General features: G+C 37.2%; 3 protein-coding genes across 4 annotated transcripts; 2 read left to right on the forward strand and 1 right to left on the reverse strand.

Annotated features, from left to right (window-relative positions):
- Positions 1–575: 575 nt before the first annotated feature.
- Positions 576–2,245, forward strand: LOC145583143 (glutathione transferase GST 23-like). The gene is made up of 2 exons (XM_081640306.1): positions 576–951; positions 1,582–2,245. The coding sequence occupies exons 1-2, from the start codon at positions 640–642 to the stop codon at positions 1,942–1,944; spliced, it is 675 nt and encodes a 224-aa protein (XP_081496432.1). The 5' UTR covers positions 576–639; the 3' UTR covers positions 1,945–2,245.
- Positions 2,246–2,371: 126 nt separating this feature from the next.
- On the reverse strand, positions 2,372–5,874 carry LOC145583142 (uncharacterized). Its single transcript, XM_081640304.1, has 4 exons — positions 5,307–5,874; positions 3,942–4,046; positions 3,743–3,799; positions 2,372–2,994 (listed from the first exon to the last, which is right to left on the reverse strand). The coding sequence occupies exons 1-4, from the start codon at positions 5,586–5,588 to the stop codon at positions 2,674–2,676; spliced, it is 765 nt and encodes a 254-aa protein (XP_081496430.1). The 5' UTR covers positions 5,589–5,874; the 3' UTR covers positions 2,372–2,673.
- A 16,497-nt stretch (positions 5,875–22,371) lies between these two features.
- Positions 22,372–29,347, forward strand: LOC145582207 (protein ROOT INITIATION DEFECTIVE 3-like). Of its 2 annotated transcripts, none has more exons than XM_081639211.1 (9): positions 22,372–22,535; positions 22,635–22,860; positions 23,087–23,200; positions 23,811–23,944; positions 24,052–24,199; positions 24,460–24,659; positions 27,251–27,375; positions 28,640–28,866; positions 28,944–29,347. In XM_081639211.1, exons 2-9 carry the CDS (start codon positions 22,660–22,662, stop codon positions 29,118–29,120), a joined length of 1,326 nt encoding a protein of 441 aa, XP_081495337.1. In that variant the 5' UTR covers positions 22,372–22,535; positions 22,635–22,659; the 3' UTR covers positions 29,121–29,347. The 2 variants fall into 2 exon arrangements, with proteins under 2 accessions (XP_081495337.1, XP_081495336.1); XM_081639210.1 differs by having other exon boundaries at positions 22,373–22,535; positions 27,248–27,375.
- Positions 29,348–72,089: the final 42,742 nt, after the last annotated feature.

A 72,089-nucleotide genomic window follows, 5' to 3' on the forward strand; every position in this document is an offset into this window, starting at 1 on the left:
CCTTATTACTTAATAATTGAAATTGTTATAAAATAGAATAACTAACTTTATGTCCATTTCAACTTATTTAAGCAAATATAATATTTTTTTATTTGTGGTTGTTTATCAAAAAAATACATGTAATAAAATTAATTTATGAATTTTAAATACTTAAAAATAACACATTGTCATAACTATCTCATTTGATATTATTTTTCCTATAAGGCCTTATTTACTTTAACTTCATATTTGGCGAATTGAAATTATTTTTAGTGAACTGAAATTATTTAACTAATTTTCTTTTTAAGGTGGAGTGAACAAGACCATAGTGTACAAATGATCTGATGTCAAAGTTTAATGAAGTCGGACTTAGAGTAGTCAATAAAAGTAGCCTAAACCTACCTCCCTTGTTTCAAAACAAAAAATAAAAAATAAAAAATAAATAAATATATAAAAATAATCTTCTTTTATTTTTTTACAATGAAAATAATCTTACCCAACATAGTGTTAAAAAACTAATTAAGCACTTTCTTAGAAGTTTCCCTAAAGTTAATCTCCCTAATCACTATCTATATAAAACATCATTTCCGATAAGTTCGAGCTCTAAAAATCTAGCAACAAAATTACAAAACCCCACAATCTTAATCTTCATAAAATAGCATGGAAAATTTAAAGCTGTTGGGGGTTTGGTCAAGCCCATTTAGTTGCAGAGTTATTTGGGCACTAAACTTAAAAGGCATAAAATATGATTATGTTGAAGAAGATCTTACTAATAAAAGTTCATTACTTCTACAATATAATCCAGTTCATAAGAAAATCCCTGTTTTGGTTCACTATGAAAAACCAATTTGTGAATCTTTAGTTATCCTTGAATATATTGAAGAGATGTGGCCCCATCATCATCCATTGTTGCCCAAGGAGCCGTATGAAAGAGCCTTGGTTAGATTTTGGGCCAAATTTGCTGAAGAGAAGGTATATTCTGAACTATTTATTCGACGGATCTTATGATATTCGTCTCGATAAAAAAAACAAATTTTGTTATATAACTTTTATTGATTATTGATATTTGAAAAAATTTATTATTGAACTTATGTAATAGAAACATAACTAGCATGAAAGTCTAAATACAAGTTACAAATACAAAAGTAGAGGAAATGTTTTATTAGCATTAATGGTTTGGACAGATTCGATTTAAGATCTTAGCTACTCCGTTCTAATTATGATTTCTGTTCTTATTTTGATACGGTCAGACAATTTACTCCTTTATTTATTTTTTTGGTATAGAGTATGAAGTATTATCTTTGATAGTAAAAAAAATGTTGAATATTATGCATGACTATTTCTAAAAGTAGAAATCTTAAATTAAAATGAATATTAATTTCACCAATCAACACATGATTTTGTCGTGCATTTCCAAATTAATACCACTTTATGTAATATTTTAAATGCTTATCTAACGCATGCAAAAATTTTCATATAACTAGTTGATTTAGGATCACCTAGGAATAAATTAACTCCTTTATAAGATAATGATTTTCAAAATTCAACAAATTATTGCTAAAATACTAACTTCTTATTATAAATCATGTACTTATATTACAGGGCATAGCTTTTTGGATGTTTGCACAAACCACAGGAGAAGAGCAAGCCAAGGCTAAAAAAGATAGCTTGGAAATGCTAAAAACTTTGGAAGAACATGGTAATCTAGGAAACATTACTTTTTTTGGAGGTGAAGAAATTGGAATGGTAGATTTGGCATTTGGGAGTTTAATATATTGGTTACAAGTTATTGAACAAATTGTGGAAGTTAAGATATTTGAAGCCAACATTTTCCCTTGCTTATATAAATGGTTCAACAGTTTCAAAGATGTTCCAATAATCAAGAACAATGCCCCTGATCAGAATCAACTGTATTTACACTTCAAGAAGTATAGAGACAGACAGATGGAAGCTACATCTGTGTGAGACAATTTATATTCGGAGATCGATCTAGTTTAAGGTTTTGTTTATTTTCCTGTAATCAAGTAAGAAGGGCAGGGTTGAGGATCATGGAATTGAGGGGACGGTTTGTCCCTCCATCTCCCCCACGAGTGACCTGGGTTCGATCCTCACCCCACCCCTCCTGTGATAGGAGGGACACCCCCCTATCTTACTGTGTTAAAAAAAAAAAAAAAATTAAGAAGGGCAGGGAATATGGAATCCCATCTAGTGGCAAAAGTGTTATACATCGTACGTAATAATATGAACTCCAAGTATGTTTCAACAAGATGGTCCAAAGTATCTTATTTTCGGTAGAACTTGATTTTTTTCTTAATAAGTTTATATCCTTAAAAAGATATAAACTACAACAGCCGGTATTTAGAATCCTATGATATAGATTGGCAATAGCAAGAAGAGAAAAGTAAAATATTAAGCATTATCACAATCCTCTGATATACATTGGCAAAGTGGAACACAAAACCTATAACTATTAAGTATAAGTATACATATTATTTAGACTACAAACTGATCATACTCAGACATAACTCCACCCAGCTCTTATTTAGGCAATTTTAATTATTCAAGAAACAAGGAAAAACTGTAAATATTACCTATTGGCATCATAGGACCACTAGAAAAACTTGGCCTAAATTATGCCATTTGAATTCAATTCCTAAACAAAGAAACTGCAGGGAAAAACTCTGTATATATAAGTTAGAACATAGGTCCAGTCCCACTATCCTTGTGTGCATCTGGGACACTTGAGTAAGCGAAGATAACATTGGACATCTCCCAACCCCAGTCATCCCTCCTCGACACAGCCAAGCGAGGCCGACGATTTATCCTGACATAGTTTTCCCTGATCTTTCCATCTCCGACAATGCTGGTAACAATTGTGTAAGTACACTCATGGCCACCCCAAACCTTGTCGTCAGGGTCTGCAGTCTGGCTCCCATCAGCATGGAAGTAACGATGCATTGGAGAGCCTGAACCTCCCCAGTATGGGTCGAGATTTTTCCAATAAGCAGGGGCAGCCTGGTAATTGAAAGAGTAATGATGTTAGTGAACCCTGAATAGAACTGTCATAGTTGAACAGGTAGAAGACAAGATGCTCTGCTTTGCAAATCTTATGACATTAAGTGACTTTAATATGTGCACGATTTTCAAAACCCAACAGCTTTCTTAAATAGAATTCTAATCAAGGTTGCTCTTTCGATTCACGACTTACAAAGAGGGTAAGTAAGTTTGATCTTCTAAGCTTTAATTTTATGTATTAGTCCATATAATGAATGTATATAAGTATAAGTTTCGAAAATGGTTGTAACACACTATCACTTGGCATTATTCTATTCTGTATGCATGTATCCTTGGAATTACCCTCTTAAATTTTAAGCATTCCAAATCTATATGAAATCAAATATTGGCCAAAAATGAAATTGCCCCCCCCCCCCCCCCCCCCCCCCCCCCACCTTCCCTTCTCCCCCACAGTAAAATAGCAGTAGTAATTTGAGCTTGTTTCGTTGCAAAAAGAGACTGCAAAATTGTTGCAAGAAATCCTCAAATTTGAAGAGAAACATATTTGCTATAAAGGAAAAGTACCGAATCTGCAACTGAAGTACCGAATCTGCAACTGAAAACTGTGATAAATTAAAAAACACGTACAAGGTGTGTACTGTGTACTAGAGGGAAAAATTACCAAATTCACAACTATAATACATATGAAATTGAGACAAAAAATGCGTACTAGAAGGAAAATATATCACATTTATAGATTAAAACATACCTCAGTGAAATGGAAATCCCAGGAATGGTCGCAGAGATCCTCCCTCATAATACGGATCTATAAGCACCAAAGAAGTTAATAAATAAGAGCAAGACAATATAGAAACAACAAAATGCACTTGATGCACGAGCACTTGCAAAGAAAATAAGGGCAGTCTAAAATGAATTAAAGCAGTTAAAAGAGCTAAAAGAAGACTAACCCGCTTACTATCAGTGACTGCACGGGAATAACAAGCTAACTTTGACAATCCTGGTACTTTTGACCATCTGGGTATATGCGCTTTCCCAATCCACAACTTTTTACACTGAAATCAGTGAGGTTATTCTTTAGAATAAAGGAATTATTGATGATCGTCTATTTGATTTCATAAGCTCAACTAATGTTAAAATCAGTACAGCCACAGGAAGAAAATCATGCAAATGCACAAACAATAGAGACAAAGAGTCATAGAATCGAATATATACACCACAAAAAAAAGATCTGGACAAAAATCAGACTCGCCGATTTGCATTTTAAAGCCCATAGACTAATCTTAATAAGCAGAGAGAAACTAATAAACTATAATACCCAGGATCCTCAACTGTCAGGTAGCTTCAGCTTACTTCACATGTCCAAATTCTACACAAATAGCTATTTTACTTGATTTAACAAAGATTTTCTAAAAATGGAGTGGTTTTATGGGAAGAATCCATTGAAATTATGTTGTCTAAACTCTATAGTTCGCAGTTTCATCAGTCCATACTTCACGATTTTTTTTTTTTTTTCCAATTTACAGCCAATTCGCTTCTATTGCCGTATCTGCCTATATGACCTGTAATATATCCTACACTAAATACACTGTAATGTTATCATGTAATTGTTGTGGCTAACATTAACAAAACAAGCAAAAAATCATGTCACATTTTAGTAGAAGAGATTACTCAACTTGATTTAGGCCATTTTCTAATCAAGATTATTTAATCTATCTGAATTTATTTTATCGACTTTCATTTTGTGGACTAATAAACACTGAGGTTCATGGGAAGTTAGCAGGCACTGCATTAAAGTATTTTTTTTCTTCTCTATAAATACAAAATACGGAGTACAATTTATAGTCCGTTGACACCCAATTACCATAACATCAACACTCGTCTTTAAAATCGTACTCATTCTATTAATGTTATTTTAGGTGTCATTTGCCATGGTCAATTCTATAATAGATAGAAACCATGAACAAGCATGTTTAACGGCTTATCAACCAACACCTACACTATATAGTATGTACTAGAATTTGTTATATACATCCGGATACCGTACACCCGAGGTCATTTGCTCATTTAATCAACAAATGGGCAAGTAAAATTTTAACTCATTTGTTGATTGAATGAGCAAATGACCTCGTGTATACGATACATCCAGATATACATAATGACATAATAGGTAAGTCACAACTCCCAAATAACAAAATTTCACTGGAACTTCCAATATTGTCACTTAAATCAACAATTATAACATAACATATAATTAAAACAAAATTCAATAAACTTTTAAAAATAAAAAAAAATAAAAAAATAAAAAAAAAAACCAAGGGAGACCAAAAAGAATCAGAAGAAGCAAGTGAAAACCAAGAGCGGGACACGAGAAGAGAGCGTGCCAAGCTGCGTGCATCCAAACATCCCATTATTCTCATCATTATATCTTCACCCAACACTTCCATTGGATCATTTTCATTACCATTTTCAATTTCATTTTCCGTCTCTTCTCGCCGTCGTTGTCGTCGTTGCCGCTTTCTTGTTCCACTCATCACCGCCATCGTTATCGTATCGGAAACCACCTCCACCACCATCACCCCATTCGATCTCGCCATAACAAAAAAAGTATATAGGCGAAGAAAAAATGGGGTTTGATCTGATTTACATGAATAAATTTATTTATTTGTTGTTGTTGGTATTAATATGGAGAGTTTGAAAAAAAGATATACCGACCGATAAAAAACAGGGAGGAGACTTCAGAGAGTTCGGAGGATGACACGTGGCGGTTTGATGTCGGGTTTTGATTGGATGAAGGTGAGATTTTTCTGATGTTTACTATTACTATGTCGGAATCTGGGAAAATAGTGAGTAGAGAGAATGAGAATCCCACCTGATGAATGGAAACCTGGATTTTTTTAAAGTTGAGTTTAGTTTTGGGGCTATTTAACACCAATGATATTGTAAAAAAAAAAAAAAAAAAAAAAAAACATTGATAATTTGACATTGCTTCTTTATTTGGTTGTTGTTAATATTTTATCCATTAATTGGATTTTTTGAACGGTTATTAATGCATACATTTTTGAAATTTTAAAGGATCATGTTAACGAAAACTCTCGAGACATTAAATAAACATTTAAAATACTTTCTAAGCAGTGTTAATTTGGAAATGCATATTAAAATTACGCGTCGATCGGTGTATTAATGTTCATTTTAGTCTAATATATACATTTAAGTTAGCTTGTTCAACACCCGAAACATTCGTTCGCTTTTGCCCATTTAAAAATATCTTTAATACTCCCTTTGTCATTTTTAATTTTTTACACTTAGATTTTTACGATTAACTTTTTAAAATAGGTTCGGCTTTCTAAACACCTGTTTTTCCTCATATCATATAGGAAGGACCTATCATATAGAAAATTATACATATGTTAACTTTTTAAAATAGGTTCGGCTTTCTAAACACCTGTTATATGTATAATTTTCTATGTATTTCATTTTAGATAATCGACACAATTTTATCCGTCATATATGCTACTGTATTTATAAAATAATAAAAAGAAATTAATGAAGGTGTTATGACGTGGAAGTGGAGATTAGATTATGTTTTACAGTTTTGTTTGTTTGTGCTTTTTCTAATTTTTCAACGGGTCCAATGTCAAACAAGACTTTTTTGGATTTTCTTATGTTGTGCTGGCATGGAAAGTTGTCTAGATGTAAGATATTTTTAGCAGATATTTTTGGAGGTTTTCGTTTATAAAACCCAAAAAAAAAAAAAAAAAAAAGGCCGATACTTTTCTATAGATTTTGGTAGCATGTACAACCACATCAATCAATAAGCAAATTAACGCGTATCAACCATATACATTGTTACTATCAATTTATCTAGTTAGACATATCCAAATAAATAATCTGGAACATCGCCCTGGGTACACACTAATTTTTTTTTTAAAAAAAAAAAATGTTTATTTTGAGACAGCAGGACAATCCAAAAACTTTCAATTTTTCTCTCCTCAAATTTTCTTTCCTCCCTTTTCTTTGTAAAAATAAAGGCTCGTGGTATTATTACATTATATATCATTGACCACCGTTGTCCAAAATTTGAAATTAAGTTATTACTTTCAACCATTGTTTGACAAAAGAGTGGGAAATTACAATGGTGGTAAAATTTAGTAGTACTTTGTATTCCAACTATTATAAATTATGTATTTAGTGAGAATTGTGAAGATAAGTGTTAATCATGCTTCTTTTACATTTATATCCCACATTGTTCATTATATGTTGGTTTTATATGTGCTAAACTGGGATGTGGGAAAAAAAAAATTGTTGTAATTAGTAGTTGAAATTGAGAAGTACTACCTCTGTTAAATGTTTTGAGCAACTTTGGAGTGGTTTACGGAACCAAGGCAAAATTTGAGGGACAAAGATTAAGAAAAGTAATGGAAAGTAATTAAATCAGAGGAGAGAGAATATGGGAACAGTCCACTAAAAAAAAGGGTGGTGAAATCTGTTTTTTTTTTTTAGGAGGGAAATGTTTTCCCTCCCGCTTTTTCACCAAAATTTCAAATTGATTAAATTGAGGGGGGGTGTTTTCCCTCCTATTTTTTCACCAAATTAAAATTCAAATAAAAATCAAATTAAAACCTAAATTTATCCATCATTTAATAGCCTTATAAATACCAGAAAACAACATTCAAAACCATTTATTGTCTCTTGCATTAATTACAGACCAAAGACATGTTCAAATCCTAAAATTGTTTAGTCCAAAAGTTAGCACTAACTACCCATAATTAGCCCATATTTACCAAAAAAAATTACCCTTAACTACAATTAATGCTTAAAGTCTTCAATGTTCATCTTCTACCATATTCACAAAACACCAAGGACAACTTCACCTTTGCAAAAGGAAAAAAAATAGAAAAAAAAAAAAAGGAGCCACCACTACATTAACAACCTCAATTTGAGAACAAAAAAAGTCAGAGACAAGCATGGCTGAATTTATTGATGCATTGTTCTTTGATATTATTCAACTTCTAATAGAGGAAACTATGACTCCATTCCAATATGGACAACATGAAGACATGCAAGATGAAGACATGGAGCACACAGAAACAGAAGAAGAAGACATGCAAGGTGATGAAACAGATGCGAAACATATGCAACAACAACGCACACAATCTGAACAAATTGAAGATGAACTTGAAGATGACCAGCAAATGGAGGATATAAATGCGGATGCAGGTCAATAAATAGATAAAAAAACAACTCACTATGCAGCAAAGAAGGGAAACTGTTGATGCAATGTTGCTGAAAATGTAAGATGAAGTCTTACCAAAGGGGCACAAGAAGCATTTATCAGTTCAATTCAATATGCACAAAGCAACAATTACAAGAATTTTCTCTGATATCAAAAAGCAGATGGCAAAAAGAAATTTGATTAATGTCAGGACAAAAAAGTATGGCAGAATAGGTCCAAAACCAAGGGAATTTTCTCACTCTAGTTCACTCTAGAAATATGGGTGTTTATCACGGTGGCAATTTTCGTAAATAATTTGATGAAAAATCTTGCCACTTCATGCTAGTTGATTCAATTATTGAAAAATAAAGGGAAACAAAAAATTTTATTTTTCTCGTGAATTCACAGTGTTACAACATTAAACTCCATAACTTCAATTCCAACTCAAACATCGATACTTCCAAAGGTTATACACCATGAAAATGAAGTTCTTACATCTTTGAATATTATCTTCATTGAGACTGGGTTGTGATTTTCCATGGTCTCCGATGACCAATTTTCAGATCATGTTCAAATACACTCATGGTAGTTAAATGCATCCTTATTCATGAACCAAAAAAAAAAAAAAAAAATTGTTCATGTCACTATCCACACAAAAAAAAAAAAAAAAAAAAAAAAAAAAAAAAAAAAAAAAAAAATTGTCTTTCATATACCTAAACCAAACAAATAAATTCCATCCTCCTACTCTTAATTATGAAAAAAAAATGTTCATATTACTATTCACCTACCCCATCTCAATTTATCTTTTACTAAAAAATACATACATAATTAATAATACTACCTCCATTAACAGTTATTTGCAACATTTGCCATTTTCGGTTGCTATCTATTATGTGTAACAATTTTTTTCTTTCCACTTTTAGTAACTTTTTGCCAACTAAATGACCATATTACCCTTACTTAAACAATTTAGACATCTAGTTTAACAACTCAATGAATCTGATTATTGTAATCATTTTCACCAAAATCATTCATCTTCATCAAAATCATTATCTCCCTAACCCTTCTTCAATTCAAATCTCCAGAATTTTTACCCTAATCCTACATTTTGGTTCATCTTCCTCCTTCTCTCTCCTCTTGCGATTTGGGTTTGGGTTCGTCTGGTCGTGGGTTCGAGTTCGTGGATATGGGTTCGTCGTCCGAGTTCGTTGGGCGGTTTTAGGGGTTTTAGATCTGGTTGGTGGGGGTGGCGTGACTTTCGTGGGGATGGGTCTTCGTCGTCGTGGGTCTGGTTTCATGGGTAGTCGTGGGTTTGATTCCGTGTGGGTGGCATGGGTGGTTTCGTGGTGGTGGCTAAATTGGGAGTAATTCAAATCGTGGTGGTTTCGATTTAATTGGGTTTCGTGGTGGTTTAATTTGTTGGGTTCGTGGGTGGTTTGTTGGGTTCGTGGTTGGGTTTCGGTGGTTTTGGCTGGGTTCGTGGTTGGGATTCAGTGGTTTTTGGTGGTGGTTTTGGGTTCTGAGTGTTGGTGGGCTTTGTGGTTCTGGTGGTTGTCGGTGATTTTGGTGGTGGTACTGGTGATTGTCGATGATTTTGGTGGTGGTACTGGTTCTGGGTTTCGGTGTTAATGAGTTTTGTTTAATTGTTTTTTTTTAGGTAGGATTATTACTTAACCAAGTGCCCTTATTTTTCATTAATCATCCTCTAAAAGTTTTGCCTAGGAGTCTGTGCTACCCCCCTTTGTTGCAAATAACTGTTAACGGAGGTAGTATACTAATCCATGTATTAGACAAATCATTTTCATGAATACTTGTTCATCCTACTATTTACCATCACATTATTTTTTTTTTTACATTATTTTATGGATAATATGATTTTTTAGAAAATAACACCACAAAATAGCCAAAATTTTGATTATAACACCAAAAAATTTGAAACTTTTATTATAACACCACAAAAAAAAATCAAAAAATTTGATTTCACCACCACTTAACGGATTTTTGGATGGAATCCGTTAAGTGGGGTCCACATTGCCACATGTCACCATATTATTGGTTAAAAAAATTAAAAAAAAAACCCCAAAATTAAACCCGGCCGTACCACCACCACTACCGGCATCCCAACCCCAGTCACTGGCGCTCCTTTCCTCTCCTACCCTAGCCGCCGACGCTATACCCTAGCCTAGACGCGCCTACGCACAACCCTAGCCAACCGCCAGTGCTCCCTTCCCCACCTACCTTGGCCACCACTACGTAAAACCACCCTCTTTCCCCACCCTTAAAACGGTCAAATCAACCATGGAAATCGACCATTCTGGGTTTCCATGGTCGATTCCGGCCATTTTGAGGGTGAAAGGGTAAAAAATTGGTGGTTTTCGGGCTTTCGGCCATTAGGGCCATGGTTGGTTGGCATGTTTCAAGGCTGGGGTGTTTCAAGGTGGCTGGTTTTCGTTCGTGGCTGGCTGGGATGTTTTAAGCGCCAGTTGGGCTTGGTGGCTGGGCTCGGGTGAGGTTATTTCACCGATGATGGCGGGAGGCTGGATTAGTGAGGCTTGGCTGGGCTTGCGATAGAGGAGTAGGGCTGGTTTCGTCAGTCTAGGGTGGTCGTCTGGAGGAGCAGACAACCGGGAATGGAGTGATTGCGGTGGAGGCACGGAGAATCGGTGCCGGTGGTGAGGGTGGTGGTTGGGATTAGGAGTTATGGTTTTTTCTTTTTTTTTCATTTTTTTAATCAAATAGTTATGACACGTGTAAAGCGTGGTGCCCACTAACGGTTTTTTGGATAGTGTTAGAAAGTGGTGGTTGTTTAGGGTAAAAATACCCTAGACGCGTGGTTCAATCAGAGAGGGACACGTGTCAAGCCTGGATAGGTCCAACATGGGCCACTCACCACCTGACACGTGTCAGCCTTAGATATCAGCTAGAATTGTGGCCTTTAAGGCCCAATTCCCGAGAAAAGCCGCAAAACGCATAACCCATTAGGTCAGAATGACTAAATGAGCACGTATTCCCATGACCCTATAAATAGGGAGATTTCCCCCATTTTGGGGACACATTAATTTATTACATTACCCTACATTCTATCTCATTAGAGAAAACACCTGATCTCGGAATCCAAGAATATCTCACTTTACTTTTCCGCACTCTTTACATTCTCCTACACGTTCTAACTTGATCATCGGAGGCGGAGCTCCTACCAACCGGAGTCTCCGAGTTTTGTAGGTACGGACCGCGCCGGACCAATCTTGGTGACGTAACTCTCCCGAGGGACAAAAACACCCAAAACATTTGGCGCCGTCTGTGGGGAGAATACCTCTAAGATGGTTCAAGAGTTTGTACCGCCACTTGAACCCAACCGGCCTGGAGTCGATGGGGTGGTCTACTCAGACCATGATACAGACAATGATTGTGAAGTCGAAACCCGAGTGGGCCCTGATGGGTCACTCCTCTCTAAACACATCCGTTCCATAGATAAGTTGGAACGACCTAACAATGAAGCTGGTACCAGCAAGACCGCTGGACCACCGCCTGGTAACACCTAGGCGATAAGGGGTCAGGCACTAGTAACCAGAGACGAACTCATAAATTCATGACAAGTTTCAAGGGTGAAATCAAGGACCTGATCAACAAAAGGACGGCTGGCCCTAGCAAAGGGTCAGTCGGCCAAGAAGACTCCTCAAGCTGAGAGGAGAAAGTCAGTCAAAGAAAGGCAGCCTACTCCACATCCAAAGGAGAAGACTACACCTGCCATCGACTGGACCAAGGTTCTTCTGCCCTAGATGGGCAAAAGGAAGGTCATCCGAGCTGTTCAACCGGATGACAACAAGAAAACCTTCTCTGATGCTCGACACATCATCGAGCACAACCGGAGCCAACAGCTGTCTAAGTCAGCCTCTACATCAAGCTTTCCAGACAGCTTCAAAAATACATCAGCAAGGAATTCTCAATCCTTGCATGAGAGCCATACAGGCGGCAAGTCCGTCCATACTGGCCCTCAGATGATCCGAGCAATCTCGTATGTGCCCCAGATGCCATACGGGCAGTACACCCCTCCTTTCATGCAGCCGGCCCTCTTTGGGGGACAGGCGGCATATAATGTCCAACCCTTGGACTGGCAGCTCCGTCTGCTTAAACTTGGTGAACAAACTTCTATGTTCACCAAGGAGATAACCGAGGCGGCACAGCCGGCCAAGGTTAATAATGTGTTGGTTGGTGCCTATGATGGTACCACCAACCCTAAAGATCACCTCATGGCCTACACCAACCTTATGCACATGCAGGGGTTGGAGGATCCTATGTGGTGCCGATGCTTCCCGGCTACCTTGAAGGGCATAGCCCAACAATGGTTTGACAACCTGCTAGCCAGATGCATTGATAGCTTCAGGAGGCTTGCCTTCCTGCTTGCCTCCAACTTCTCAATGAACATCCCTGCCAAGAAAACAAGTCTCAACTTGAGAACCATACGGCAGGGAGAGAGAGAAGGACTTCGCTCCTACGTCAAACGGTTCAATATGGTGAGCATCAGAATACAAGGGTTGTCTGACGAGGTAGCCAATACAGACTTCTTCAAGGGTCTGAAGGATGGGTCAACCTTTAAGTTTCACCTTGTCTAGAAGAGAGTCTTCACCCTCCAAGAGGCGTTGATAGAGGCGGAGAGCTTTATTCAAGCCACCGACCTCTGCTCGTTTAGCCATCAGTCAAACTCCAAGAAGTCTGACAAACAAAAAGATAGTCGGTCTCCTCAGCCGGCTTAGAAAGCTGAAGAGAGAAAAAAGAGAAAAGAAGTTTGGGCGGTTGATGAGCCTGATCAACCGTCCAAAAAGAAAAAGAAATAATTTAAACCGTATGTTCCGAGGTACGAGTTTAATAAAGACTGCTACTTTATCCTCATGGAGATAAAGGATCGGCTGACCATTGAGAAGCCGAATTCAATGAAGAGTTTCGTTCAGTCACGGAACAAGAATAAATATTGTCACTTCCATGAGGAAGTCGGCCATGACACCAATGACTGCTATAGTCTTAAGCGGACGTTGGACCGTTTGGCTGACAAGGGCGTGCTGAAATCCTATGTCTTGAAGTCCAAAGCGACTGTCAAGACGAATCTAGGGTAGTCGTCCAAGACTGTCCACCCTACTAGTAGTTCGGACATTGACAAGGAGCCGGTTTACACCATAGTAGGCGGATTCGCAAGTGGTGGCCCGACCATCCGGGGCACCAAGGATCATCTGAAAAAGATGATCCATTCTGTTTATGATGGGAAGGCGTCTGCTAGTGGCACTTTCCCAGACATCCTCATCACTGAGAAGGATCGGGGCAAAGTCCGCCGACCGGAGGAAGACCCGGTCGTCATTGAATGTAAGGTTGCTAACCAACTGGTTGGTCGGATCCTTATAGACACTGGTAGCTCCTCTGACCTCATCAGCTACAAGCATCTATCCAAGCTGGACAATCTGCACGACGTCTCCCATCCCCTTGTTGGCTTTGGGGGAGGGGTCGTGCACCCAGTCGGACAAATTGACTTACCCATCCGGCTAAGGCAGAAGGGAAAAGGGCGACATATGATCATCCGGTTTTTGGTGGTTGAAGAGCTGACCGCCTATAACATTATTCTGGGTCGACCCACTCTGAATGAGTGCAAGGCCGTCATCATCCCAGCTCTCATGTTGCTAAAATATGAAAAAGGATGATGGCTCTATTGGCTCCCTAAACGGGGATCAGAAGACGGCTAGGGAGTGTTACCTTTTAGACGTCAAACCAACGACTGTTGTAGCCAGATAGGGGAAGGAGCCAATAGAGCTTGACGATGTCAAGGACTCGGACCCAGCCCCACCAGCAGCCGGAAAGAAAAGAAAAGCTGATCAGCTGGTGGAGGTGAAGAAAGAGAAGAAATAGCAATCACTGACCGGGGAGCGGTCAGATGAACTCCGACCCTAGCCGGCTAGTGATCATATTGATATTCCTCTAGACGACATCCGTCCAGAGCGAACTGTCAAGGTAAGAACGGTTGCCTTTGAAAGGTTGGGTGCAGACTTGCACCTCCTGCTGAAAGAATTCAAAGACATTTTTGCCTTTGAAGTAGAAGAGATGCAGGCATCAGCCCTGATCTTGTTGTCCACAAACTCGCCGTGGATCCTAAAAAGAAGCCTATCCGGCAAAAGAAAAGAAATCACGACAAAGAGAGAAATCAGGCGGCAGCTGCCGAGGTTAAAAAGCTATTAGACGCGGGGTTCATTCGGCCATGTAACTTCCCTGACTGGGTTGCAAACGTTTTGCTTGTAAAGAAGCCGAATGGTACCTGGCGCATGTGTGTAGATTACACTGACTTGAATAAGGCATGTCCAAAAGACAGTTACCCGCTTCCAAAGATTCACATCCTAGTCGACTCTACGGTTGGGCATGCCTTAATGAGTTTTATGGATGCCTACTCAGGTTTCCACCAGATACCCCTGTGGAAAAAAGATCAAGAAAAGACGACCTTCGTCATTGATCATGGGTTATTCTGTTCTACTGTGATGTCGTTTGGTTTGAAGAATGCGCTTGCTACTTTCCAATATATGATTAATATTGTCTTCATTAATCAGATTGGGAGGAATAGAGAGGCGTACATTGATGACATGATAGTCAAATCCAAGCTACAGATGGATCACCTCGCTGATCTCCGAGAAACCTTCACCACACTCAAGCGGCATAAGGTCATGTTAAATCCCAAGAAATGTGTCTTTGGTGTTGAGTCTGGGAAGTTTCTCGGATTCTTGATTGATCAAAGGGGGATAGAGGCTAGCCCTGAAAAGATACAGGCGGTAATTGACATGAAGTCACCCCGCACTGTTAAGGAAGTTCAGAAGCTCACCGGTTGCCTGGCGGCATTGGGAAGATTTCTCAGCCGGTCAGGTGACAAGTGTCTATATTTCTTCCAAGCCATCAGGAAGAAGACAAGGTTTGAATGGGGAGATGATGTTGAGGCGGCCTTTCAAAAATTGAAAGAACACTTACACTCTTTGCCAAGGCTTGTTAGCCCTCTGCCCAAAGAGACGCTTTACATGTACTTAGCCGTCTCAGATCATGTCCTCAGTGTCGTTCTCCTTGTTGAGAGAGACGGCATTCAGCTTTGGGTCTATTTCATTACCCATGTGCTTAGAAACGCTGAACTACGGTACCCCATGGTTGAAAATTTTGGCCTTGCACTCTACATGGCTGTCAAGAAGTTGAAACCTTACTTCTTGGCACATCCGGTTGTGATCTACACAGACCAACCTCTCAAGCGGCCAATGACAACAACCTTAGAGTCATCCAGTAGAATGCTCAAGTGGGTTATTGAAATGCAAAGTCTTGAAATCACTTACGAACCAAGAAAGGCAGTGAAGGGTCAGGCGTTTGCCGACTTCATTGTCGAAATGACAAGGCCGGTTGCTTCGGAAAATCCTGATCAGGTTTGGAAAGTGTATGTAGACGGGAGCTCTACTATGAACAGTTGTGGTGTGGGTATAATCTGTCAGTCTCCTAAGGGGAAAAATATGAGTATGCACTACGGTTCAAATTCCAGGCCTCAAACAATGAGGCAGAATATGAAGCCCTGCTAGCCGGCATCCACATGTGCAAGGCGACAAGGGCGACAAAAATGATCAAATACCTCTTAGTTTATCGTTAGCCAATACCATGGTGACTATGAAGCCACTCATCCGGCAATGATCAAATACCTTCAGACGGTCAAAGCTGAAGTTGGGACACTTGAAGAGTTTAATCTAAGTTAAGGGCCCAGATTTGAAAACAATCAGGCGGATGCACTGTCAAAATTGGCATCCTCCGCCTCCTGTGATACGCCTCGGTTAGTCTTTTGGGAAGTTATGGAAAAACAAAGTATTACTAAAGAAGATCCCATTGGAGTACTTGACCGAAGCTCTACCTGGATGGATGGCATCCGGGCATATCTTTAAGACGGCACGCTGCCTGATTCACCGCAGTAAGCGGCTGTCTTCAAGAAGCGAGCAGCAAACTTCGAGATAAGAAACGGAGAACTCTTTAAGGCGGGTTTCTTAAAACCTCTGTTGAAGTGTGTTACCCCAGAAAAGGGGAAGAAAGTTCTCGAAGAGCTGCATGTGGGATACTGCGCCTCTCACATAGGCGGCAGATCTCTGGTTGTCAGGACCAGGCGGCAGGGTTACTTTTGGCCCACTCTTGAGTCAGACGCCATGGAGATGGTAAAAAAATGTGACAAGTGCCAAAGATTTGGCAAGCTCATCCATCAGCCAGCAACTTACCTTACAGCAATCCACAACCCAGTCCAATTTGCTAAATGGGGCATGGACATTTTGGGTCCTTACACGCCTGCACTAGGCGGAAAATGATATATTTTGGTGGCTGTGGATTACTTCACCAAGTGGGTGGAGGCAGAGGCGGTCAAGAGTATCAAGACAAAGGATGTCATCTCTTTCATTTGGAAGAACATCATCACCCAGTTTGGGGTACCTATGTCTATGGTGTTTGATAATGGCCCTCAATTTGAAACGCCTCAGCTCAAGACTTGGTTGGAAGATCAAGGGATATCACATTGCTTTGCATCAGTCGACCGACCCCAAGCAAACGACCAAGTTGAAGCCTTCACCAAACTCATCTCAAACGACATTAAAAAGAAAATTGAGAAAGCCGGTGGTTTATGGGCTGAACAATTAATTCATATCCTATGGGCCATCCGGACTACTGAAAAAGGGGCAATCGGTGAAACACCATTTCTCATGGCATACGGTGTTGAAGCCGTCTTGCCCATTAAACATTATAAGCCGACTCTATGAGTCATGCTATACGATGAAGAGGCAAAGTGGGAGGCCATGCAACTAGCATTGGACTCGCTCCCTGAACGCAGGGGCAATGCCACCTTGCGTCATGAGATCTACCGTCTGAGAATGACCTGTGCCTACAACAAAAGAGTATACAAACGTCCCTTGAAAGTTGGGGACTTTGTGTTACGGAAAATGGAGGTAACCGGTAGGGCCAATGAACAAGGAAAGCTAAATCCAAATTGGGAAGGCCCTTACCGGATATATGAAGAAGTAAGAGACGGCACCTAACGCCTGGAAACTCCAGACGGTAGGCGGCTGCCTAGAACTTGGAATGTAGACAACTTGAAAAAGCACTACTTTTGAGACTTGTAAATTTTTGTAAATAAAAATCCCATCAATGAAGCCTTTTGTTTTCAACACTGTCCTTTAATTTTTATATACATGCGCAATGTTTAAAGCACCGTCATGAGTATGCGCAACTTGGAATGCACAGACGGTCAACTGTCACGCATTAAAATTAAACTAAGTTAAAAACTTAGTGGTTGAATCAATGTCCAAAAGACATGAGGCCAATGGTCGGATGACACCTATTTTATAAATTCGCCTGCTCCAACATGAGTATGGCGTCCGACGACGCCCATTCGGGTGGAGTCGTCGCAGAGAGTATCTCCCTCCGGGTGACAAAGTGCTCTACAAACTCCTACAGGCAACAAAGATTGAACAACCTAATTGGTCAACTCATAGCCGTCTGATTAGGATAATCTAAAGAACGACTAAGTTTACAAAAACTGGATGTCCAAGGACATCAGCCGGTTGTCGACTAAAGTTCTAACTTAGATTATTTTTTGAAATTATGCAAGTCCTCCCAATGGGGCAAAAGGACATTGAGCGTAATTGGATTGCAAGTACCCTAGACGGGGGAGAAGTTAAGTACAACTAATTCCCCGCCTGGGCTGACGGCTACCCTCTTGAATGCTTGGACGGGTGTGTACTTGGTTTGGGACAATCACTTCTATGATTGATTGACTTAGGACATCTCATACTCTTTAAAGTATCAAAAGTTCCCAAGTCAATTAATTAGCAAGCTTGGAAACCAATCACACAGCCGCCTAGGGGCAATTACACCGGGGGTATCATGTGCCGCATGCTATTTCAGAGTTAGGCAAAATTGCAAAAATTCAAGTATATATGTATGAAAAAATTAAAACAAATTGAACAAAACCGACTCAGCCGGCATACTTCATAAATTCAAAAACCGACCCAAAAAGGTTGGATGATAATGTTAACCGGATTGACATTCGGGCAAAAGAAAGGAAAATTGTTGAGTTACCCGACTCCCTAGTCGGTAAAATACAAAGATACACGGCACGCAGGGTGGAGAAACTGTGGTTGGCATACTGCCGCTGAAAAACCTATGGCTACTAGGGAGGAGGCACCGGCTGAGATTGATTAGGCGGAAGGTTGGATGTAGTTTGCTTAGGTTGATCATGGTTTGGGTCAATCGGAGCCTAGTCCTTTTGCTCTTCTAGCTCTCCCTACTCATCTTCTCCGTCTGAGACAATCCTAATGTCTTGCTCAACGGCCCATTCCTTGAAGGAAGGTAGAGCCGGCAGGTTCAGCTGCTGATTATCGTATACCTTAGAGGCGTACTGATATCTCAAGTTGAAGTACTCATAGTCGGTGTCGGGATCAATGAGTTGTCAAGTGAGCTTCATGTGCTCCTCACTATCTTTCTCATTCTCCGCCACCAGCCGTTCTTGCTCTTTCTTGAGCTTAGCATTGTACGCCACCTACAGGTTGGCCATGTCCACCTGGAGCTGCTTGACGTCTGCCCTCAGTTTAATGTTCTCTGTGTCAGCCGCCTCCAAAGCCTTGAGGTTAGGCTTAGCATTTTTTAGCTCCAACTCCAGGGTGTTAATTTTGTTATTGGTTGTCTCCACTGCAGCCGTGAGCTCCTTGACCTGCTCCTCCTGTTGCATCTCTATGGCTTTAGTTTCAACTACACCCATGATAGAGCGATATTCAGCAGAGTTTAGGGCGTCAGTCGCCCGGTTTTTTTGCGTCTCTTACCTCCTCTTGTTTCCTTCTAAAAGGAACCTCCAGCCCGTCCACCCTTAACATCGCTTGAGAAAACGCGGACGGTGAAAAGGAGTTAGAAAAATTTCCTTGCAAAATCAAACACAATTAAAAAGTGTACAAGTTACCTCAGCCAGCAGGGCAAGAATCTAGTCAAAGTTGACCTGCTGCAACCCAGGGACTCGGTCCTTATCAGACCGGGTGAGAGTCCTTTCTAGGATTTTGTGAGGAAGCAGCATATGCGACACCTATATCGTGCCGGCTGCCTGGCGAATCTCCAGATTGAGAAGTCTGGGATTTCACACGCACTAAGTAGTCAAACGGCCATAGGAGTTCAAGACTATTCATACATTGGGCTCCAGACTGAGGGTCCCCAGGGTCCTCAGCCGCTGCAGAACCGAATGCAGCACCGGGTGGCACGCCACCCTTCGGCGTCTCAGAGACGCCCGGTTCTATGTTGACAATCTCAGCACTTTTGCTGAGAGCTTTCAACGCGGCCGGGCTTTTATCCGCAGTTGTTGACCTCTTCTCAGATACCGTCTGGGTAATCTGAGTCCTTGCAACCTTGGCAGAGGTCTTCTTAGGGTCCTCCGGACGATGCCATTTGAGCATTTTGGTAATTGACCGGGCAATAACTTTGTTCTCACCCTGAGATGGGATAACCGGCAAGAATTAGTTCAACAGAAAGAAAAAAGAAATTTTACAAGCAAATAGGTCAGCCGGAGCTTACCCCATCCTTTTTGGCCGCCTGGGCCTTCTTTTGCTCCAACAGCTCCTTCCGGACTAGGGAGCAGACTTGGCAGGCGTTTTGTTGGAATAAACCATTTCCAATCCAACAGCCGCAAAAAGGAAAGTCAACCGGTTAGACAAAATATGAGAAGTAATATAAAGCAAACACATAGAAAATCCGGTTGAGGGGTTACGTACGTCTCTCAAACATGGTACTAAGACCACAGGCGGAGAGAAACGCCTCATCCTTGAGCCACTCCGGATGGGGTATCCAGAACTGGGGTACGATTATCTCACTCCCATCATCAAGCGACATTGTGGTCGTTTTGAAAAGGCCCGGCTCCACTATTTCATTCCAAGCCTTTTCAGGGATATGTGGCCGGGCACAGTTTCTCCCTAGTAGAGCCGGGTCCTTATTATACCGGCGGAGGAATCGGTTGTACTTAAGAGTTGGAGAAGAAACCAAGTAAAACTTCTCCTTCCAGTTGCTCCATTTGGACGTCTTGTCCAGCGTCATTATGTACTCCGGGAGTGTGGTTAGAGTATACCACGCTCCCCAACCGCCTGGGGTGCGGCTCATATAATGCATATGAGAAAACGCCTCAAAGCTAGGCGTCACATTTTGAAACTCGCAGGCAGCAATGTAACTCAAAATATTTACCCACGAGTTTGGAGTGAGCTGCTAGACGCCAAGCTCATACCCCCTCAAAGTTGCCCTTACCCCTCTATGGAGAGGAAAGCATAGACCGACTTTGAATACCGCCTCGTAGCAGCTGAAGTAATTATCGGCATTCTCAATGTCGTCATCCTAAAGCAACCGCCGCCTCCTCAGGCGGCACTTCAATGACCCAACTGGTCCCTATGGGATGTTTGTCTTGAAAAGCTTTGAAGCTACCCTTCAAAGTCTCAATGTCCTTAGGGGACATACCCGTCTGAGTAGGGTTCGTTATGGATGGCCCTTTGGCCGCCTGCTGGTACTTAGAGGCGGTTTCTTCCTGATCGGAGCAGGAAGCCTCTAAGCCGGACCTGTCAGCGGCATCTTCGCCGTCTAACTCATTATTTTGACTTTGAGTAGAGGCGGATCCTTCGCCGTCTGACTCCTCCAAGATTCCGTCACTTGGAGTTGTGGGGGCACGCGGAGAGGACTCTGCTTGCTCATCCGGTTCATGGTAATCCCCGTCTAGGGTTACCTCATCTGTAGGCACTTCCGTAGTGCGCCTCCTTCTTGGCTTAGTGGCCGTCTGCTTTGTTCTAGCCATTGTGTCCTGCATAGACACAGAGATGGAGGGATTCGGAGATGGAGGTCCAAGCATCCAGAGACGGCACCCCCAGTCCTAGACTCAGCCGTACCAGGAGACCGGCTGACTACTGTCCTAGGCTGTGCCGTGTGTGTTGATGGTGAATCCATTTATTGAAAAGAATAAAAATACAAACGGTAAAAGCTTGAAAGAGCTAAGAAGGGGAGAGACGGTTACCTCTGTTCAAACTCTGGAAAACTCTAAACTGCCTCAAACGGTGATCGGTTGTGTCCACTTAAGGGGCAGACGAAAGCTTGAAAAATTAGCAACAGGCGGGGGGCAGAGTCTCTCTCTCTAGAAATCTCTCTCTTTCTCTCTCTAATAATTGCAAATAAGTCAACAATGAGAGTGAAAAGAGGGGGGAAATCCCTATTTATAGAAAGGTAAAACGGGGGGCATCCCCGTCATACCCAGAAGGTGAACAATCTTATTTACTGTACATCACCCCAGGGAGACGCGTGTCATAGGCACCACGTGGCCTGCCACGTCACCCCTGTGAGGGGCAAATGTTTAGGGTAAAAATATCCTAGATGCGTGGTTCAATCAGAGAGGGACACGTGTCAAGCCTGGATAGGTCCAACATGGGCCACTCACCAGCTGACACGTGTCAGCCTCAGATATTAGCTAGAATTGCGGCCTTTAGGGCCCAATTCCCGAGAAAAGTCGCAAAACGGCGGAACCTAATGAGCATGTATTCCCATGACCTTACAAATAGGGAGATTTTCCCCCATTTTGGGGACACATTCATTTATCACATTACCCTACATTCTCTCTCATCAGAGAAAACACCTGATCTCGGAATCCGAGAAGTTTTCACTTTACTTTACCACACTCTTTACATTCTCCTACACATTCTAACTTGATTATCGGAGGCGGAGCTCCTACCAACCGGAGTCTCCGTGTTTTGCGAGTACGGACCGCGCCGGACCAGTCTTGGTGATGTAACTCTCTCGATGGACAAAAACACCCAAAACAGTGGTGAAATCAACTTTTTTTTTGTGGTGTTATAATAAAAGTTTGAAATTTTATGATATAATAAAATTTTTGGTTATTTTGTGGTGTTATTTTCTAAAAAATCCTTATTTTATTCAAATAGTAACCCAAACAATTTTATTTACTCATACTAAAGGTTGCTCAAATAACAGAATATTGCAGGTTGCTTACTGCTTGGCCCTTGTTATTAAGTGTAAAATGACAAATATACCCCGTGGTATTTTCTTGGGAGAGAAACTTGGATTTTCCCTAAATTTTCCTTTCTTTTTTTGCAAACTACACCACATTGTAGCTCGAGTAAAGTGCTGTATCTTGAAATTTGTCACGCATTTTCCTCTTCCCCTCTCTCAAACTCGTTCAGTCAAGCCACAACGCCGCCTCCACCGCTCTACGCCGCAGCAGCCAGCATTGTAGCACCGTCCAGGCTCGCGCCGCCTGTTCGTAGCCGCCTGTCCGGTTTGTCTTCCCTTTTTTGTTATTCTCGATTTTTTTTTTATTTTTTTTAGGAAATTAAGGTTAAAATTTTGTTTTTGGTATGTACTTGGTACTCTGTAGTGTTAGAACTTATTCTCTCGCAAAAATGGAGGTGGTAATGGCGTCGTCTTCCATGGACGGGGGCGTAGGTCGCTGGGAAGAAGACTCCAACGCCGAGAAATTCCGATACAAATCTTGCTTATCCCCTCCTCACGGCCTTGTTTCCGTCGGCGGTCGTTTCTTCGCGTCCTCTCAACTCCGCGAGTCCTCCGCTTCCGGCTCCATTCTCTACTGGTCTTGGCACAAGGTACCTCTTTCTCTCTCCTCACTTCAATTCCACTTCTAATTCGGGTTCTTCAATTTTTGTTTGAATTGGGTTTTGGGTTATTCAAGTTGTGATTAATTTGGGTTTTTCAAATTATGTTTTATTTGGGTTCTTCAAGTTGTGTTTGATTTGGGTTTTTTAAGTTAGAGTTTAATTTGGGTTCATCAAGTTATGTTTGATTTGTGTATGAATTGGTTCAACTCTGCAGCCTCAGCCTGAAGTCAAGAGTTTTCCGGTTGAGCCGATAAAACCGTTAGTATCGAATCGTGAGGGTACTTATCTCATTGGCGGCGGTGCTTCTGGTGATGTTTTTGTTTGGGAGGTACTTTCTCCATTTCTAAATGTTCTTCTCATTTTGTTTTATTAGCATGTCCTGGGTTTAGTATCTCATTTTACTTGTTAGTGAAAATTACAAGTTGATGTTAAATACTTACTGAAACGAATCAAATTAGACTTTCATATGAGTGTACAACTATTTTTGTAAAAATGGAAGAATTTAAAAGTTTTTTTTTTTGCTTTTTTTAGATGTCCTGGTTTTAGCATCTCTTGTTACTTGTTATTGAAAAATTATAAATTATATATTGGTAAATACTTGTTGAAACAAATCAAACAAGACTTCATATGAGTATACGACTATGTTTTTATTTATTTATTTATTATTTTTTTTTATTGGAAGAATTTAGAAGATTTCAGGAACGAAGAACTTTATTTTTTCATCAACAAATAATATTCAAGTTCCAAAGAAATATCATATGATAAGTAGGAAGTTTAGTGAAATCTGTAAGTGTATTATTTATGTGTCATTTTTAATACGGTTATATTGTATGCAGCATGAACTAAATTTCCCAAGATAAGATAGTTAAAGTTTATGAATTTATGATGAAATCATGTTCTCTTTATATATTTGGTTGTTCTTTCTGTGTGTGGATTAGGTTTATACTGGTAGATTACTGAAGAAATGGCGTGCACATTATGGGGCTGTTTCTTGTATGGCATTGTCAGATGATGAATCCCTGCTTATATCTGGTGCAGAAGATGGACGTGTTAAAGTTTGGTCGCTTTTCATGTACTGCTTGAATCTGATCGTAAATTAAGCTATCAATTTACCTGTGACTATTATGTTCTTTAGGATGATAGTTTTGCCACAATTGACCTCTTTCTTGTGCTTTTCAGGATGTTTGATGATGCTAGAAGAAAGGAAGCTAGGCATGATCATGTGCATAATTTTCGAGAGCATACTTTGCGCGTTACAGATGTCAAATCAGGTCATGGTGGATCTAATGCTGTAATTATTTCTGCTTCAGAAGACCAAACTTGTAAGGTGAGATATGTTTTTCAGGTTATCAATAATGATTAAAGATGAAAAATTAAAAGGATTGAGTTACAAAGTATGCTCTTGCATGGGCCAGTTGTTGCTTCCTATGATCTTGAAAATTCATTTGTTGATGTTAATGATGTATCGTCAAATCAGAATATGAAATAATTACTTCGTTTATTTATTTATTTTTTATTTATTATTATTGTTAATTTGTTACTTTTTGAGTTATCTTTTCATCCTATTTTAAATTAAATATTTCCTAGGTGTGGAGCTTGGCGACAGGAAGATTGTTGCGGAACATTACATTCCCAGCTGTTATCAATGCAATTGCCATTGATGTGGGTGAATATGCTTTTTATGCTGGTGGTAGAGATGGGAAGATATACATAGCTGCGCTCAATGCTTTGACTACGAATAGTACTGACTATGGAAAGCATATTATTGGCTCATTAGCTGATTCGAGGTCTGTTACTTGATTACTGTACATCACTAAACCCTTTGGTTGATTTACTCTTCTAGTTTTTGAATTAGTCAGTCTGATGTCTTGAGAGCAGTGCTCTGCCATTGAAAGTTTGTTTGATTATTAGCTACGTCAAATGTGGTTTTACAAGCTTGGCATGTGCTCTATTCATTGTTCATCACTTAATGGTTGAATATCATTTGTTGATTAGCTATTTATTGGTTTCTGACTTATGGGGCTTTTTGTCTATCAGCTTTTGTTTGGAGCAATTTGTTTTGAATGTTTATTTGGACGTTATGAACAGTTCAATTACCTTGACACTTGAGGATAAGTTCATCATTAAACTTGGAGATAAGGAGTTCTATTTAATTAGTAGTTCCTTATATATTGAACAAAAACTGTAACTTGCTTTAATAGATATGAGTCAAGCTTTTCTGGTGTGTTTGGAGTATTATTGGCTAACTTGTTGACCTTGCCTAGTAATCTCTTGCTTCTAATCCCTTTCGTCTTGAAGTACTCCTTTCATTTGGTGGTGTTTATTCTAGTTAAATATGCTTAATTGTCAGGACTAAAGAAGGATTTTAATGCTTGTAAAATTATTGCATACTCTATGGACTCAATATATTTCTCTGGGAAGTAATTATGACTTATGAGTCTACTACACAATGCAAAAGTATTTATGTAAATCATATGAGGAGAGTTGAGAAAGTAACTTGAAACCTTGTTTTTAATAACTAACCATTCCATTTATAAAAAGACTTGTAACTAACTTGCTGATAAATGAGAAAAATAAGATGAATTAAGTGATAGGGAGCTGGGTTCCCAAGATTCTCAACCATACGTATGTATTAGAGTCTAATGTTTTGACATGTGATGGGAACAATAAGTTTAGGGCATGTCTTAGACTCTAATGTGCAGATTTGATTACTTAATCTGCCTTTCATGAGAGTAGATGCTATTATATAATCTTGGGATGGACTTGCACTAATAAAAAATTGCAGAAAGCATAATTGCTAAACCTTTATTCTGTATTTATAAGGTCTGCTACTTTGCATAGTTATCTGGTTTTACCTGTATTTAGGTACATATATGAGGCACGTGGGCTAACCCTCTCCTCTCCTCACCTCACCTATTTTCATTTTTTATTTTCCTGCTTTTTCAACATGTCCTTCTCAGTGTGGACATGGTCCTTTCTGCATATATATTAGGATGCCGTGATACTGAGATTCTTTGAGGCTACCAATGGCACATTCTAACCATTCCTACATACAATTACAAACAAAAACTCTCTAAACCAATGTAGCTAAATTTCTCTAATAGATGGTGATAATGGAGTCTTGCAATGCATATCTGTTTTAGTTTTTAACTCTCTTGTAAGTGTGCTGGATCAATCAATCACATAAATAGAAAAACAAAAATAAAGTGGACATAACCCTGATATATCTTAAAATATTTCCTCCCGCCACTCTTTGTTGGAAATGGTTTTTAACACTATTGTTTATATTCCCACCTAGGCTTCTTTTATCTTATGTTTAAAGAGGTGCACAAGGCACTTAACTCAGCTGCCTATCTTAAGTGTAAGCCCACCTAGGTGAGTACTCCCTTTTCCCCTATGAGGCTATGGGCGATTGAGTGTTTGATCTTGCAACCTCAAGATCAAAAATTGGGTGCATTGCCACTGTGGCCTTCCTCGTTGTTGCTCTCATTCTTGTCCACAAAATGGGGATGTGAACTTGGCTTGAGGGAGTTGTTGAAATCATTACCCTTTATTGTCTGTCCCCTTAAGGTTCGCTTGTTAAATTTACCTAATCTTTGATCCTAATTACTACCTCCATTCTTTAAAGATTTACCCTTTTACGGCAGTAGGTTTGTTGTTTTGTTTCCAAGTGGTTAGTTACTACATATACATCCTCAAGGAAATGCTGAAAGTTATGCATTGGAAGTGGTTCTCTTATATCTGTGAACACTGATTTGGAGAACAGTGACTGACCTTGATGTGAAATATTCTTGTTTCATCACCCGTCTTGATCTTTCAAGTTAGTTTTGGCAAAATTAACTTGAGATTGTGCTGGATTAGGCTAGCTGAGATCCATCTGACACATGTGTGGGTTTTTTTTTTTTTTTTTTTTTTTTTTTTTTTTTTTGTGGGAGCTTTCTCCATATGCTTAGCCTTTACTTGTTTAATTTTGCGGACTTGCACGCTTTTGTTATTGCTTATAATCTCTTATGAATGCCATGTGGAATAATTTAGTACCAAGACCATTAGGAGGTTGTATAAATTGCCAATATAATTTGTATTCTTGCTTATTTAGCAAATATTAGATTTTTTTAATTGTCTATTGCATTTAACTTTTATCATAAATATATGAAATTGAAGTAACTTCTGAAAGTCTTCTTTAGACTTTAAGCCAATGTTCATTGAATATAGTACATTTTGTATCTATTGTTGTCTTTTTTTTGGGGTTGATATCCATGTTCAGAGAGAGCAGGAAGTAATTTTATGTTCATAGAAAGCAGAAGTTTTGTTATTGGGTATCATTTTCTAGATTATTTACTCTGTGCCTTTCCCCTTCTTTTCTTGTGGTCAACAGTAGGGCTGTTACCTCTCTAGCATTCCGTGCTGATGGAATCTCGTTGGTATCTGGATCAGAGGATGGCAAAATTCGTGTATGGGATACTAGAACTCGTAATATTGTTCGCATGTTTACACATGGTAAAGGTAATATGACTCACCTAACAACCTGCTCATGATATCTTAAATATTTGTGTTCTGCGCTTTGGTTTGATGTGCTTTTGTTATCATGTCCTTGTCATATCCTTAATATTAAGGCGAGGAGCACAAAGCAGGTAGTGGGGACTGTTACAACTTTGACATCTCAGTGATAGAATATGAATCCTCACACTATCTAGGGAGATACCCCCCCAACATGCACACACAACAAAACAAAAAAAGAAAAAAAAAAGACACACTACCTTTTGTTTAGATTGGGTTGGAAATTTTTTAATTTTTTTGACCCAAGTGTTGGAAAATTTAAGCATTTAATGAATAGTATAGATGATTAAGATAAACAGGTAGCTTGGAGTCTACGTGCATCTAAGGATGGGTAAATATTATTACACCAGTTCTTGTAATGTTATCATGAAAAATATTTAATGAAATTATCTGTAATGTATCTAGGTTTTATTAATCACTTCAAGTTCAATTGGAGTACTGGACTGTTATGTGTTATGTACTAATGTGGAATTTTTTATTAATCACTTCAAGTTCAACTGGAGTACTGGACTGTTATGTAATAATGTGAAATTTTATATGTCTATTCTGCTGTTTAATTATCTGGACTTCTTGAAATTTAATTTTGATAGGAGCTGAAAATTCTGTTTCTCAACTACTCCGTATCTTTTTATGTGTTTGGAATGATAGTTGACGAAAATCATGCTGACGTATAGAATTAGCACATTAAGATCTAGGGGATTTATTTTGCCAATCAGTCACTTGTTGCTATTCAAAATACTTGTTATAATGTCTCATCTTATTTAAATTACATTTCAGTATTCTTGAAATATCCTTATTCTTTATGTAAGGTAACTGCACATCAAAAATCTAAATTTATGAGTACACAAGCATTTCTTTTGTAGAAATTGATCAGTAAGAAGCTGTAGTCCGTTAGTGAATATTGTGCAAGAATAATATGGCTCACCCTCAAATTAATATGGTGTAAACCTAAAATTTATTAGCAACTGCACAAAGTATCCACTAATAACTATGTTGGTTCCAATTTGTGTCAAGTTTGTGCTACTAACCTCCCTCTTATGGTTTTACGTGCCAGTCTGCTACTATGAATGGATTTTTTTAACAAAAAAGGAAACACAAAAAAGAGGATGAAGTCTTCCTGCCATATTATCACTACAGTACATTGTTTTGTTACAGTCTTGCCCGACAATAAAATTCAAACTATCAATATGTGAGCTGCTTTGCTTGACAGGTCCAGTGACCAACGTTCTGATTACTAGGATTTCAGAGAGTGAGTTGAAGTCCCAAGCGTCTCATGGGAGGAAGGCCTTATTGCCTCCCTCACTTGAAAAATATGCAAATTCTAGCGAGGAGATTGTGGGGACAAAGGCTTTTATTGGTTGTGATAGCTCTTCTAATCCAGGTGGTGGTTCTTACCTCATCGAAGATGTGATGAACAACCAAATCAAAGAGTTTCAGGTTAGTGATCGATATCAATCCGTCTTTATATGTGTGTGTGTGGTCTATTTTTTCTTATCATTTTCTTTCTTGTTTAGCAACAAGGCTCAACTACTGCAGCAGAAATGGAAGTTGAGCGACTAAAGCTGGAGTGCAAGAGGGCAACGCAGATGGTCCAACAATGGAAAAATATGTACGACAATCTGCATCAGTTTTGTGTTAACGAGCTTGTTGATGAAAGTAATGCTAAACACATTAAAATAAACTCTGGTTGAGTATTGCAAAGTGGCATGCAGATGATCCAGCTATTTAAGAAATTGTGATAATTTACATTGGTTTCGTGCGAATGAGCTTGTGGAGATGACACTTGAGCTAACCATAGGAATACCAACCTGATTCAGGCTTTGCTGAGTGTATTTCAGCAGCTTTCAAGTTTTGTAGGCTTTGTTAGTCTCTGTATTTTACAATTGGTTTGCTTTTGATTAGAATTTTTTTTTTAGAATTCTTCAAGTGACACCAATTTGTTGGGTTTTCTTCAATTTGATGAAGAAGATAAAGGTCGATCAGAGGTCAAAGAGGAAGGAGGAGAAAGAGAAAATGGTGAGAGAGGGGGGGGGGGGGGGGGGGGGAGGGTTAACTAGAGTTAATAGAAAATTATTTTGATGGTTAAATGAGGGTTTAGGCCAAATTATCACGTCATTAACGGTAGTAGTTTACAAATGATTTAATTTACAATAGTATTTTCCAAATAGCTTCAAATATGTGGTATGTAGTAAGTGACAAAATTTCCAAAAGATATTATTTAGCAATACTCCCTCCGTCCCTTAATTACATTCCTATTTCTAAATTTACACGGGAATTAAGGAACTTGGAGTAACCTTAAAACTCATTATTAGAAAGTACAATGGGAATTACAAGACATTTACTGTTGTCTTTGAATTAAACAAAGATAGAATGATATTAAATGAATCACATGTCATCGATCATTTGAAAAGAAAAAGGACCAATCACATTTGTTTATGAAAAATGAAAGGACCAATCATATTCAATTATAGTGTTGCACATGGATTCAGAATGTTATGAGTGAGAAAATATGAGTGAGAAAAATTATGGTTTTTGTGCAACCATTAATTGCAAAACAGAAAAATAATTAAAGTAATGCCACATCACAACTATTTAGGGATAATTTGGGGATATTTGATAAAAATTCACTTACTAAAAAGGAAAAGTAGGAATGTAATTTTGAAACACCCAAAAAGGAAAGCAGGAATGTAATTAAGGGATAGAGGGAGTAGTATTTTTGAGTATAATTACATCCTATCCCTATCCCTACCATATAAAAATTTTAACAAAACTCTAATGAATAGTGCGTGCAGTGGACACTTATATCCTTAAATTGTTCTTTTACATATTTGCCCTTGTTAGATTTCAAAAGCCATAAAATTGTCACTTAAATCCTTTAAATTGATTACTCGTAATTATTTGTAAATAAAAATTTATATTTATTTCAATATTTAAAGCCATATTTTACTCTCTCCATTGTGTTTTGTTTTTTCTAGTGGAGTTAAAATACTATTTAATACAAAGTGTTAAAGAGACTCTAATTTATACAATGTATAAGAATTACGAAGTGTAATTACGAAGTGTATAATTGTGTGATGTCTTGTTTAATTAATTCAATTCATGTCAATTAGTACTTATATTATTAGATATTTATTACTTATATCTCTAGAACTCGATATTTTTACTGTTCTCTTGCTAGATCAAGGTAACTCTACAAGTTTCAAACATTCACAGCTACACAATATCCAACACATTTATCGCCCATATGCAAATAGTTATAAAAATATATCATGCATACAGACATATATATAGGATACATAGGGTATAAAGGCCACGAGTATAATTATTTTCAAAGGGCTAGTTAGTGAGTAAGCCAGCCTAGGAGATTGCGTTGGAGTTAAAATCATCTCCAAAGCAACGAAAATAAATAACATCTTAAACTCTTCCTCCTCATGTTCCTCCCAGCGCCCTTCTAACCGATCCATTACATTTAAAGTCATTGGAATATCATTTAATGTGTACACCCTACTGTTTAGGGTGAAAATACCCCAAATACGTGGTCCAATCCCATAGTAACATGTGGCCTAAATTTAGAGGCAACACGTGTCCCTATAGGAAGATGACACGTGTCAAGCATAAGAGCACCTGAAAAAAGAGAATGAAGAATGAAGGCCTCCTTACATCAGGAGGCCCAAGATCTTAGTCAGCCGCAAAATGGCGCCCAAAGGGGACACGTGCCCTCTCCTAATTGCGCTGCCAATTAGAGCACGTTATCCTAGATCACTGTAAAGAATATTTCAAGCATCCCACACTTGAGCCCCACTGTGATAATACACTTAAGCATGGTGGCGTCTAAAGGGAAGGAAGCTAGAGGAAAAGAGTCGCCAACAAGCTTTAGGAACTTGTAAACCGTTCACAGGATGAAGATTACACCCCTTCACGATCCATGAGATTGCTAACTCCATAGTGGTCCTGAACCATGACTGGATATTCGGGGATGATCAAGCAATAACAATAATATATCATATCAAGCAACATAACAACAATCATCATCGTAATCTCAATAAAGCATGATAATAATAGCAAGATCATAGGAATGATACTAACAAGATTAATAACAAATCCTAGCATGTCACTAAACAATAAAGATCAAAGCTTTAGCCCTAACATGATACTAACATGATAGAAGAAATAGGAAGCAACCTAGACATGATACTAGAAAGCAATAAAAGAATCCTAACATGATACTAGGAATTAAAATAATATAAGCATGCTTTTTTTAAGGAAAAATAAAGCAGTGAAACAACTTACTTTGTTGCCTCGTATCTCTTTCTATCAATACAATACACACGTTAGTAACTTCAAGGAAAATATAAAACAATTAATTTAAATAATTGAAATAGGGATTTGGGACCAAACCCTCAGAAATTATCAACCTTTTGCGTCTAGGGCGAAGGCAACTTCGAACTTGGCTAGGTGTGTCTAGAACTCTTGAATGCGGTATTGTATTTGTAAAAAGGGCTAGGCTTAGAAAGAGGGAGAAAAAACAAGCTTCTAGCTTTTAGAGAGAAGAGAATAGAATTAGAAAGATGATTGTTGATGATTGTGAATGAATAAAAACGGGGAAGTACAACCATATTTATAGAGAAAATAGTCCCGAAACGATCAGAAAAAGATTGAGTTCGATTCGGAGTAAAACTGCTTCCATCGCAGCGTGACAGGGTCAATCGCGGCGCGATGGAGCTGTCGTTTCGCGATGGTCCACGCGTTAACTCAAGGTCGTACGGAGTCCTTAATCTAATTAAATTAGACTAATTAACGTCCGTACTTATCTTTTAAAATCACATTTAGTCTTTCAAAACACTTGTTTTATTCCAAATAAAATTCTTTACTTTCTAAAAGATATAATTACTAATCCTAATTCCACTAGAATTTAAAATAACCTCCTAGATTATTCTAGAAGATTAAAGTCAATCCTAATGACTTTAGGAATATCAATTAATGGGCCATCCACTTGATCATTGGGCCGTATAAAACCATTTTAGGCCCAATTTAGTATTTTGGCCATAACTTCCTCACTATTCATCGGAATTAGGCTTATAATATTTCGTTGGAAAGCTCTTTTCCAGCCCAATCCAACTACACTATTATTGGACCCTAAACTGGACTGGAAATTTTTCATAAAAATAGTGTAAGAAAAGATATATTTTCGAAAACAAAAGAAGCATTTTTATTAAAACAACCGCATCACAACACTTTTCACATTTTCACCTTGTTCGATAATCAAATGAAGTAAAAGATATTCATCACTGGGTTTGGTTTTTGGGGAGACACAATCAGATGTCTATAGTCACTAATCTTAAAGGGGCATAATTTCCCACCCCTATAAATACCCCAATCATTTATGATGGGAATGGTGGATTGTGACATAACATTCAATGGAGCATAAAATCAACTCCAACTTCTCTCTACTTTCTCTCTCTAGCTTTTCGATTTTCGGTTACTAACTTAACTGTCGAAGCAAATATTCCGGCAACGGAATATTCGTGTTTTGCAGGTGTCCGATCCACTCTGTTCGAGGAGCACGACCAGTATCCCAAGGGATTCCAAAAAAACCCCAAAACATTTGGTGCCGTCTGTGGGGATACTTGTCCGTTATGGCAATAGATGGTTAGACACCTAACACCGATCCTGGTCCTAGTGAGGACCGACATGTAGAGGATATAGTCGCAACGATTAATTCCAGTGATCCTCTGACCGCTTCATTTCATGAGGCTGAGGATCCTCCGGTGACTGCTGGTTCACTAAATATAGCGTTGAGCAAGCTCCGAAGAGAGCTTGAGGGTAAGATGCCTTCTTCTTCTAGGCCACCGCCCTGAAGAGGAGGAGAGGGCACTCAAAGAAGACCTAGAGCAAGGCGATCAATGCTAAAGATGCTGGAATACCCCATTCCGTCGACATGAACATTCGCCGAGGGTGCTGTGGACGGATATGTCTAGGCTTCTGGAGAAAACAGAGTCGGCTGGGGGGCAGACCAGACAGCCTTAGAAGAAGATAACTGAGTCGTCTCTGTGTTGGAAAGATGCAAGGGAGTACATACGACATAAGCAGCGTGAACGAATAGCCTATTCGGACACCGCCTCTACACCAACTATGCCGGATATGGTGATTTCTCAAACCATACCCCCTCCAAGCATACCTGCTCGGCCAGGACCAGTAGAAGTCAAGCTCATCATACTCAAACTCCAATTCCATTTCAACCGTTTCAGTATCAGACCCCCAAGAATTTTAATGCAATCCTGCCGCCTAACCCCCCTATCTTCGGACAGTACGGGCATTATGGCCAGCAGTTTGACCAAGCTACATACCTGGACGGACCGGCCTCGCAACCTCAGCAAATTGATTGGCAAATGCGTCTATTGAATCTAGGTGACAAGCCGCTTCCGTTTTCTCAGGAAATTCTTAACTCTCCTTAACCAGCAAAGGTCAAGAGTGTACTTGTGGGTGCCTATTGTGGTACTTAGTTTTTAATGGACAAAAATTAGTCTATAAAGGTTCCACTTAAGTGTAAGACCTATAATTAAAAACTTAGAGTTGCCACATTATTTTTTATCCGAATAAGGACGGGTTTTAAAACTGTCAATTTTAAGAAATGAAATTAAAAAAAAAAATCAACTGCTAACTCTATAAAAAGAAACAAGTCACAGGGTTCGGGGTTTAGGTTAAGAGAATCGAACGTCTGGAACTCGTCTTCCCTTCCGTTCTAAGGAACGGGCTCTTACTATTGCGTTGCTAAAAATCAAGTTTTAAAACATGTTAATCACATAAAATGACATAATAATTAATATAAGGTAGGTTTTTGCACCAAAGTTGCACTACGTACCAATCATAGTGAGATTTTGAATTCACTCACAGATCAAAACCTTCGTAGTTCGAACAGATTCCATATTTTAAGTAACCAATTCCATTGGGTTTTTAATTTGGGTAGTTGACGTAAACATCATTTTTGTAAGTGGGATTTTAGTGATCTTTGACGGATTCACTCATAAAAGTAAAATGAACCACCTTGGTTGAGGAAAATCACTCTGATTAGTGATCACCAAAAATGTCTTTTGAACAAGACAATTCAATAAATGCGTCCCAATTGACGACTTTTTAGTGGGTCAAGGTATTTTTTGGAGTGAAACTGTAAGGGTTCACTGTATAATCTCACTTTGGGTTTTAAAAACACTAAAGGGTAATATTTGTAAGGTTTTAAGGGTTATGTGTTTAGGCTTAATGGAATTGACCAAATAAAACACGACACCTGTCAAAGCTTTACTTCCAAATAAAGAGGAACAATAAACTATTTAATCATATTCGATTGTCAATTAATCCATCGGGTAATTACAATGGGATATAAGCTTATTTTTATGGAGATGGATAATTGTTACAATCTTATACAACTAAATAATTAATCTTAACCTCATGGTTGGAAGTGAGGCCAAAACCTCATATTAACTATCATTAATTATTAAAACAAACAAGCAAAGTTATGATTCATTCTTGTGTTACAAAAGGGTTTGAAATAAGAAGGCTCACATAATTATAAAAGATTTTATTTCTAAAATCGTCTTAAAGTAAACAAAATAAAGTTTGTTAAAACTTTTATTTCTGAAGTCGTCTTAAAATAAAATTAAAGTCCTTAAGACATCATATATTTCGAAAGTCATCTTTAAAATTAGATTAAAGATTTTTTAAAACATCTTTTAAAATTAAAGTTTGTTAAAAATATTCTTATTTCTAAAGTCATCTTTAGAATAAGATTAAAGTTTCTTAAAACAACATTTAGAATTAAAGCTTGTTAAAAACTCTTATTTTTAAAGTCATCTCTAGATAAAATTAAAGTTACTTAAAACTCTTAATAATTAAAGTTCCATAAATGAGAAATACATAATATAGTGTAATATAGGTTCCATGACACCATTAGTTTCTTAAAAATAAATTAATACAATTTTAAAAAAAGTAATAAAAAAAGTGCCTTTTTCATCTCTTTGATGGCTTTAACTAAAAAAATCATAAAAAATCATAGAAAAATCGGAAAAATTATTGTGAGATACGGTTGGAAAGTTCTTGAAAAATTCTATCACATGAGCTAAAGAAAAGGAATTTTTTCTATACGTAAGGGTTGTTTTATAGGCCATCTTTGGGACGTGGTAAGTTACTCTTTACTCTTGAATATCCTTTACATAAACTCGTAATTCCTTAAGTCTTTAAGCTTACTTTAAGAAGGAAATTATTCTTAAAAACATATCTTAGACAAACACATGAATGTATTAACCTTTCATATTTTAAATGCATTAAAAAGAGATGCAATGAAAAATGCAATTAACCCCCCCTCTTTGTAACGTATCACCTCACCAATAGACTTAGCTTTCTAATGTGGAGTAATGAAAGATTTAGGGCTAATTTAGCACCTAATATCGTCATTACCCCTATTGGTATCATCATATGAAAACAAACACATTAGTTAGCATAATAATAATAATTAAGGAAATTAAGAAAGGAATAAAGATAATACCTTGAGCTAGATGTAACAATTTTTTGGATAATCCTTCTTGCTTATCAAGGATTAAAAGATGGTAACTCCTTAATTAAAATAAAATAAAAGAGACTAAGAGATATTTTTTGGAATTTTGAGATATTAAAAGAAATAAGTGCAAAATAAAGCTAATGAACTTTTTATTTTATTTTTATTTTTTATTATAGAAAATAAACTTGAAAAATAAAACTAAATCTTGAGAAAAAAAACTTTTATTTGGGTTTTAATATAGACTAGGAATACTTAAGCACTTAAACTAATATTTTTTAACAAGGATACTAAAGAAAAATAATGCTTGAACTTGAATATTTTTGTGCTTTTTTTTTTATAGAAATTAAAGATAATAACAATACTTAAATAAAATAAAAATGACAACTTAATTATATGATGCTTTTAATAAGCTAATAACTTAAAAATAAAGCTAAATTAGAGAGTTTTTAACTAAAGCAAAAGATTGGAGGAGAATTTTTTAGAGAGAATTTTTAGAGAGAGAATTAGTAGAAAATTTTGGTGTGTTAAAATGAGAAAATTAGGGGGGTGTTTATAGAAAAATAAAGGGGTTAATTTGTAAATAAAAAAAAGTAAATAAATTATAATTCAAGGATTTTAATGGTAAATATCAAGATTTTGGTAATAATGAGAATCTTGATATTAGATTCTTTCGTTTTATATGTAACAAACTACTTAATCTGTTTGCAACACTTAAACTGATAAAATAAAGAAAACCGTAATTAAATCAGACTCTAATATTCATATAATAAAAAGGTTCTAAAATGCCAAAGAATATATATAACCAAGTCATGTCACAACTCAAAAATACTCACGTTGGTATACGTATGGTAGAGTGCTTAAATTTATTTAGTGACTATTATACTCACCAAGGTACTAAAACAACACTTATAAAATAAATATCTCCCTAAGATGTTAGCTCTGAAAGTTATACAAAGACATTAGGTTACAATACTAGTAGGGGTGGACAAAATATTTTCAGAGCTTATTAAAAAAAATAAAATAAAAAATAACCCTTGCCCTTATTAGACAGTACATATAAATTTACCCAAGAACATTTAACCATACGATAAAATCTTATACGTACGAGCATGACAAACAATGACCCTTACTAAGTAAAGTAATGTAAATCATATAAAGTCATATAAAAATTGACGTGGTCAGAGTAAAAATATACTATGTAAAACCATTTAATTAAAAAGTTGACATGGTTAAGAGTAATAATTATTAAGTTATTAAGTCATACGACATAAAGTTAACGTGGTCAAGAGTAATATATATCCCTTAACCAAACGACTTCTTTTTTTTTTTTTTTTTTTATTTTTTTTTAAATGAACTCTTATCCTATCTTACTCTACTAAAACACAAATTTATATCTATCATAGTCGTATTATTTCACCATTGACGATGACAAGATATACAAAATTAGATCAAAACAAATTGAAGAAACGGAAAGAAAAAACAAACAGTCCACCAAAGGGGACATGATCCCTAAAAATAGCTTCACAATCATAAAGTACTTGTAACTAAATGCTACAAGCCTAAACTATTATTGTTGCTCCATGCATTTCATCCTCACGAACTGCTACAAACTTCATGCATTCACATCTCTACTAATTGCTACAAACTCACGTTAACACTGTAGCCCCATGCATTCCTATCTCCACTAACGTTACTATTGCAGCCCCATTCATTCCTATCCTCACAATATGCATGATCTCTGTCACTCCATGAGTTTATACCCTTTACAGTCCATATTATACTCCAACAACTAACAAAAATATACTGCCGTATAAATTCCGGCCATTATCAGCCTGTTTTACTCCTATCCACATACACGCTTCCTATCAATAGATGATTATTGATTCAATGTATCCGAATTGATATTTATCAGATCCAATATTAATAGCGGGATAAAAAAATGCAGTACTATTTTAGTCTGCGGTAAAAAAAAAAAGGTCCCTTTAGTACTGTGACATGTAGTACCTCGTTAGGTGTGGGAATGTTTGTCATTTCCCTATATTGGTTGGGCATGAGTCTTTAGAGTAGTGGACTTTATAGGTAAACTGGCCAAATAATAGAATATTGCAAAAATCGCAAAAATTACTAGATAAAAGTATTCTAATACTATAAGTGAACGTACTAATATACTTACTATACTTTAAAGGAGTAAACAATGCTTGTTTATAAAGAAAATGACATATTCCCCTGGCGAGACAAAAAATATTGTACTTTATACTATACGATTATTATACATGTACGCATAAAAATACAGTATACAATGCCTACTTTTTACTATAAAAAGAAAATTACCCTTATCCAAAATCTCCACTCACCACTTAATTCTTATCTTCTTCCATCTCCCTCCTTACTCGAAAAAACCAAACAAAAACACCATTAATTTCGGCCACCATGTTTCAAGATAACCAAGAAGATCAGCCTGTCTTTACTTTTGAGGAAGACATGAGGATGATACAGGTGTACTTCCTGTACATTGTGGGGCTAGTGGTCCTCCTAATGGCTGCATTAATTTACTTGCTAATCCACAACTAAAGCCCGAAAATTACTTCGGTGGAGCAGGGTAAAAATGCATGTGGTGTTAGCTGTACTTCAATATTTTGTAATTTAGTAGTTTAGAAGTACAAATTATAACATGTATTTTGGAAATTATGAATGAAAATCATTATTATTACTCGTTTTCTTCGTTTTAAATGATAAAAAAAACGTCATTAAGTTTATAAAAATATTTAGCAAAATAATAGTAATTATTTGCAAAAACAATAACTATAATAATAAAAGATAATAATAGTGATAATTACAAAAGTAGGATCAAAATGTGGTGTCTACACCTATGATGGTACGAGAAACCCGGAATAGCACGTCACTTCGTATAGAAATTTGATGTATTTACAAAGTGTGGACGGTGCCACATGGTGCAGATGCTTCCCGGCCACCCTTAAGGGCGTGGCGCAGGATTGGTTTAATAGCCTACCGGCCGGATGCATAAACTGTTGTACCACTCTCAGTCTATTGTTTGTTGGGAACTTCTCGTACAATATTCCCCTAAGGAAGACTAGTCTTAACTTGGCTACGATCGTCCAAGGGAGAAACGAAAGGTTACGTTCGTATGTTCAAAGGTTCAATCAAGAGAAAGCCCAAATTCATAATCTGCCGGATGAAATGGCCTACTCTGAATTTCTCCGAGGATTAAGGCATAATGGTTTTAAGTTTGATCTAGTCAGAAAAAAGGTTCGGACGTACGCAGGCGTACTGCAGGAGGCCGAAGCCTACATTGAAGCGTCAGATTTTTGTTCCCTCACTAAAGCATAACAACCGGCCAAGGGGGTTGAGAAGAAGCAACCTTCTCAGCAAGACTCGGTCGGGAAGAAAAAGAAGGAAAAAGGAAGTCTGGGTGGCCGACAGTCATCAGACCAAATCAAAGAAGGCCAAGACGTACGAACCTCAGTATGAGTTCAACAAGGATTGTTACTCAATCCTGATGGAAATCAAAGATAAATTTGAGTTCGAGAAGCCTCAACCGCCGAGAGACTCAATCTAGTACTGCAACAAAAACAAGTACTGTCATTACCACAAGGACGTGGGACATGACACGAATGAATGCATCAGTTTGAAAAGATTGCTGGATAAACTGGCCGAGAAGGGCATGTTGAAGTCGTATGTCTTGAAGTCAAAATTCACGTACACTCGGACAGACAACAAATCTGAGAAGAAAAAGCAAAATGACAAAGAAGATGATGGAAATAACACTGATTTTGGTTTCATGGCTGTCATATCAGGCGGCTTTGCCGCAGGCGGCCCTACCATGAAGGGAATCAAGCAGGGCGCTTGGAAGTTGGGGAATGTGATGCACGTCGAGGGGGTGAAGGACGAGCCCTTCCCTGAAATGAAGGTCTGCAAAGCAGACCGAGGCGAGATAAAGGCCCCTCACAATGACCCTACGATGTTTATCATGAAAGTAGCTAACTTGAAGGCCGGCCGGGTGCTAGTTGATGCTGGTAGCTCGTCCGACATAATTAGTTTAGGATGTCTGAAAAATTTAAAGTTTCCGGAAGATGCCCTCTAGGATATCTCCCATCCGCTTATTGGATTCGGTGGGAGTATCATTCACCCGATCGGACGAATTGATTTACCCGTCCGATTTGGGAAGAAGGGAGAGGGAAGGGATATGGTCATCCGCTTCCTGGTGATCAAAGAGCTTACAGGCTACAACGTTATTCTCGGCTGTCCGACTTTAACAGCAGCTAAGGAAGTTGTAATACCTCGCATTTTTGAAACGTATTTTCTAATTAATTAATTAATTAGTATTCTCTTAAAAGGGTATTTTAGTAATTTATTTTACTATTTGAATTTGGAGGCAAAATGATATTTGAATTTTGGCGCCAAAAGTATTTTAAAAATCAATTATTATTGGATTTTGGATAAGATTTATTATCCATTTATTTTATTTTAAAAATCGGATTATTTATATATATATATATTTCAGATATTTTAATTAAACAAAAATTATATTTCCTATTTATTTAAAAGGGCCGAAAATCCTATTTAATTAGCTAGTAATTTCAGATTCTCTAGATGTAGAAAATCTGATTTTTCTTGGTTAATTAAGTTAGTTTAATTTGGTATTTTGTAATTCATTATTTTTTACAAAATATATTATTTACACAATCATTTTTATTCCTTAAAAACTTGTAAAATATTTTCCTAAATATCTAAATAGAGGTCTGAAAATATGAGCTTAGGAAAGCTCAAATTTTCGGCCACCATATTATATTTTGGGCAAAATTATTTTGGTAATTTTTGTATTTTAATTATCTCCCTTAAATCTATTATTTTCCTTAATTTTATTTCTCCATCCCCTAAATATTTGATCATCTTATTTTCCTACCTTATATCTTCCTTGATTATTCCCCAAGTAATCTCTTTTGCCATATTATTTTTCACGACAACACACTTTCCTTAATTCTGTTATTCTTAATCACTTTAATATTAAAACTTCCATATTTCTTTACTCTCTTCTTCAAGTAATTCCTTAATTCTTTTTACCATAATTCTTCCTATATTCTCCTACCATAATTCTTTCATTCATGAGCCTATAAATACCCCCTCATGCCTCTCATATTCTTAACACCAAAATCCAATTCTCTTCTTCTCTCTTATTCTTCTTTTCCCTAAACCTTTTCATACTTTTCTTTCTACTCTTTTCATACATAATCAGCCCGTACACATTGGAAGCTAATTTTCGGGCACTTCTAGTCGGTTTTTGGGATTTTGATGTTTCACGAAAGATTGTTTCTCTCTAAAAATCCTTGAGGTTAAGATTAAGAATCACCCAATTCGGATTTATATTGAAGGATTTATGGCCTCTTCAAGTTCTGCCTATTCTTTCCAACGAAAATTCAATTCTCTTTAATCCTATTATTTTATCTTCTTCATGGTTAGTTTTTGAAAATACAAATGTCTGTTTCAAAGCTGTAATTTTATATTAAAGTATTATTTTTAAAGATTTTTATAGTCCATGCACATTAGATTTGAGTTTATGTTGTGATAGTGTTGATTGATATTAAGAATGAAGGTACGTTTAGGTGGCTAGATACCTTTGAAAGTGATTGGTTTGAATAACATGTTTTGAATGATTTTATGATGATTGAATTAAATTGATTTGAATTATGATTTATGAAATAAATTATGTTTGGAGGTATTGATTTTAATATTTGTTTTAATAAAAGTATTTTGAATGATTGAATTTTAAATCTTGTTTTGAATGGTTTGAATTACTTATCATGTTTAAATAAAGGAATTATTTGAAAAATTTGTTTAATTAAATAAAAGGGTTTTCAAAGGAAGAGTTATTGATTTTGAAAAGTTATTAATCTGAGATTTTATTCTCAAGTATTTATTAAAAGGTTGATTTTGAAAGCATGATTTAATTGGATAAAAAGGAGTTTTGATTTAACCTATTATAAAGGTTTATTGTATTTAAGGAGGAATTATTGAATTATTATTGAATTAAAGCTTTACAAGCATGTTAGTAATCTCACTATGCGGATTTAGTTTGATAAGGTCTTGGACTTTGTATGATCGGGTCTTTCCTCAAGAATAGCCTTGAAATATTAGGAGACTAACTTGAGGGGTGTACACACTTGGGCGAGAAATTGGTTTTCATACGTATTTTCCTAATTAATTAATTAATTAATTATTATTTCATAAAAAGGGTATTTTAGTAAATTAACTTACTATTTGAATTTTGGAGCCAAAATGATATTTGAATTTTGGCGCCAAAAATATTTTGAAACCTAATTATTATTTTGGATAAGATTTATTATCCATTTATTTTATCTTAAAAATCAGATTATTTATATATTTCGGATATTTTAATTAAAACAAAAACTATATTTTATTAAGTAATTAAAAAGGTCCGAAAATTCCCAAATACTAGCTAGGAATTTCGGATTTTCTATGTATAGAGAATCTAATTTTCTTAGTTATTTTATTGGTGAATAATTGGTATTTATTTATTTAATTATTTAATTAATTATTTTATACAATAAATATTATTTACACAATTATTTTTAATTCCTAAAAATTAGCAAATTTTTTCCCTAAATACAATTAGGTGGTCTGAAAATTTGAGCTATGGAAGCTTAAAATTTTCGGCCATCGTAGTTGGATTTATGGGGATTTATTTTGAAAAATTATATTTTTAATTATCTCCTTAAAATCTAGTATTTTCCTTAATTCTATTTTTCCATCTCCTAAATATTTGATCATCATATTTTCCTACCTTTTATCTCCCTTGATTATTCCCCAAGTAATCTTCCTTGCCATATTATTTTTCATGACAACACACCTTCTATATTTTTATTATGCACAATCACCTTAATATCAAAACTTTCCATAATTACTTATTCACTTCTCCAAGTATTTCCATAACTTTTCTTGCCATAATTCTTCTTACATTTTCCTACCATAATTCATGCCCATACTAGCCTATAAATAACCCTTTATTTCATGACCAAACACTTACACCAATTCTCATAATTCTCTCTTATTCTCTTCTCTTATTTCTCTCTCTTTTTCTTTCTCCTCCTTGCGCACCACCACCTCTACCGTACACCACCACTACCACCGGCTGCCCCTGCCACCACCAGCCTCCTCTGGAACCCCCCTGTCGCCACCTAGCCGCCGTCGGCAGCCACCCCCCTTGCCGCCACTCTCCTCCTTTTCCTCCTTGGTTTTCTATCTTTTCTTCTTCTCTTTTCTTATTTAATCAATTATAATTATTATGGGGGATTTATAAAAATTATTATAACTAGTTTTAATTAAATAAAATCAGATTTTTAATGATGTTTATGGGAAAATAATTTAAAAGGTTCATGTACATATAGTTGGGGGGTTTTTAATTTAATTATTGTGATTATTTGTTAACCTTATATTTATTAAGGTTATATTTGATTGTAGGGTGTGATCAATCAAGGTTCTTGAGTTCTTTTGTGTGGTTTTGCTAAGCATGGATCGAGGTATGTTTAGGTGGCTAGATATCTTTGAAAGTGATTGAATTGAATAACATGTTTTATGTGATTTTATTTGAGATTGATTTTAATTAAGTTATGGTTTATGAAATAAAGCATGTTTAATTAATTGGTTTTAATAAATAAATTGGAGTATTGATTTTTATATGATGTTTTGAAGGAATGGAATTATTTATCATGTTCTAAAGACATGGTTTTGAAAGTATGTTGAATTTAATTAAAAAGGAGTTTGAGATATTTATTGGAATATATGAGTTGAAGAGATTATTGATTATTTAAAAAGCTTTACAAGCCTGTTTATTTTATTAATCCCACTATGCGGATTCATTGAAGACTATGGACTTTGTATGACCTAGTCTTACCCCAAGAATAGCCTTGAAATAGTAGGAGACTAGCTTGGGGGGTGTGCACACTTAGAGAGGAGTTTGAGTTAAATTGTTTTTATAAATCATTATTATTGTTGAGTTTTGAATGAATGGATGTTTAATAATCGTTCTTATTGAATTATTGAGTTATTGAAATTATACTTGAGTATTGAGAAATGGTTTTAAATCATGAGTATTGGAATTTATTGGAAATTGGTTTAGAAAGCATGTTTGCAAATAAATTGAGTTTATATTATCTTGCACTTATCGTACCTAGCATATTTTGCTAATTCGTATTTCCTATTTATTTTTGTTCACCCTATTTACCGTAATGGTAAGCAGTGTTGCCTAATTTCAGGTGAAGTCAATATGTGAGCATTTGGAGTCCCGGGAATGTCTTCATCTAGATTAGGAATGTCGGTTCTTGTTTTTAATTATGAGTACTCATGACAATGGTTACTATTATGGTTTTATTAATAAAAGAGTATTGAAGTTTTCGTTGCAAAGTATTGGTTGTAATTAGTAAGTCTGGTAGCCTTGCATAATCACGCGGCGGTAATATGCCTAAGTCTATCTGTAACACCCCCAAATCTCCCTCTACGGAAATACCAGTATAATACGTATAATTATACTGTAGAGATAGACTTGGGCGTATTACTGCCGCGTGATTACGCAAGGCTACTCAAAATACTTAACTCAATAACAAAACTTGCAGCGAATACTCAACTTTCTTTTATTAATACTTATAAAAATAGTAACATTGTTATGAGTACTCAAATAAAGACGTAACCAACATTCCTAAACTAGGTAAAGCAAATCCCAGGACTCCCATATGCTCATTCATGACTCCACCTGAAAATAGTCAACACTGCTTACCATTAAGGTAAACAGGGCGAACCAAAACAAATAAGAAATATGGATTAGCAAATTATGCTAAGTACGATAAGTGAAAGATAATGTAAACTCAATTTATTTGGAAACATGTTTTAAAAATCATTTCCAATAATTAATCCAACAAATTCCAAACTCATTATTCCAAAACCGATTCCAATGATTCAATATTCAAAATAATAGTTAATAAAACAATTCCTTTATTAAGAACCAATTTATTTTAATCCAATTCCTCACCCAAGTGTGCACACCCCCCAAGCTAGTCTCCTTATATTACAAGGCTATTCTTGAGGAAAGACCCGGCCATACAAAGTCCAAGGCCTTATCAATAAACCAAATCCGCATAGTGGGATTACCAATATGCTTATATAGCATTAATAATAATTATTTAATGGTTCAATAAATCCTTTTAATATCCAGTAAATTCCAATATAATTCAAACTCCTTTTTAATAATTCCACATACTTTGAAAATCAAAACCTTTTAAATAGATACTTGAGAATAAAATCTCATATTAATAACTTTTCAAAATCAATAACTCTTCCTTGAAAAACCTTTTATTTAATTCAACAAAACTTTTAAAATCAATTCCTTTATTTAAACATGATAAGTAATTCAAACCATTCAAAACATGATTTAAAAATCAATCATTCAAAATACTTTTATTAAAATCAATACCTTCAAACATAATTTATTTCAAAATCATAATTCAAATCAATTTAATTCAATCACCAATCAAATCATGTAAAACATGTTATTCAAACTAATCACTTTCAAAGGTATCTAGCCACCTAAACGTACCTTGATCCTTGCTAGAAAAACCACACAAAAAGAACCTCAAGAACCTTGATTCCAAATATCAATCAACACTTCGCACTTTCAAAGTTCAATCACGAATACACCTTGCAAATAACATAACCATAAGGTTATCACAACATAAACTAAAATCTAATGTGCATGGACTATAAAACTCTTTTAAAATAATACTTTAAGATAAAATTATAGCTTATTTGTATTTTAGAAAACTAACCATAAAGAAGATAAAAGAATAGAATTAAAGAGAATTGAATTTTCGTAGGAAAGAATAGGCAGAACTTGCAGAGGTCATAACTCCTTCAATATAACTCTGAATTGGGTGATTCTTGAGCCTAACCTTAAGGATTTTTTTGAGAGGAACAATCTTTTGTGAAACATCAATACCTCAAAAAATGACCAGAAGTGCCCGAAAACTGGCTTCAAAGGTATACGGGATAATATTTGTATGAAAAGAGGAGAAGAAAAGTATGAAAAGGTTTAGGGAAAAGAAGAATAAGAGAGAAGAAGAGAATTGGGTTTTTGGTGTGAAGAATATGAGAGGTATAAAGGGGTATTTATAGGCTACCTCATGCAAGAATTATGGCAAGATAATGTGGGAAGAATTATGGTAAAAAGAATTAAGGAAATTACTTGGAGAAGTGAATAAAAGAATTAAGGAAAGTTTGGATACTAAGGTGATTGTGTATACTTGAATATGGAAGGTATGTATGTCATGAAAAATAATAAGGAAATTAGAATTACTTGGGGAATAATTAAGAAGAATGAATGGCAAGAAAATATGATGATTATATATTAAAAAGATGGAGAAATAGAATTAAGGAAAATAAGATGTTTTGAGAAGATAATTAAAAATTTAATTTACCAAAATAAGTCACCCAAAAATCCATCATGGTGGCTTTAGATATTTAGGGAATTAATTTGCTAGTTTTAAGGAATTAAAAATAATTGTGTAAATAATATTTATTGTATAAATAATTAATTAATAAAATTCCAATTATTCACTAAATAAAATAACTAAGAAAATCAGATTTTCTACACATAGAAAATCCGAAAATCATAGTTAATAATTTAGGAATTTTTGGCCCTTTTAAATAAATAATAAAATATAATTTTGTTTAATTAAAATATCTGAAATATATATAAATAATCCGATTTTTAAAATAAAATAAATGGATAATAAATCTTATCCAAAATCCAAAAATAATAATTGAGTTTTAAAATACTTTTGACGCCAAAATTCAAATATCATTTTGGCTCCAAAATTCAAATAGTAAAATAAATTACTAAAATACCCTTTTTAAGAGAATACTAATTAGAAAATACGTTTCAAAAATACGGGGTATTACACTATCTCTATAGTATAATTATACGTATTTTTCTAGTATTTCCGTAGAGGGAGATTTGGGGGTGTTACAAAGTGGTATCAGTTTTCCGGTCCTAAAAAGATTAAATTGGAGTAATAATAAAAATTATGGGTAGACTTAAGAGGGCATATAGGATAGATAGAGTTTCACATTTGTGTGAGAGTCAAAAGCTTTATTTTTATATAAAACTATTTTCCTATTTGTGGAAAGATGAATGAGAAAAGGATTCTCGAGTTCTCTACGGAGGCCTATAATGGGTACGACTCTCTGTCTAGGAAAGGCTCGCCTCAACGTCGTAGGTAACTTTCCCGGGAGATGCGGGCTCGACCGTCCTATAATCATGACTCAAGTACATTATTATTATTTTTTGAAAATAAAAAGAATTGAAATTATTTGAAACTTGAGTATGTGATTATGTGTGCATTAAAGTTGGTGTTAAAACACCTTAAAGTGTGTATTGGGGTCCAAAATTTTTGGTTATTGCCCATGGTTGGGTGATCTTGATTTAAACCTGGATTGGTTGAGTTGTGAATTGCTTATTGCAAATGGATTTTGAATTGAATTGATTATGTGATTTAGCATTGAATTTATTGTTTTGCATGTGTATGTGAAACAGATGGAGAATATTGATGATATGAGAAAGAATTATTTTAACTTGCACTACTTGAAAGATAATGGAGTCACATTTAGTGAGTTTATAACTGGAATTGTTACCTTGGCCTTAACCCTTTATGATAAGTATGACTTGGAAGCCTTGACCCAACCACCTTGGATGATTCTTTTGGCCTTGGCTCATTTACCTAGGGCTACAAAATATCAACCTCTCTTTGACAAGCATGGGGACGTGATCAAGAAAAATGGGATGTGGAATGAAAAGCATCATCATGAAGGGAAGTGGTTAGCAAGCATGTCTAGCCTTAATAGGGACTTACACTATGTGGAACGTGAGTATGAACCTAAGAGAAAAGTTGTGACCATTCCCAAGCCTTCAAAGGATTGCACCTTTGGAGAGGATGACCAAATGTACTACCTAAATGCCCAATTACCTTTTTCTTATCAAAGGGAGCGTCATGAATTTGTGGAATCCAGTGATGAGTCCATACCACCTCTTGGTAGGAGCAAGAATTACTGTTCTCCTAGCCGTACTCCAAGCTATGAACCTCCAAAACGTCCTAGCCCAAAAGTCCATTTCCATGTTGCAAAAAAGCCCAAAACTCGTGCCCAAACTGCCAAAGAAAGAGCTCAAAATCCCAATGCTTTTTCAAGCCAACCTCGTGGTGATGTAAGCCCAAGTTACACTCTTAATTAGTCTGGACAAAAATCTAAGTGATTTCGAGTCAGGCTCTTCAGACCATATTCCAAGCTATAGTGGCTATAACCCAACTCTCATGGCCGAGCCAAGTGATAAGCAAGATGATCCTGATTATGATCCTATTGAAGATGGTTATGCTCGTAGTGTTGCTTGATTGAATGATTGAACTATGATTTTGTTTAATGTTTCAATAATTGTCCTAAATGACAAAGTTGTATTCTCATTAATTATTAATGAAATAAAATGATTAATTTGAAATTTCTTTATGTTATTAAGTGAATTAAATGCTTATGTGATAGAACTTGTTTTAATTTTCAAGTATGATAATTATACCCAGGAAGTATGTCTGCAAGAATGAGAGACTAAGTGAGAAGTAAGCGCACTGATTCCAAAATAGGGAAGGTCCTTAGAAAGCTAACCCATATTACTGGAACATCACAAAAGTGGTGAACAAATGAAACCGAAGCTTTGACCTTGACTCTTACAGTGAGGTTTTCAAGAGAGTTGCTGTAGCCAAACCACCTGTTTACTTAGGAAAGGAGGACCCTGATAGCCTTGAAAACTAGATTAGGGAGTTTGATAAGTTGTTCGATGCAATCAATTGCCCAAGTGAGCTGAGGGTGAACAATGAAGTTACTATCTGAGGGAGGAAGCTGATTTATGGTGCGCCATAAGAAAAGATGAGTTGTTGAAGAAACCAAACTTTGGGTGGGATGAGTTCAAGGAAGCCCTGAGAGAGAAGTTTTACCCTTCCTACCCGAGAAAGCAAAAGTGCATGGAGTTCAACAACTTAAGGATGGGGAACATGTCAATCAGTGAATACTATAACAAGTTCATTGAGTTGATGAGGTTTGCCCCGGAAGTAGTCCTTACCGAAACCATCAAAGCTTAGAGATTTGAGCAAGGCTAAACCCTAACCCTCCAAGGGAAGCTATGGGGAGTGACCTTTGAGACCCTGGATGAAGTATATGGCTGTGCAGCCCATCTGTACGGAATCAAGGGGAGGGAAATGGAGCATGTTGGAGAGAAAAGGAAGAACTCGGACTCTTTTCACGGGGGTGAAAAAAGGCATAAGCCCAATGGTAACTACTAGGGGAATTCTAAGAGGAGGGAAAACAGGGGAAGCTTTGGGAAGGGGAATGGAGGACAATCGTCCAATGATAAGGGGAATGGAAACCAAAGGGGTAAGAAGCCTCCGAGAAAGTATTTTTACAAGCTGTGTGAGAAAGACCTCCCAAGGAGGGATTGTGAGGGAAAACCGGTAACTTGTCGCTACTGTCAGAAGTTGGGACACCGTGAGTATGAGTGTTTCAAGAAAGAGGCTGACGTTAAGTCAGGGAAAGTGAAAGAGTCGAGTGCTCCCAATAAACCACCCCAGTCTAGTGGACCTACACCCAAGGTTGGAACCAGTGGCAGTGCGGGAAGTGCCCCAAAGGGTCGTGTGTTCGTGATGAATAGCCGTGAGGCTGAGTCTGCTAATGATGTGGTAATTGGTGTTTTCTCTATAAGTTCTTTGCCTGTGAAAGTCTTGTTTGATACGGGGCGTCCCATTCTTTTATTTCTAAGAGAGTAGTTGGAAGTCTCGGGTAAGAAAGTCCTGAGTCGGTTTCTCTAGATGTGTCTGTTCCGTCTGGGGAAGTGAGGAGTTGTTCCAAGTTATTTTTGAGTGTGCCTAAAACCATTTATGGGGAAGAATTTCTGTCGAATTTGATCGAGTTTGATTTAAAGGATTTTGATGTAATTTTGGGTATGGATTGGTTGGGGAAGTATGAAGCAAGGATTGATTGTGCGGCCGAAAAGGTTACTTTGACTAGCCCAAGTAAAGTTCAAGTGGTGTATAAAAGGGAAGGGAAAAGTTCAGGGTTGAGAATTGTTTCTGCAATGCAACTACAAAAGTTGGTTAAGAAGGGTTGTCCGCTGTTTATGTGTAGTGTTCAAAAGATTAAAAGTGAGGAAGAAAAAGGTGATGAGAATATTCTTGTTGTGGAAGAGTTTCCAGACGTATTTCCAGATGAGATTCCTGGTATGCCACCAGTAAGGGATGTTGAGTTCACTATCGACCTAGTTCCTGGTACTAAACCTATTTCTAAGGCTTTATATAGGATGGCTCCAGCTGAGATAAGGGAGTTGAAGACTCAGTTGGATGATTTATTGGAGAAAGGTTACATTCGACCTAGTTTCTCGCCTTGGGGAGCTCCAGTGTTGTTTGTAAAGAAAAAAGATGGAAGTATGAGGTTGTGTATCGATTATCGAGAATTCAACAAAGTGACAGTGAAGAATAAGTATCTATTACCGAGGATCGATGATTTGTTTGATCAACTGAAAGGAGCAGGAGTATTTTTAAAGATAGATTTGAGATCATGGTATCACCAGTTGAGAATTACGGAGCAAGATATTTCAAAGAGTGCTTTCAGAACCCGTTATGGTCATTATGAGTTTACAGTCATGCCATTTGGTTGACTAATGCACCAGAAGTGTTCATGGATTTGATGCATAGGATTTTCAGGCCATACTTGGACAAGTTTCTGATGGTGTTTATCGATGATATCTTGGTGTATTCGAAGAATGAAGGGGAACATAAGGAGCATTTGAGGCAAGTGTTGTCAAGTTTAAGGGAACACTAGTTGTATGCCAAGCTGTCAAAGTGTGAATTTTAGTTGGAAAAGGTAGCATTTTTGGGCCATGTGATTTCCAAGGATGGAGTCGTAGTGGACCCAAGCAAGATTCGAGCTGTGAGTGATTGGCCAACCCCAAAGAATGTGTCGGATGTGAGGAGTTTCTTGGGTTTGGTAGGCTATTACAGAAGGTTTGTGAAAGATTTTTCAAGGATCGCGAAGCCCATAACAAGTTTAATGAAAAAGGAGCATAAGTTCTTATGGACTCTAGAGTGTGAGGAGGCATTTAAGATCTTGAAAGAAAGGTTAACCATAACACCTATGCTGGCTCTGCCGGATGGAAGTGATTTGTATGAGGTGTATAGTGATGCATCGAGATTTGGACTGGGATGTATTTTGATGCAAAGTCGAAGGGTGATTGCGTATGCTTTGAGGCAATTAAAGGCTCACGAAGGGAACTATCCAACCCATGATTTGGAGTTAGCTGCAATAGTGTTTGCCTTGAAGATTTGGAGGCATTACTTGTATGGGGTGACTTGTAGGATTTTCACGGATCATAAGAGTTTAAAGTACATTTTCACCCAAAAGCATTTGAATGGGAGGCAGAGAAGATGGTTGGAGTATATGAGTGACTATACATTGGATATTCAGTATCATGAAGGAAAATCTAATGTGGTGGCAGACGCTTTGAGCAGAAAGTCAGAACATTTGATGAATGTGATGGTAGTGCCAGATCAGTTGTGTGTTGAATTTCAGAAGTTGAACTTGGAAGTGATGGATCTTGGTGAAGTGACCAGGATGTTGAATGCCTTAGTGATTTAACCATCCATTTATGATGAGATAAGGGAAAGTCAATTGGAGGATGAGAAGTTAAAAGCAATCAAAAAGAAAATTGACGAAGGTCAAGTGTTGGATTTCACCATTGGTGATGAAGGGAGTATTCGTTTTAAAGGTAGATGGTGTGTACCGCAGAGTCGTGGAGATCTAAAGCAAAGATTGATGGAAGAGGCCCATAATTCTCCTTATTCAATGCATCCTGGAGGGGATAAGTTGTATAAGGACATGAAGAAGACTTTTTGGTGGCCTAATATGAAGAGAGAAGTGGCTGAATTTGTGGCTAAGTGTTTGACATGTCAGAAGGTGAAGATTGAACATCACAGGCCTCAAGGAAAGGTCCAATCCTTGGAAGTGGGATTCAATTTCTATGGATTTTGTGGGAGCCTTGCCAAAGACTAAGGCAGGGAATAACACTGTTTGGGTAATAGTGGATAGGTTGACGAAGTCAGCAGCATTCATACCCATGAGAAGTACTTGGGACAGAGATTATGTGAAGTTTGTAGTGAAGTACCATGGGGTACCCTTGGATATCATTTCGGACAGAGATTCGAGATTTTTGTCTAACTTTTGGAAGAGTTTGCAAAAGGCAATGGGAACAAAGTTATTAATGAGCACGGCGTTTCATCTTGCGACAGATGGTCAGACGGAAAGAACGATTCAAACATTGGAGGATATGTTAAGAGCTTGTGTGATGGAGTATCAAGGGTCTTGGGAAGACCACTTGGATTTGATAGAGTTCTCTTACAACAACAGTTACCATGCAAGCATTGGAATGTCACCGTTTGAAGCTTTATGTGGTCGAAAGTGTAGAAGCCCAATTTGTTAAACGATATAAGTGAGACTATGGTACTTGGGCCAGTGATGATTGAGGATATGGTGAAGCAGGTCAAGTTGATCCAAGAAAAGATCAAAGCAGCCCAAGATCGACAGAAAAGCTATGCTGATTTGAAAAGGAGGGAGGAAGAGTATGAAGTAGGAGAGAAGATTTTGTTGAAGATTTCACCCATGAAGGGTGTGATGAGGTTTGGAAAGAAGGGAAAACTGAACCCAAAGTACATAAGGCCTTATGAGATCATCTAGAAAGTGGGAAAAGTGGCATATAAATTGGATTTGCCAAATGAGCTAGAAAGGGTTCACAATGTGTTCCATGTGAGCCAAATTCGAAAGTATATTCCTAATGTAACACATGTGTTGCAACCAGAAACCATTGAGATGGATGAGAATTTGACTTATGAGGAAAGACCAGTAAAGATTATGGATTCTAAAGTGAGAAGCATAAGGAACAAGGATGTGAGTATTGTGAAAGTGTTGTGGTCGAATTAGAAAACTGAGGAGGCTACATGGGAAGTTGAGGCTAATATGAGGAAACGTTACCCAAAGTTGTTTACCTAAGGTTACTGGTCGAGTTATGGAGGCATAACTGCTTTTAAGGGGGGTAGAGGGCGATAGAGTTTTGCGCGTTTGCTTTTGAGTCATTTTAGAGTGATTTCGAGTCTTTCTTGAGTTTGTTTGGAGTCTTGAGTCAAGTTAGGATGTGCATGAACCAAAACCTTAAAATGATTTTTGTTTCTTTTTGGCTAAGTTTCGTGTCGAAACTTCTTTTAATGGGGGTAAACTGTAATACCCCGTATTTTCATACGTATTTTCCTAATTAATTAATTAATTATTATTTCATAAAAAGGGTATTTTAGTAAATTAACTTACTATTTGAATTTTAGAGCCAAAATGATATTTGAATTTTGGCGCCAAAAATATTTTGAAACCTAATTATTATTTTGGATAAGATTTATTATCCATTTATTTTATCTTAAAAACCAGATTATTTATATATTTCGGATATTTTAATTAAAACAAAAACTATATTTTATTAAGTAATTAAAAAGGTCCGAAAATTCCCAAATAGTATCTAGGAATTTCGGATTTTCTATGTATAGAGAATCTAATTTTCTTAGTTATTTTATTGGTGAATAATTGGTATTTATTTATTTAATTATTTAGTTAATTATTTTATATAATAAATATTATTTACACAATTATTTTTAATTCCTAAAAACTAGCAAAATCTTTCCCTAAATACAATTAGGTGGTCTGAAAATTTGAGCTATGGAAGCTTAAAATTTTCGGCCATCCTAGTTGGATTTATGGGGATTTATTTTGAAAAATTATATTTTTAATTATCTCCTTAAAATCTAGTATTTTTCTTAATTCTATTTTTCCATCTCCTAAATATTTGATCATCATATTTTCTTACCTTTTATCTCCCTTGATTATTCCCCAAGTAATCTTCCTTGCCATATTATTTTTCATGACAACACACCTTCCATATTTTTATTATGCACAATCACCTTAATATCAAACTATCCATAATTACTTATTCACTTCTCCAAGTATTTCTGTAGACATCTACTTTTGGCCTCCTGTCCCGACAGGAAGTGTAATGACGATAAATAAAACCATCTTCGTGTTGGATCAAAGTGAAGAATACTTATGGAGAACTGGTTAAGCTACAAAACACAAAAGACTAGCCTAAATTAAAGATAAAAGCCAAAACAAAGGTCCAATTAACTAAACATGATCATAATTAGGCTTAAGCCCGTGCTTAAAACCCAATAATGACGGATTTAGGAGCGCCTAGGTTAAATTTTAGTGCTGCCGCAGAAAAAGCCACGCGCATCTCACACAGTTGCGCTGGGCTGCCGCGCGCAGCTAATTCAGTTGCGCGCGACACCCAGCACAACCTCCAGAGTTGCGCTGCGGAAGATTCAGAATTATACGGAAAATATAAAATCGAATCTTACCATAAAGCCGCGCACAAGACAATTAGTTGCGCTGCCCATAGCAGCGTAACCTAATCACTTGCGCTGGGATACCGCGCGCAACTCATCCTGTTGCGCGCGACACCTGCTGCGGAAGAATGCTCGTAACCTTAAACCTAATCATTCCCTATAAATAAGAGCTTAAATCGAGGCTTAAACAGACAGAAAATAACCTAAAAAACTCTGGCGAAATACTTGTGAACTTGTGCAACCTAGCCCCTCTTGTCCTAAACACTCACCCCTTTTGATATTTTGTTACTACGGTGGAGGTTCCCCAACAAGAAGGAGTCCATAAGTATTCTAAACGGAGATCTAGTAAAGAGAAGTGGTAAATTCCCGAGCACTTAGTTAAATCACATTTATTTTCTTGTTTAAAAGAACCTTAATTAATTAATTAGTGTTGTTTGATCACCTTTAAAATAATTAATTAATCAATTCCACATAGTATCTTGCGTTAAATAAAGATTAGAATTGAATTAAATAATTGTTGGTTGATCACTTAAGCCAAGGCGAATATTGTTTATTTTCTTGTCCTTTTCATGAATTTGATTAAATAAAGAATAACGACATTACGATGTAATTCCTATGTGAATTGGTTCGTGTAAATAAAATCAACTAGCATACTTTTAGGTATCCCGTTGCATATATTGTTTGGTGATGAAATTGTAAAAAAGGAAGAGCTAGTAGAGGCCGCACTAGGGCTAGGATAACGATTCCCCTCTAAAGGGAACGTTATTTTAGTACCCTCACTCCCAAACTCATTTCTGGTTTATAGACCAATTTGGGCATGGGTAAAATTATGATTCGTGCTAATTATTCCATGAACTCCACATGGAAGAAAGGCATGAACGAGGTTTATGAGTTTTTCCTAAAACTCATTGGCGACTCCCTACTTGTTTCTTACAAAAAAGCGTAATGATAGAATCAATTCTAATTCAAGATCCCCCAAACAATCAGGAATTCAAATCCTACTGCACCCTAACAAGTGTAAAGTCCTAGGCTTTTAAAGGGCCATGGGTATTTAAGGAGAGGACCCCTTACGATGGGAACCCCCTCCTTACAGTGGCGACTCCGCTGGGAACTTAGAGGTTACATGATTAATTCGTAGTTATGGTCCAAGGTTTGCAACACTAGGTTGCCTATGGGTTGTAACGAGAATTAACTTGGATAATCTCTAGTTAGAGTGCGAGACTTGAACGCATAATATCTTCCTTTTGCACAAGAGTAAAAACCAAACAAGCAACATTTCATCATGCATAAGCATAGCACACTTAAATCATTGGGGATTGGCTCATTGTCTAGGGGTCTCCAACACTATCTTCTATCCCGAAATCAATAACAATCATCCCACCCATATCGCCAACAAAATGTTGGGAGGGCAATGCCACGAGTTAACACGTTGAGTGATTGATTTGTGCGCCGTTTCTTAAGATATGGTACCTTTGGACACCCAAACCTTTTTTGACCTTAGAACGGCATTGTGTGAATCTTGACTTATAGCATGCTTATGTGATTATGTGACTATATGCAACGTGTTAGGATAGTCTTCTTTTTTTTTCTTTTTAGTTTGGTCTAGGTTCCCAATTACGAAGTTGTCTCTTCGTGATTTAGAGTCATATTCAAAGGATAGCTAAAAAAAAAAACGATGATAAAAAAAAAATCCTACGAGCAGGTGGCGCGCGCAACTCTGTGAGTTGCGCGACCCCCCCCAGCGCAAGAGATTCTGTTGCGCGTGACAGCCGCGCGCAACTGAGTCACTTGCGCGTGCCCACTGAACGAGTCAATTTTGATTTCTCAAAAAACAAATTGACTCGTCCGAACAATATCTTCATTGAAGAATTGTTAAGGGTGATGTTATCCGTTTGAATATATTTTGCGTCTTTTTTTTCTCCCTTTTTAAACAAGCGTATCGATTTACTTATCCTTTCGTACTCCTTTAGGGTCGGTTTCCAAGCTTGGGAAAGAGGACTCCCGGGCACTCGCATTCTACGTTTACCACCCAAAGATCAACCCCTTTCAAACCACTTTTCTTCGACAACTAATCCTAGTCCAACAACAATGCCAACAATCGAAGAACTTCAACAAGACACTAGTAGAAAAATTGAAAAATGCACCGCTAATTGGCCACTGGTTTTTGAAAACCGGTGGCTTAATTAATGGGCGGGATGAGCCAAACCGGTATTGCCACCGGTTCAAACCAAAACCGTGGCAATAATTATAAGGCCACCAGTTTTGAACCGGTGGCAATATCCAATTAAATTAAAAAAAAAGCGCCCCATATAAAAACCCAAACCCTACTCCCAAATCACTCATCAGCCTCCCTCATTCTCCCTCTCCTCTCCTCTCCTCTCCTCTCTTCTCTCTCCAGATCTTATCTCATCTCCTCTTCTTCTCTTTCCTGCTCTCTCGTCTCAACCACAACCGCCGTCGTCCCTCTTCTTCACTTTCCTGCTCTCTCCCTCATTCGATCTCCTTCTCTTTCTTTCATTTCGATCTTCGATCTCCTTCGATCTCCTTCGATCTGTTCGTCTTTTTTTCCTTATCTTCGATCTCCTTCTCGTCTCCTTCTCGGTCATTTCAACCACCACCGCAACAACAACAACGAAGACATGCACGAGGTTAGGTTTAATTTTGTGTTTAATTAATCGATTTTAATCGATTTTTGGATTTTGTTGGGTTTAATTAATTGTTAATTAGTCGATTTTGGATTTTTTGAGTGTTTTCATCGATTTTAATTGATTTTACTCGATTCTAAGTCGATCTCCTTCTAGGTTCTATTCGATTTTATTCTGGTTTTTTTTTTTGAGTCCGTGAAAATCAATTTGTTTTTTTGAGTACGATTTAATTCTCATTGTGTTTTTAATTCTCGTTTTGAAAATCAATTCGATTTTTTTTTGAGTTCGATTTAATGCTCGGGTTTTTACTAATTTCTGGGAATTTTGTTTATTTTTTTTTCTGGGTTTTTTTTTTCTTTTTTTTTTTGGGTTATTTTTCTGAGTTTTTGTTTGATTTCTGGGTTTTGTCTATATTTTTGTGTGTTTTTTCTGGGTTTATTAACCGATTTAAATCGATTTATGGGTACCATGCATACTGTTCTGGTTTTTTTTTTCACAGCTTATTTATTTTATTTAATCGATTTTTTTTTGTTTGATGCAGGTATATTGATTTAGATGTAGATGTTAAATCGAAGAATAAAGATGCAGGATTATTGATTTAGGTGTTATATGGGTTGTTTTTTAATTTAAATGTTGTAATTTTTTTTTTGGGTTTTTATTGTAATTTTTTTTTTGATTTTAATGTTGGAATTTTAGTTTTGTGTAATTTGATTAATTTAGTTCTTGGAATTGTTGTATAAGTAATTTAGTTGTAGTTATTAATTTAGTTTTTTCACTCTTAAAAAGTGTAAAATTACTAGATATTGATGAAAATATGTGTGTTTTTTATGTATTTTACATATATATATAGTTTCTACTACAATTTAAGTGAAATAAATGCAATTTTTTTTTTGTTTTTTATGGGCATTATTGCCACCGGTTAACCGGTGGCAATACTTGTTAATATCATAAAAAAAATCGCGGGAATCATTATTGCCACCGGTTAACCGGTGGCAATATTTGCTTTTGCCACCGGTTTTGAACCGGTGGCTTTTTAATAAGATTATTGCCACCCCCCAAATGGCCACCGGTTCAAAACTGGTGGCATAGGGGGGTTTTGAACCGGTGGCCAATTCATATTTTTGCCTAGTGAGAGATTCTTCGTTTGAGAGAGGAAAAGGCTCAAGAGGCCGAGGAGAGAAGAATTAAGAAAATGAAAAAGGCTGAAAAGAAAAATGCTGAAACGTTAGCCTTGCAAGAAAAGATGGAACAATTATCCATCAAAGAAAAGTCGTTGGAGAAGCTAGTTCTTCGTTCTACAATGGGGAACAAGTACTTTGATGCAGAAAAGTTTGCTTCTCCCCCAAGACTTGCTTTACCGGAAAAGTTTGTAGCTACGGACTTGCCAATATTTAAGGTGACCAATAATCCACAAAATCATTTAATGTGTTTTACTGGCACTATGGCATTAAAGGGAGTTGATCCTAAGCTTTATGATTTGACTTTCCCTTTATCCCTAGACCCAACCGCGAGAGAGTGGTACTATGGGCTAGATCCAAAACTCAAGGCAACATGGGAAGATGTAGTTTCGGCTTTCATTACCCAATATGAGAGTAACGCAGAGTTTAAGTCAACTTTACGTGAACTCGAGATGCTTAAGCAAGGCGACGATGAAGGTTTCCTTGCTTTCTATGGTAGATAGTGAGAAAAGGCGGCCCACCTTGCCCAAAGGCCGCCTAAACTCGAGTTAGTACAAAAATTCATTGACAACTGTCATGAAAAGTACAACAAACATATACATTACCTTGGTTTAGACACTTTTCAAAAGGTCTATTCTGTGGCTACTAGGATTGAAGATGATCTTGCTAAAGAAAAAGCAAACAAACCTCATCATCATTATCAACCTAAGAATAACTACAAGAAGGGGAATGATAATGCATCATCCTTTATTAACGTATTTGCGACTTCCACGCAGTACAATAACACAAATCGATATAATGATCCTAGAAAAAGATGGACAAAAGAAAGAAAATTTACTCCATTTCCTGTAAGCTATAAAGAATTGTTAGAAAAATTAAATGAAAAAGGCTTACTTGTGCCAACAGGGCCAACACCACCCACTCCACCAGAAAGAAGATTTCCTCAATGGGATGGTAATGCTTATTGTGCTTATCATAGAGGCGTTGGACATGATACTTAACGTTGCTATGTCTTAAAGCACAAAATACAAGATTTAGTAGACGATGGGAGAATTCCCACGCCTAAACCTAACAATAATGCATCCCCCTTAGGGGTGTTTCACATTAATGAGGACTATATAGGAAGTTATATGTTCAATCCTTTGGACTATATGACACCTATAGGAGAACCTCTATCCACAATACTCATAGGGGCAACTAATGAAGTATGTGGACTATGGGACGACGACTTTCAAGACGTATATGTCTCTAAGTATGCCGCCGTCCCACCTCCATCTTGTTTACAAAATGAAACAAATGGAGCGCTTGATTGGGATCATTTCTTGGGGAAGTCGCAAGATTTATCGAATCTCTCCTTGGATGAACAATGATATCAAGCACAACTCATGGAACATCTTGAAATGGAGGCATATCCAAAGCCTCTAGAAGAAAGTTGGTTTGTGAGTCCTACAACTAACCCAAATGAGATAGATCATTTAACTTGTTCTGGGCGAGTCTACCAAGCACCACCGCCAAATGGATCTTTGACCACACAAAATCAAACTCAAGGTCAAGTACAAAATCCAATACCACCTCCACTTGAGGTGGAAGATCCATTGGACAAACAACTTCGCCAATCTAAGGCGAATGTTAGCATTTAGGAACTCCTAAGTACTTCTAAAGAACATAGGAATTCACTCATGAACGCTCTAACGGCTTTGTCTGTAAGCACAGACACAACCCCTCAGGATCTCGTTAGCTTGCTTACTAGCAAGAAATCCGACAAATCAATCATTTTCACTAATGATGATTTGCCTTCAAAAGACACTATCCACAACAATGCATTATACTTAACTGTGGGATGCAAGGGATACAATATCCCTCTAACTTTGGTAGACAATGGGTCAGCTGTAAACGTATGCCCATTACGAACGGCAAAATACTTAGGCCTAAATCCAGAAAAAGATTTTCAATCAACAACACAAAGCATTAGGGCCTATGACAATTCGAGAAAGTCGGTGTGTGGAACTGTTAAGCTACCAATTACCACAGGCCCAATTCAAAAGATGGTTGAATTCCATGTTATGGACATAAAACCTACATTCAACCTTTTAATTGGACGTCCTTGGATACATGAGCTTGGTGCAATACCATCCTCACTGCATTAAATGATTAGGTTGAACTATCAAGGGCTTCCTATGACTATACATGCTTTTCCACTCAAAATAGCAATAAATGATCAATCACTCTTAGAAATAAACCATGATAATGATGAAGAGGACATGTGGGGATTTGCCAAGGAGCCAATCTACACAATTAAAATGGAAGAAGACTTTGAAGAACCATTCAAGCTTGATCCATATTTCACTCGGATAGTAAACAACATCTTACTCAAGAGTAGTTACTTTCCTGGGATGCCTTTGGGAATAGGAATGAAGAAATCTCTCGTACTTCCTATCCCAAAGATAAGCTTCTCCTTTGGATTGGGATATAAACCAACCAAAGAAGAATTGGAGTCTCACGATGCAAAAAACAAAGCACGTAGAGACAATAATAAGAAAGGGATAATCACTTTACTCCCATCCTATCAACAAACCCTTAATGGGCAATTCATTAGGGAGGGAGAGGATTACCCATGCTATGACTTTCCAGAACCCTTAGTTCTGGAAGGAATCAAGAAGCCTGGATTTGAAATATTTCATGATTGCTACTTCTTGGATGACGATCTTAGTATCGTTAAATCAAAACACCCAACTCCAGGGTGCTATGATGGGCAAGCATTTAACTTGCTATTTAGACTAGAGCAAAATCATGTCGCTACAATGACCAATCAAAACGCCATTCAAGATGAAGCTTTTGACCCAACCTCGTTGATCACCCTTTCAAATGAAACTTTTGAGCATAGATGGAGGAAATCTTTCAAATGGACCAATCACAAAGGCGATAAGCTGAAAATTGTCACAGGCGAAGGGGAGATGTTTGAAGAATCGTACGATGAATCTATTATAGACTCTAGGAAGCTGAAAACCTAGGCCTTGTGGCCATTACTGAGTCTTTATTTTCTAGTTCTAAGGACGAAGATCCCAAAAAGGATTCTTCTCTTGATGTACTCTCTTTTTATTTTAATAATATGAGCTCTATTTCCGAGTATATGCCTTCTCTTGAATCTTTCGAATGCTATAAAAATCAATCTAATGAAGATGATAACATTAATAAATTGGTTGAACTAATGAATGAACGAGAACAAAAGAACCCTATCGTTGAAGAAAATGAAATAGTTAATATAGGAACTAACGAAAATAAAAGAGAAGTCAAAATTGGCTTAACTTTAAGTCCGGAAGAATGATCGACCCTCATATCGACGCTCAAAGAATTCGAAGACGTGTTCGCTTGGTCATACAAGGACATGCCTGGAATAGATAGGGAAATTGCGGAACATACCATTCCCTTGAACCCTACCTCTAAACCAGTAAAACAAAAACTTTGACGAATGAAACCTAATGTCACATTAAAAATAAAGGAAGAAGTACAAAAACAGTTGGACGCAGGTTTTATTCGCGTATGTAATTACCCAGAATGGGTAGCGAACATTGTCCAGTCCCTAAAAAGGATGGACGAGTTCTCATGTGTGTCGGCTTTAGGGACCTTAATAAAGCTAGCCCTAAAGACGATTTTCCTCTACCACATATTGATATATTGGTAGATAACACGGCTGAACATGCGATGTTATCCTTTATGGATGGATACGCAGGTTACAACCAAATTTTAATGGCAAAAGAAGACGAAGAAAAGACATGCTTTATTACCCCTTGGGGTACGTATTGCTACGTAGTCATGCCATTTGGTTTAAAAAATGCAGGAGCTACGTACCAAAGAACGGCTATGACTCTCTTGCATGATATGATGCACAAAGAAATAGAAGTGTATGTGGATGATATGATCGTAAAGTCTAAAGATAGAATGGGATATATAAAAGCTTTATGCAAATTTTTCACTCGCATAAAAGAATACAAAATGTGATTGAATCCACAAAAATGCGCCTTCGGAGTAACTTCTGGCAAGTTACTCGGATAAGTAGTAAGCACACGTGGCATCGAGATCGATCCCTCTAAAATAAAGGCAATTTTTGACATGCCTCCCCCTCAAACAGAAAAAGAAATCGGGGGATTCCTTGGCAAACTACAATACATTAGTCGATTTATCAACAAATTGACTATGACTTGTGAGCCAATATTTAAAAAATTGAAAAAAGAGGAGAAACATGAATGAGACGATCAATGCCAAAAGGACTTTGAGAAAATCAAAGATTATCTCAAAAGTCCACTAATTTTAGCACCACCAGTACCCAAACTACCTCTTAGCCTATACATTACAGTTACAGACATAGCCACAGGCGCCATGTTAGCACAAGAGGTAGAAAAAGTCGAACGTTCAATATATTACATAAGTAAAAAATTCATCCAATATGAAACAAAATATAGCACCTTGGAAAAGACAAGCCTAGCATTAGTGTGGGCAACTAAAAAATTACGACATTATATGCTACCACACACTACTCATGTGATTTCTCAACAAAACCCGATAAAGTATTTGTTTGAACAACCACCTATACAAGGAAGGATATCTAAGTGGTTGGTGATGTTTGCCAAATTTGAGTTAAAATATATTCCTGAAAAATCAATGAAAGGAAAAGTAATTTCCGACTTTCTGGCACAACATCCAATTCAAGCAAGTCGTGCAGAAACTACTCATCTTCCGGATGAAGAGATTCTCATGACACAAGATGACAAATGGGTAATGTACTACGACGGTGCGTCCAATCAAAAAGGATGTGGTGTAGGAGTGTTACTCATAAGTCCACAGGGAGCACATACTCCAATCTCTTTTAAACTAGACTTTGAGGTTACCAATAATGCCGCAGAATGTGAAGCGTGCATTATTAGATTAGAAGCAGTAGCTAGCATAGGTGTGCAAAAATTAAAGGTATATGGAGATTCTAGTTTGATTATAAATCATATACTAAAAAAATGGAAAATAAAGAACTCCACAATGATATTATACCAAGCACACCTAGAGCAACTCATCGAGCATTTTGAACATATTGATTTTAAATATCTCCCAAGGGATGACAATCAATTTGCCGATGCGCTAGCAAAATTAGCCTCAATGATCAACATTCCAGATCACTTAAATATGATGCCATTATGCGTTGATAGAAGAGAAGAACCAGCGTATTGCAACGCAATAGAGGAAATAAATGACATCGAAGGAGATAGTCCCTGGTATGATCATATCCTCCAATATATTACCCATGGCACATATCCCGAAAATACTTCATCGAAAGACCAACGAGCCTTACGAAAACTTACGGCCCAATATGGTCTATTAAATGGTCAATTATGCAAAAAAGGACCTAATGTTCAAAGTTTATTATGTATAGACCAATCGGAAGCCACACGCCTTATGGAAAATACTCACAAAGGTGTTTGTGGACCTCACATGAATGGTAAAATGCTTTCAAAAATAATTTCACGACAAGGGTACTATTGGTCCACTATGGAACATGATTGCATATAATATGTTAAAAAATGTCCAGAGTGCCAAATGTTCGCTAATTTACAACACCTTCCACCATCCGAACTATACAATCTCACTTCCCCTTGGCCTTTTTCAACTTGGGGAATTGACATAATTGGAAAAATCTCTCCAACAGGAGCAGGAGGGCACGAGTACATATTAGTAGGCATCGATTACTTCACTAAGTGGATTGAGGCTGCTTCTTACGTGAATATCACTTCTAAACATGTCGCAAAGTTTCTCGAACAAAACATATTTTGTAGATATGGAGTTCCACATGAACTAATTAGTGATTAGGGATCTCAATTCAAAGCTGAAGTCGAGACCCTCTTAACTCGTTATAAAGTAAAACATCATCACTCATCCCCATACAAACCTCAAATGAATGGAGCTGTAGAGTCGACAAATAAAAATATAACAGTCATCATTAGAAAAATGGCAGAAAATTATAAAGACTGGCCGAATAAACTACACTTTGCATTATGGGGTTATAGAACGTCTATACGAACATCAATAGGAGTAACTCCATACTCCTTAGTTTTCGGAATGGACGCAGTTCAACCAGTCGAACTGGAAATACCATCCCTACGCATCGTACTTGAAAGTAAGCTACCGGAAGCTGAATGGGTAAGAGCGAGGTATGAAGAGCTTTTATTCCTCAATGAACGACGATTAAGAGCTTTCCATCATGTACAAGTCTACCAAAGGCGCATTGCGCGTCATTTCAATAAAAGAGTCAAACCCAGAAATATAAAAGAAGGTGACTTTGTACTAAAGGAGGTTAGGGGTCCACCAACCGATCCAAGAGGGAAATTCAAACCCAATTGGATAGGTCCTTACCGCGTAATTGAAATCCTATCAGGAGGAGCCGTCAGATTAATGGATATCGACAGAGATGAAATTCGCCAATTAATAAACATTGATCGACTTAAGAAATATTACATATGAAATCCGGATAAACTCGTTCACTCATACAACCAATTTTAATTAGCATTCAATGGAAAGATTCTAAGTGTTATGCATTTTACCGAATAACACGGTAAAATACATAACACTTGGGGGGGTAATTTAGAAATAATAAACCGTTCTAACATCACGAAAAAATCTTCACACTTAGGGGGTGGGTAATAATATAGAATTTTTTAAAAAAAAATTAAAAATAAATAAATAAATTTTCGAGACATTCGTAGCACAGGTGTCGCGCGCAACTGAATTAGTTGCGCACAGATGTCACGCGCAACAGATTTCGTTGCGCGTGGCAGGCTCGCGTAACTACAGATGATTGCGCGCGCCACCTGATGACGAACTGCGAACCCGATTTTTTTTTACGTTTGAATGAAGTTGCGACTTCTACTTGCGGCAAAAAGAGGGTGTTTCTTAAATATAACATATACTCGGAAAATAAAATTAAACTTTGATTTAATTCTTTTTAAACAAGGTTTGATCAATTTTTCGTTTAATTTCTACCTAAGAGATTAAAGAAAAAAAATACATAATTAAAAAAAAAAACATTAGAACTACGCAAAGACCTGATTTCGTAATGCGAATACGTAGGCAATCTTTATGATTTGGTCATATCAAAATCTAAAAATATAAAGCTCATTTTATTTCATTTAAATTTCAAAGAAAAGAGAGACATTGTTGAACTAAATTTCAAAGAAAAAAAAAACATAGTAGTGATTACACTTTATTCAATTTAAAACTAATGGCGAAACTTTGTAACACTCTAAGGTTTTACTATGTCCTCAATTGTCACGGACGATGGAGGAGTAGTTTCCATCGCAGTATTTTCATAAACCTTAGAGCTTTCTCCTACGCTCTTCTTCTTGACCCATACATTGTTCTTCAATTTGGGAATTGGGGTCTTTTCAACCTTTTTCCCTTTTCCGAAGATTTCATTAGAGTCCTTTTTCGAGTTTGTTGCGAAGGTTCCCTGATTATCACACTTCGTTGTGCAGGTTTGGAGGGAGCTTTCTTTTTTGTTTCCTTCGAACGCGCCTTAGGAGATGAGAAGTCTAATTTCTTCTCACCCCTTTGTTTTGGCCACTAGGAGGAGTAGTGGTGGCCGAATGCATCAAGGGCTTAGGTTGATTGCGAGCCGTGACGGCTTGAATATTGAGATTGAGCCTTGTTTAATTCGCCCTTATCCGCCGCATTCATTCAAGCTTTGTAAAAGGAAGATAATGCAATACTCGCAGTAGGATTTTGTACTACCCATCTAGGAAGACTTTACCAATACTGCATCCAACGAAAAATTCGCTCGGGTCTAAAAATCACATCTTTAGGGGCATCACAATCTTACCCTGCAAGGAAAAATATAAGTAGTACTAGATAGGCCTAAAAGCCTAATGTAAGGGCAATTGAGACTATTCCCAACCATACTATTTATGTTCCACCAAGGAATCACAAAACGTATGTTAGGAACCCCATGACAGAAAAACGATGTCCATTCCTCTTCGTTCTTATGCTTATAAAGGATTCGACGTCCAGGAAATGTCCTTACTCCATTAGCCTCAAGGTTTTGTGGCTGATCAACAATTCGCAAACGCTCTATGAGCTAAATCTACAAAAAAAAAAAAAAAAAAAAAAAAAAAAAAAAATCAGTTTGCGATTTTTACACAAGCAGGTGGCGCGCGTATCAAAACCAGTTGCGCGCGCCATCCGCGCGCGGCACTGAAGATTGCGCTGGTCATGCCAGCGCAACTTCGTAACTTGTGTTGATTAAAAAAAAAAAACGTACGTGTAATAGGAAGGGTGTAGGGAATATTTCAAGCCATTAACCCCAAGCTTGAACCTCATTGTGATCATACACTTAAGCATGGTGGCGTCCAAAGGGAAGGAAGCTAGAGCAAAAGAGTCGCCAACAAGTTTTAGGAACTTGTAAACCGTTCACAAGGTGAAGATTACACCCCTTAACGATCCAGGATATCGTCAACTCCAAAAGGTCTTGAACCAAATAGGGCTCGGGGATGAAGGTACAAATCTAACCTAAAAGAGATTGAACCTGCCCTAATAATAGGCCTCTACTTTATTCTTCTTGTATTCATGTGCGCTTTCTGACTAACATGCAAACAGTAGGTTAACCCTAAACCTGTTTATCTATGTTGGTTGAATATAATGCACAAAGAAACTATTATTGGCGATCACTTGAATTATAATCATAATAACCCTAAACAAGATTATTAATTATCTTATTAAGTTTGATTACAAGTACAAATTCCCTTTAAACATGCATAAAAGACGTGATCAAGCAATAACAATAATAATCATCAAGCAACATAATAACAATCATCATAATCATATTAATAATAAAGCTTAAATATAATAGCAAGATCCTAGGCATGATACTAACAAGATTAATAACAAACCCTAGCATGTCACTAAGCATTAAAGATCAAAGCTTTAGCCCTAACATGATACTAACATGATATTAGAAAAGAGGAATCACCCTAAACATGATACTAGAAAGCAATAATAACATCCTAACATGATACTAGGAATTAAACAAATTTAAACATGCTTTCTACAAGAATAGAGCAATAAGATTACATACTTTGATGCCTCGTACCTCTTTCTAATAACAAAATACACGCGTTAGTAACTTCAAGGAAAATATAAAATCAAACAATCAAATCAAATAATTGAAATAGAGATTTGGGACCAAACCCTCAGAAATTATAACCTTTCACGTCTAGGGCGAAGGCAACTTCGAACTTGGCTAGGTGTTTCTAAATCTCGTGAATGTGGAATTTTGTTTGAGGGAAGGGTTTAGAAAAAGAGAGAGAAAGCTTCTAGCTTTAGAGAGAGATGATGATTGTTGATTGAAGATGATGAGAATTGGTGAATAAAAACGGAGGTTTAGGTCCCTATTTATTAGAAAACAGTCCGGAAATAGGTAGAATTTGATAAGGAATAAAACTCCACTCTGTCACTGCAAAATCGACCTTGTCGCCAAGCGACAGGGTCTGTCGCGTGGCGATAAGCCTGTCGTTTGGCGACAGCCTGGATTTCTACGCGCTTTTAAACACGGAGTCCACATATGATCAAAATTGACTTGTAAAGTCCGTATGAAAACTGAAATCGTATTTTCATAAAATAGTATTTTATTCCAAATAAAACTTATCAAAATCTAATTATTAATTCTAACCTTATTAGGATTAAAGAGAACCTTTTAGAGAATTCTAGAAGACTATAATCAATTCTAAAAACTTTAGGAATAATAATTAACATTGGGCCCTCCCCTAGATCATTGGGCCACATGTAAAGATCAAACCGGGCCCAGTTAGTATTTTAGCCATAACTTCCTCATTATTCATCGGAATTGGGCTTATAATATATCGTTGGAAAGATCTTTGCAAGCCCCATCCAACTACACTATTATTGGACTCTTGTCGTGGACCAAACTAAACTGGATTGGCTCTTTTCATAAAATAGAGTTGTTTCGAAAATAGAAAGAAAGAATTTTTAAAAACCAACCGCAACACCTGACTTTTCACACTTTCACCTCATTCGATTATCATTCGACGCAAAAGGTACTCATCACTGGGTTTGGTTTTGGGGAGACACATTTGGGTGTCTACAAGTGGACTTCCCGTGAAACCGTTTTCGTTAGGGTCTCCTCTAAGGCGATTCAAACATAGAACGATTTCCGCCAAAGCCAAAGGAGCGGGTGAATGACATCCCTCTATTTGCTCTACTATGGACACCATGGAATAATCTCCGCATTCTTTGCCTGTCCTAAGTAAACAATTAACAACAAGACAATAACATAAAGCACGAATTTTAAAGCGTTGTTTAGTCATGTTGTCACGGGGGGCGACAAAATGTTCAATAAATTGAATCAAGTTCACGCCTTCTTCAGTTCCAATGTTGGTCATATCATTGTCGGACAAGCCAAAAAATCTTTGGAATATAGGTTTGGGATCCGACAAGGTAGGCAAATAAGTCACAGGGAGAGTATTTGTAGGGAAACCTAGCAAGGCCTCAAACTCACCGGGTAAAGGGACAATTTCATCCCCTTTAAACAAGAAAAGATGGTGGTTAGAGTCCCAATGGTTGACTGTGGCATGAAGAAAATCAAAGATAACCACTAGTTGCGTATAATTCAATAGAGGGTCTAGGTGGTAAGTTTTGAAACCTAGTTTGTCCTCGGTTGAAAGGGAAGTGACCCATTGCTTCAAACGTTGTTCAAAGGTCTTCACCATTGTTTAAAAAAAAGAGAGAGAATGAGAATTTAGAGAGATTAATTCTTTTTAGTTTCTTATATTATTAAGCGAATGAATGCGAGATGATCAAAAGCCTACACGAAACCACGTTTAAATAGACCCAAGAGGGGCAAATTTTCGGCAAATTCGACTTAAAGGAAAGTTCACCAACAGGTAGCGTGCGCAACTCATGAGTTGCGCGCGACATCCGCGCGCAACTAATTCACATGCGCGTGACAACCGCGCCCAACTCACGCAGTTGCGCGCGTCTCCCCTATCGCATCATATTAGTTGGGTTTATTTCCGTATTTTGGCTAACATAATGACGGAATCTTCACGAAATCTTAAGACGAATCATACGCTTGCCTTTTAACCCTTTGTGTCCCTTTTCTTGCCTACTTTCTTATTTTCTTTTTATTTTCTTTTTTTTTATTATTATTTTCATACTTTCTTATTTTCTTTTTATTTTCTTTTTTTTATTATTTTCCTACTTTCTTATTTTCTTTTTATTTATTTTTTTTTATTATTATTTTCCTACTTTCTTATTTTCTTTTTATTTTCTTTTTTTTTATTGTTATTTTCCTACTTTCTTATTTTCTTTTTATTTTCTTTTTTTATTATTTTCCTACTTCCTTATTTTCTTTTTTATTATTTTCTTTTTTTCTCTTTTTTCTTCTTTTTTGTTTTCTTTTCGCCTTCCTTTTTTCAAGTTTTGGTTATTTTTTCGAGGGGGGTAAGTCGGGAACCCTTTCCCTTCCTCGATTTTTTTTTGCTTTTAATAATAAAAATAATAATAATGTACACATGGAAACAAAAAATATAATAATGATGACATATATACAAATGTGTCATATGTACAACAATGCAAAAAAAATATTTATATACATCTGTTTCCTAAAATACATAACAAATATGTGTACAAAAGGAATCAGGGTGCTCGGCGACTACTAGTCGGTTGCTGCACATCCTGCAAAATCCAAAACGAAGAAATAAAACTTACCACGATCATCCGATGATCACGGCATAATAAAGTCACGAGGGCTCTCCGATAAGCAGCTCAGAATGCACGTAAAGTCCTCACCATGCCGTTCACGGTTTCACGCGGAACCTGTTCCAAGAATACAAGGACAATTAGTAAACAAATGTATATGAAACAAAAAATAAATAGAAATGTTTAAGTACATATACACAAAAGACATACCGACTCAACTGTCTTAGGTACAAATGGTATCCCTCATCATCCTCCGCTGCTGGAACGGTCTCACGAATTACCGATCCGACAGCATCGGTATACGTGATCTCCGCTGTAGGAGGCACCCAACCACCTAGCTCGACCCGCTAAAATATACATGACAAAAAACGATAAAAGGGTCAAAGTTCCAAAAAATAAATAGAAACAAGGAAAAGAGAGAGTTAGAGTGCTAACCGAAACAAAAGCCGGAAAAGGAGTCAGCCTGGATACTATAAAAGCCGGATAAGAAACCTCCGGCAGCACCAGCTGCTCCGCTGGATAACCAAGGATTGCCTAAGCTCGATCCTCTGTAGACAGCAAGTCCAGACGTAACATCCAGATCGAAGGATCCGCAGGAACCAAAGGCTCCTCAGACGAAAGCTGCCAGAGAACACGCTCGCCTGAAAACCAAGCGTCTATCCTCTGGAGCACCGAGAGTTTCGGATAGAGGGCCCGGAAACGGAAACGAACCATGCCAGACCGGATAGCCTCAGGGACTCCGACGATCAAACTCCAAGGACGGAGATCGATCTATAAAACACAACCACATGAAAAATCGTCAGAAAATAAATAAAATCAAAGAATGCACATGTAGTTGGAATACTCACCGACGCACGAATCGCCGAAAGGATCCTCTGGCGAAAGTCGCCGGCAGAAGTGGCTCGTCTCTTCTTAATCGCGACCAATCGATGGCCGATAGGAAAACGAGCAGCCCCAAGCACCCTGGGGGCTAAGTAAGGAAGGTATGAGTATCCCCAAGCCTGAAACCGAGAAAAGATAAGCCTAAAGGAAAAAAGCGAAAGTAATAACCGAAAGAAGCTTAAAACACGTACCTCAAGGATACGACCATGCCACGTAAGGGAGATCCGAGGCACCTCAATAGCTGCCGCGGAATCCATCACCCGGGTCGCCTTGCCCATAGCTGTAAGCATACGAGCATATGACACCTCCGCCCAACTCAGGTCACCTACTTGCCCCAAATCGCTGAGGCAAATAAGTAACCCAATAGCAAAACGCTCTCCTCAATCACTCAAGATGGTGACGGAAAGAACATGAGCAATGTATATCCGAGCCAGCTGCTCAGGTGTACAGTGTCGATCAAGCTCGTCAGCCGACAACTCGTCGGTAAGAACTGAGTACGGACAAGACTGCGCGTACACGTGAAGGGCCGACGCAAGACGGTCCCCCACAAGGTCGCGCAGTCTCTCGTCTGACCCCTTAACGAACTCTATGACTACGGGCTCGCCTCCGAAAGGAAAACCTGTAATCATAGAGAAATCGAAAGGGGTAACCGTCATTTCTCCCCATAGAAAATGAAAGGTGTTAGTGGAATCCCACCAAAACTCCAGCAATCCACGGAGGAAAGCTGATGATGCAGGCTGACTCGATAAATCCCGAAGAGCTGCCAGCTGGGAGTCAATCCCGGAAAGTGCTACAATCTCCTTTGCCACCTCGGGCAAACTCTCAAAACAGGCTCGCAGGTCACCAGAGCCGTATAAACGCATGCTAGGCTCACTCTAAATGAAAGAATAAAGAAAAAAAAACGGTTATGGTTTAAAAAGGAGAAACAAAGGAAAAGAGAAAGAAACAAAGGTGCGAAAAACTCACGATGCCTCGCCACCCTCTAATCGAAACATGATGGTCTAGGTCCCACTTAAGGACCCTAGGGTCCCAGTTGGGAGGAGCCTCCCAAACCACATCCTCCTGGCGACGTTGATCGGCTGCGACGCGTCGCTCTCGA

The sequence above is a fragment of the Chenopodium album genome, chromosome 15 (assembly GCF_948465745.1).
Source record: "Chenopodium album chromosome 15, dcCheAlbu1.1, whole genome shotgun sequence".
In the NCBI taxonomy this organism is placed as follows: Eukaryota; Viridiplantae; Streptophyta; class Magnoliopsida; order Caryophyllales; family Amaranthaceae; genus Chenopodium; species Chenopodium album.

Excerpts from the sequence above, each read along its gene's own strand:
- LOC145583143 (XM_081640306.1), top strand. The coding sequence starts at position 640 with ATGGAAAATTTAAAGCTGTTGGGGGTTTGGTCAAGCCCATTTAGTTGC. Across the intron at positions 952-1,581 it reads CCAAATTTGCTGAAGAGAAG|GGCATAGCTTTTTGGATGTT; the intron begins GTATATTCTGAA and ends CTTATATTACAG.
- LOC145582207 (XM_081639210.1), top strand. The coding sequence starts at position 22,660 with ATGGAGGTGGTAATGGCGTCGTCTTCCATGGACGGGGGCGTAGGTCGC. Across the intron at positions 23,201-23,810 it reads GTGATGTTTTTGTTTGGGAG|GTTTATACTGGTAGATTACT; the intron begins GTACTTTCTCCA and ends TGTGTGGATTAG. Across the intron at positions 27,376-28,639 it reads CATGTTTACACATGGTAAAG|GTCCAGTGACCAACGTTCTG; the intron begins GTAATATGACTC and ends TTTGCTTGACAG.
- LOC145583142 (XM_081640304.1), bottom strand. The coding sequence starts at position 5,588 with ATGGCGAGATCGAATGGGGTGATGGTGGTGGAGGTGGTTTCCGATACG. Across the intron at positions 4,047-5,306 it reads ATTCTTTTTGGTCTCCCTTG|TGTAAAAAGTTGTGGATTGG; the intron begins GTTTTTTTTTTT and ends CACTGATTTCAG. Across the intron at positions 3,800-3,941 it reads CAGTCACTGATAGTAAGCGG|ATCCGTATTATGAGGGAGGA; the intron begins GTTAGTCTTCTT and ends TGGTGCTTATAG.